Raw genomic sequence first — 52,161 nt, forward strand, 5'->3', positions numbered from 1 at the left:
TAATATTGTTCGTGTAGTGTTTTTTAACAAATATAAAAAAGAACACACTATGTTGGTACTTTATAGTTTATTTTCGTTCACTGCTTATAACTAATCACATTTTCTGCGTTCTGCAGGTTACGTCTCCTACACTGGTTTCGGCTACGTCTACATATTTAGACTTTATACCAATTTCACACCACGGGAATTACGTTTTAATGTTTCAAGAATAAGGTTTGTACTTAAAAAAAAGTTTAATTCTGCCTTTGAAAATTTTTATACAAAATAATTGACAAGTGCAACTTAGTAGTTTTTGGTGTTATAAGAAAAGCATTTTTGGCATGACACAAGTATATGTATATTTTATTTATATACGGATAGAATAGGAAGATACTTCGCAGTGCATCTAGATATTTCTACAATAATTGCAAGATGTCTAATCTGTAATATGGCACAATTAAAATTAAATGAAAAAATCTTATTGAAATACAATTACATGTGAATTATTTATATAATTTAATAACAAATATTCATTCGAATTATTCAGTTAATATTGTTGTTAATATTTCTGTTTAAAATTAGTACAATTTTAGAACTGCATTTTACGTACAGTTACGTATCCTTTACATTATAAAAAACACTATTAACAATTTAATTATCTTAATACTTAAAATTAAAAAAAATTATTCATAATATTAATAAACAAATAACGTTTGTTATTATTAAATTTGTGACTTCATTTATGTTTTATTACTTTTAGAGTCTATAAGTTTTTACAACAATTTTTAACATATATACATACATGTACCATATGCAGTGGCGGGGCGTAAATGAAAACTAAATGACCAGGCTTCGCGTACAAAAATTAACTTATATATTGATTAATTATGTATTCCTTTAAACATAAACTTGAACGAAGTCATATCTACAAGCAAATTACATATGTACGTGTATACGAAATAAAACTTATCACGCTAAATATAAATCACTAGTTGCAAAAAAAAAGTGGACCCGCGTTATCTATAACTATACTAACTATATTCTAATTACATTGACGCACTGCCATTGCACGCAACACTGTTTGAGCCATGTTAGGCAGACGGTCAAATGACCGTCGATCACACATTTATTGTTACTTTCAATGTAAATAGGAAATGTGAACGATAGAGCACATCGCAAAATTTGCTTCATGGCGATCACCGGTGATTTGATTTTTTTATAAAAATTTATTTAGTGACCACATTGTCTAGTCTCTAGACTTTGGAGAGATTTTTATTCTCGAATTTTCCTTGCAACCATTAATTTGCATTAACGGTGAAAAATCAGAGTATGTGCAAGAATTTGATCAGAGCTATAGTCAGTGTAAGCGTGGCTTAGATGAACCTAGTCCACTAGGTATTAAGCCCCTATCTGCTCTGATCTCTCTCCCCTCTGATTACTGAAATAAAGTTATTCATTCCTAAGAGGTGGTTTTAGTGGGTCAATGTATATAATATGTCCGAGATGTCCTAGGGTATATAAGAAACAAATAAAAAAAAGCAAGTAAACTCGTCAACTTTGGTTTTGCCGAAGCTTTTTATGATTATTTCGAATTAAACATTACGTATTATTCTATCTCTATGTGACAGCTTGCTTTAGTTTTAATAGTCTTTTCGAAATAAATTAAGAATTCTGTATACAGGGTATCTAAGCTTCGACATAACTAAAGTTAACATCTTTAATCGTTTTTTTTTAATTTCTTTTTGCGTTTTTTAACCTATTGAATACTAATTTTAAATTATGTGATATATTTACTTATGTGAAATTGATATTTCTAATATAAAATCCTAACATTTCAATTGAAATTATTACAAAAAATTAAATACAATAATATAGAAATTAAGGTCATTTAAATATTAGTTGTAATAATATCAATAAGTTTGCTCAAGCCCAAGAATGTCAACGGAAATAATTTCTATATAATGGAATAATGGCTATTTATCATGCAATATTTTAAAAAATTTTAAATATTTTAGAGTACAATATATAACTGTTCAAATATTTTTAAAAATCGAAATAAATCATCAGCAAGATTTCAAAATTGTGAATAAAAGTATTCCCGAACGTGAATAAAGAGCGGGAATATTGTGTGAAGAGCGTAATTTGACACTTTATTAGTGCTAGACTCTCAGTTTGTACTTTACTTGAGTTTTACTACGAGTAGCACATTTTCATTTCAGTTCTTTGCATATTTTAATAATAGCAAACCAATTGTTTTTGTTAGCTTTTCTCTATCTAATATTAACAAATAATTTTTTTAACTTGCGTTGTACAAAAACGGCAAACACGCCACTGCATATGTATATGCATATATATCAGTACTTATTATTAAGATATATTTAGACCGTGTGCGAGTTGATCTAATTTGCGTTCTAATTGAGGGAAATTCTGAATTGTGCCGATAATGTAGTGTAATGTTGGTATTTAAGCCATGTGTGAGTTCGAATAAATTGATAGTAAATTGAAGGAAATAGTAAATTATATCGGTATGGCAGCGAATGTTGGTATTTACCAGAATTTTGAGTAGGGTACATTAGATACAAATTAGGTAAATTGGGTATTACCATTGTTTTATAAATAAATAAATAAATTTGAAAACTTTTAATCAAAAATAATAAATAAATGCAATAAATAAATATTTACATAAGTGCAGTGCAAAAAATCCCTACGAAATTTCAATTTACTTTACCTCAATTTACTCGAACTCGCAGATCGCCTTAAAATATTTGCAACGTGACTAAATCGAACCTAAATAAAAAAATCCCCAGGGTTGCCATTTTAAAATTTTTATAAGATGTTTAATAAATAAAAAATAGATTTAAGTGAATCAAAACATAGGAAATGACAATAAGAAATAATTTTATTAAAAGATTTTGTTTTATTTGTATTAAAAAATTAATTATCGTTATCAGAAAACTTTTAACCGAAAAATGCACACGTTTTGCATGTATTTTTATATATTTATATTATAATTATTATTATTTAATATATTTTATAAATATTTGAATTTTCTAAAAATTTTTTTTCTTTTATTTGGTATTGTGAACATTTATTCGATAAAATTTTATTATTTTTTCTTATTTGGTTGTTTCCAAAAAACTAAATGGATTTCTTTTCATTGACTTGACAATATTGTTTTGGTAATTTTTAACCTTTGCATAGTTTTGAAAATACATTGAAATACATATTGAACTACGTTTGAATCGCAAGGAAAATCCCATTTAATTTAGTATAAAATTAGAACAACTCGCACACGCCCTTAATTCTATAAATTTTTTATCGGTGTTTTTTTAGTTTATATACAAATAATACATAATTGAACATAATATTGAAATATAACGGAATACGTATAAAATTAAAATGACTTATCTATAATAAAATCCACAAAAGTTTTCAACAAATTTAAAGAAATGAATTACAGAAATAATACATATACTTATACATAGAACATTATTTATATATACTTCAAACGATTAATTTCACATCATAATAGAAACGTTGAGAAACCGCCTATAAGACATTGGACAATCATTCCACTTTCAAAGTATTTTTTTATTCGACTTTGTTATTAATTTTTCGCAGAGATCCGAGGTTAATGTTTTTTACGTCTATTCAATGTTACACTTAGACTAGTGGTGATGGAGATAGTATAGTACGTGTTGCTTTTGTCGGTGATTTCGTTGTGTTGTGTTGCACCAAGTTTCCAACATTTGTCCCATGCAGACGAAAAAGTTCACCAACTGTTATGGCTACTTGTACAGCACCCTTTCCTTCAAGTACATCAGCTGCACAGCAAATTAAATTCTGAAAAATATATTTGAATCTTTTATTACTGTGTTATGTATTAAAAATTTTTTTATTCAATCTTTTAATCTCTTCAATCTAAAAATACTCTGTAAAGACGTATTATTTATACAGTAATATAACTCATAAAGATATAAATAACATATTACCAACCGTTATCTAGAAGATTCTTAACAAATACGAAGCAGGTAACTCTCCACTGTGTTTTCCAGCATCAAAAAATAAATTTTGAATTGTGTTCAGATCATAGCTCTATAGCAGTAGCTCTCAGCTGAACCACATTTATGAAAATTATCCCCTCCAGGCGCACATACCCATTTGAAAGAACTAAAATTGCTCATATTTGTGAGACTAAAAATCAGCGACAGATTAAAGAAGAAGGAAAAACGTAGAGGCTAGTCATTATTTAATTTATATTGCACTTTTCTATATTCCTGTAAAAAGAAGCTACTGAAATCACACCATTTCATAGCAACCACTTTCTGGGTATGCTGCGACTGTTATGGCAGAATAATTTATATTCCCCAGTAATTTTATCAACAATATCGTATGGAACGCTAACGTGGTAAAAACGTTGGAAATCATCACTGCTAGGAAACTAGAATAGTTTTATCTGAAGTATTAAATACATAATCGCGGTAGTATAATACCCTTAAGTTCTAAAATACAGCTAATTGCATCCATTAGTTGATGTAGACTATTAAAGCGATTAACTGAACAAAATCTAATAACAAAAAACATCTGTGTTTGCAAAATTAAAACAATGTCAAGATTTTAAGATTTCTCTAGATCCGGACTGTCCAAAGCACGACCCACTGTCCGCGTTCTGCCTGGGCCTAATATTTGTGCGCCCTGCGACATCTTTCTCAATTACTACAATTACTTCTTCTTCTTTATTTGCCAATTCGATTTCAAATATTGTTAATCATATAACATAATAGTATTTTGTTTAATTAACTTTTTTTGTAATTTTGTAAGTTTTTTGCGTATTGCTCTCTACATCTAGCTATATTTATAAGGCTGTCAACCTCTCATATTTGGATCCATTATCGAATATTTTGCATCCATGAAAATTATTTTATACTAACACCTCGTTTCCCTTCGATTTTTGCCAGAATAGTCATTTAGAGTAGCTCATATTTTGAATTTCTCATAATATGTCCAAGGTAGGCTGTTTTCCGTCTTTTGATAGTTGCTAACAATTCGCGATCACAGCTCATTCTTCGTAAAACTTCATTATTTGTGACATGAAGGTTCCATAACTCAAATGCATTGAGCTTATTAATATAGAAATTAACTGGACTTTCAAAGTCCAGGTTTCCATAGCGTATAGAAGTATAGATTAGACATAGCATTTTACAAAACTGACTTTCAAAGTCCAGGTTTCCATGGCGTATAGAAGTAGAGGTAGACCAGACATAGCATTTTATAAAACGGATTTTAGTTTTAATATTGAGATCATGATTGTTAAAATAAAAAGTATTTAAGAAAAGTATTACGTGCTATCTCTATTCGGCATTTCATCTCTTTCGAATAATTCCAATTTTCATTTATATAGCATCCAAGATATTCAAAATGTTGTGTTCTTTCTATAGCAATATTGTTAATCATTGAATTTGTATTGCTGTAAATATTTTTTTGGCTTACAATCATATATATTATTTTATTTATGTTTATTCGCTAGTGGTGTTAACTCTGTTTACTAGCTCTTGTAGGCCGCTTAGACTGTCGGCAATAAGATCGGTGTCATCTCTGAATTACGCTAATTTTCTTTTGGTCTTTTGGTGAAATTGCATTATTTTATTTTTATAGTAGCCCAAATAAATAAGTTAAAATGAGCGTATGTATTTTTTTCTGCGGCTCCAATCTAGACATCGATTTTCGGCTCGCAATCAAGTCTGATATGGACAGCCTGGTCTAGATTATATGCTCCCACCAATACACCAGATAGAGTGAGGTGATAACATTAACTGGCTCGGAGATCTACAACCCGAATTTTCGTCATTTATCAATCAATATCCATAACCCTATAACCTGCACACTATACAATCATAAGCTATACTTTGATAATGTGAAGATATTAAAGCGCGAAAACCATTCAAATAAGAATTATTTTTTAGAAATGCTTCACATTTTCAAGTTCCCGAATAACGGAAGATTGATTTATAAAACCGATATTGACAATTATGAATGCATACGAAAAGATATTTAAAATCATATGACAACACAACACTTTGAGGAATTTTAGCCCGACATTTTCATTTAAGTTATTGACAAAGATACACAATTTTTTATATTAATTTATTGTACTTATATATTATATTGTATCATATATTTGTATAAAATAACTTGTATATTACGATGTTGTAAACACTGTAGTCCTGAAGATGACCAGCAAAGATGGTCGAAATATTAAACGTGCTATAAATTAAATAAAATTTTTGATTAATAGAACCAACCAAAGCTCACAAAAAAGCTTTCAAATAAAATAATTTATAAAAATAAGTGCAATTGATAAAAATTTACTTAAGTGGGAAAATTAGTATGCATTGTATTTTTGTTTTAACATCTTGGCTTCAACAAAAATAATAAAATATGAGCTCAAAATATGCGCAAGGTACATTTATATCAATTAACTTTATTAAACAAAAAGGTTTTACGAATAGTACTGAACTACAACAACGAAAATTCATTATATATTATCTTATTTAATTGAATTTTTGGCTGACCATAAGGCCGTTTCGAGTATTGCCAGTGGGCTTGGAAATAATTCTTATATTTCTTTTTCGTAAATAATTTTATAAGGAATCGAACTCATGCCCTGCCAAATTTAAAGCTCAGAGTCAGCGCACAATAACCAACTGACTCAAAGTCATACTTGGCTTTTATGTTCGCACATTTTTCTGGTGTTTAGTTACTTTGTTGTGAAAATTTTATTAACAAATTCAGTTGCTGTGTTTACATTGTGACCGAAAAGTTTCCGGTCATAAATAAATAAAACGCAAAATTCTTAATCTTCATCAATATTTATTTTATCTCCTTCAAAATATGCTCCATTAGAAGCGATACACAAATGCCAACGTTTCTTCAATCATCAAAACATTTTTTATAGGCGCTTTCCGGTATGGCTTTGAGTTCCCTCTGCGAATTCTGTTTTACGTCTTCTATGGATTCAAAACGCGTTCCTCTGAGTGGTAATTTGAGGTTGGGAAACAGGAAAAAGTCACACGGTGCAAGATCAGGTGAATACGGTGGCTGTTCGATGGTATTTATTGAATGTTTGGCCTTAAAATCGTTGATAATGTTGAACAAATTGAGGTGAATCGGAACAAGCCGGGCGTTGACACGTCGCATACACAAATTGTCCACCAAAATCAAACGAGCCATCTCACGACCGATGCCTAGCTCTCGTGCTATCTCTCTAACACTCACATGAGGATTTTTGAACACGATTTCCTTTGCCTTTTCAATGTTTTCGTCGGTGGTAGAGGTCGAAGGTCGTCCAGAACGCGGCATGTCTTCGACGGTCGTACGACAGTCCTGAAAGGCTTTGTACCACTCATAAACTTGAGTTTTCGATAAAACTGATTCCCCATAAGCCTTTTGTAGCATTCGCAACGATTCTGCACACGAAATTTCGTTCGAAAAACAAAATTTGATGCAAACTCTTTGTTCAATATTTTTTTCCATTGTTTTTTTCGCAACGCACTACTGAGGTGAACTGGTTTCAACAGCTGCCGTAAACGAACTGTCTTACAGATCGCGCTCATTTTTGGCATAGTAATTAAGGACAGTGCTGCCAAACTACATAAACTTAAAATATCGAAAAATATACAGCGCGCGAATTTTAAATGAGAACCTCCGAAAACCTTTCGGTCACAATGTATATTAGAATGAAATCATAAACCAGCTCTAGAATAATTGAATTAATTAATTATATTTTTATTTTTTAATTGTTAAATTTCAATACTATTCTGTTTGCAGAGACATTATTTCTTGCATGATTTATATGCATTCTTGCGCATGTATAGAACCAAATCTAGGAACGTAAGACTGAGAAAGTCATGTTAATGTTACACCACGAACTATAATAATAATAAATAAATTAAATAAACTAAAATCTTTTAAAAAAAATGATTAACGTTTTTAATTCAATTAAAATTAAGAAATTAAAACGTGATTTTAAAAATAATAAATCAAAAAAATTAAAACGAATTTGCAAAGCACATTTGAGATGAATCTGGGGCTTTGAAGTGAGGACATTCTTAATGTCTAATTTAATCAACCACCTTATACTCTTCTCGTTATTATAAAGAATAAAAAATAGAACAACATTCATGTATGGTATATTAATTTCTGTAAATTTATATTTACTCATATTTACTTCATATATTCATTTATATAATATTGTTTTGATTGCATTAATATATATACATAAGTATATATGTATATATTTATATATAAATTTTTTATGTTTCATATAAAAAATACTTTCAGTTATATTTAAAATAAAATTAAGATTTTAATTAATGAAAATAAATGCAATATTTGGCGTTGTATATATAAGTTGCATTTCACTATTTTTACTATAATTCTCAGAAATCTTTAACGTTGCCATTACTTATCTATGGGTTTTGCTTTTAAAACACATAAATATTAAATATATATATATGTAATATATATATATATATGCAATAATATATATGTTTATAATTGTATATATACGTATTTCATGTATAAAGTATTTATTTAAATAAATATATGATTATAGTGTTTGGATTTACTTATACATATGTTTATATATTGGGTTTTATAGAAAATATTACATATTCTTAAACCAAGCTTGCTATTTGTATACATAGTTTATATAATAAGTATATGTTTATATATAAATATATTTTAATACACATATCTAGACTAATGTTAGTTCGAAACAAGGAGTTTTTTTTTAAATTATTAATAATATTATTATATTTTTATTACAAAAATATATATGTATTATATATGTATTATTATTATTTTCTTGTGTAACTTATAGATATTAATAAAATAAATGATTAGATTTGTTTGCTTAGTGTTTATTATAATAAAATAATAAAATGATTTTACAAATACAACTCGATCGTTAATGAAGAACATAAGAGGAGTATTCACTTTTTGATGAAATTGTTTTAAAAATGCATGGAATATGCTATTTCACAAAATTTACACTGAAATTTAACTATTAAAAATAACTAAAATTAATTAATAAAAAGGTTTATTTTTTCGAAAAGTAGTGAACTACAACAACAAAAAATTCATTTTTATATTATTTTAATTAATTGAATTTTTGGCTGACCATACATTCAATTATTCTACAGCTGTTAATGTTAGTTAATGAACTTTTTCAGCAAATTAACAAAAAAAAAACAAAACTCCAAGTTCGAACATACAAGTCATGTACGACTTTGAGATATTTGGCTTATGAACACTGACTCTGAGCTTCAAATTTGGTAGGGCAAGAGTTCAATCCTTGGTACTTACAGTCTCAAAAAAATAATTTAAATATAATTATAATAGATTATTATTAAATATAATAAATAATTTAAAATAAAATTCAATTAATTAAATAATAAAATTTTATGGTCGCAATTCACTACTGTGCGAAAAATCTCCATCTATTATGAAAATAGTTACTTCTATCATAACTGACATTAAAAATCAAATTTAATACAAAATTCTTTCTATGAAGCAACAACACACTATTTACAAGTGACATAGTAGGAATAGGTATAGGCATAAACAGGGTACCAGCTCCCAACGGAGCGAACACTGCGAAAATGGTTGATCTTTTGTTCTGCTAGTGACGTACTAAATTCGAAGCGCTTTTAGTTTGTAATATTACAACGTTTGTTGTTTTTGTGTACGTCAGTGACCCAATAAATTAGTTATAAAATTTTCAAACAAGGAAGCAACAACAAAAAGTTGTCTAAATTATTGTTTAAGTAACATATATAGTTGTCATCTAATGACATTCATTTTTCATATAACGCGTCCTTTATACTAGTGATGCTCGTATTCGGTTTTACGGGTTATTCAGAGAATCCGATTAATCGGATAGTAAACGAAGTCTCCGGAGTTAAAAATAAAATCGGATTTGTTGTAAATCCGGAGTCTTCGAATATCTAGATTTGCGATTATTATTCGCAGTGAAATTATTCAAAGACTTCGTGAGCAAAAGTTAAAGGGAGACGATAGAGTTTCTTATTGTTTGCACGATTTTGTCTCTTAGGTATTTACGCAGAAAATTACATATGTGTAATATTTGTTTTATTTTATTTTATTTTATTACATATTACTAAATAAAAAATTTATATTTTAAATTACTTATCTTAATACTCCACATTTTCAGGGGCAAGACAACTGCTATGTGGACACAAGTATGTATATGTGCATCGGATATAACCCAATAGAAAAAGTGGTCTTCGAAGACATTGTCTTCGAGACGGTCTTTGATACTACGTCCGCATGTTTAAGCAAATTTGCAAAACAATTGCTCAAAACATGAATGTAAATAGTCTCTTTGCTTTCTCTCTCATTTGTAGTGTTCACAGCAACGTATTTGAATTTTTCATCATATGATGCTATATAACCATTGATCAGACTTCAAAATCGGTTACAAGCATACCTTAAGAAGGGTTTGACCTTCTGTAGAGGAGGTCTTACTATACTAAATGTACTGAATATAATTTGTTTGTAGAATTTTTTGGAAACATTACATTCCACACATTCTCAATACAATTATAGCACAGAGTGAATACTCTCTCCTAATGGTATTTTATCACAATAAATTTGAAAATAAATTAAAATAGTAATTTTAGCAATTTTTATTGGATTAAAATTTTATGCTGTTTAGAATTGCTTTTGAAAATAAGGAATGTAATCATTTATTTTGTTTTTGTTTTTGTTTTCTTTTTTTGATAATCTAAGGCACTATTTGCGAATTTTTATTTAATATAAGTTAACAACACATAAGAAATATAAATTGTATACAGGGTTTCCTTTAGTAATTCAAAACTGGAATAATCAACATGCCTTTATAACCAGGATAACCAGTCCGATAATTAGATTTATGTCACAATCACTTAAGCTTTTATTCTGTATATCCCCTGCTTTACTTATACCTAATAATTATGGAAACTGTTAAGTGTTTTGTTTTAAACTAATTACTCTATCCAATCAATTCAAATTCCCTTTTTAATTGATGTTATATTTTCTTCCTATTTTTATGTTAAAAAAAATCGAAACAATTTTAATGCTTACTTATTTCGAATAGCTGAAAATGTGCAGTTTAACTCTTGTTAGGTCTTCATATATACACAGTGATTTTATCATAAGGACAATAGACAATGGATTATGTGCAATACGCACTGCACTGATGAATAAGAATAGGAATAAGAATTGAACATCAATATTTTTTATTTGTAGATAGGATGTGACTGTAACGAAACTAAGGTAATCGTGAAAATACAGCTTTTACTTTAACAATATAGCAAATAGAAAATTTTTTTAAAGAACATATAAACAATTTCTAAATCTATTTCACTTTGGCCTAATGCAATGTATATTATTCATATACTTAAACTCATGCGTGTTCAGTTCCAAATGTATTCCAAACGTAGAAGAACAAACAGTGTCCATTAATGTACAGTAATTTCAAGATCCCCAAAATTTCTGGATGACTGTTATGTATATGTATGAACATGTTTACAGAACATAAAACACAGCATTGAATAGTCATTTATAAGCTGTAAGAAAAGTGCTTTTAAAACCCACACTTCTTTTTTTTATTTTTTTAAAAAATATGAAAGAAAGTCAGGAAATGGAAGGAAGTCTGCCTACACATATCCAACTTCTTTATTATTTAAACACGCATTATCTAAACACTTATATATCATTACTCATTTAACGAGTGAGGGTTTTTATTACCGGTACTATTAAATCATGAACTAATATGAAATTTGTTTTTAAAATATAAAATTCAAGCGAAAATATATGTCCAACCATAAGGCAATTACAATTTACAATTAAAGTAGTTAGTGTTTATACGGACATTTAACACAATTCTTCAGTTTCTAATTCGCATTTTTAATGCACTTTATTACCAATGCATAATCTAATTAACTATTGTTAACTTAAATTACACAAAACAAAAAAAAAGGAAACTGACGTTATTATAGCACTATCGTGTAAACCTAAGGTTTACAATTAAAATTATGACATAAAATATTACATTAAACTCAATTATAAGAATTAAATAATTTTTTCAATTTTCACAAATGTAAATTGACGTAAACTCCATTACAGCTACTAACTAATTTAATCACTTAATTAGCAATCACTCAAACCGAGGCAATTAGACATCGTTTTGAGGCGTTGCTCTCGAAGGAATTCTGGTTACATACGTTTACTTAGTACTTTTGAACTTAATTTTTAATTGTATATAATTTGTTGCTCTGCAGCTTTGTTTACTGCTTACTGCTTACTAATAACTAATAACTAATTATCGCTTATCGTAATAGTTCAATTATAAGAAAATATATATCAATTAGGCATGAATACAGATATTTTATATATAAATAATAAGTATTTAGTAGTACAATTGTTACACTGGTACATTATGTAAATACACAATTTAATTAAAATATTACTCTTATTTTGTAGGCATATAATAATCAAAAGCATTCAATAATTTTTAATTACACTAAATTCAATGATTAGTTCGTTGTTATAAAGTTATTATGTATAAATAAATCTAACAAAAAAATTAATAACTAAACAAAGTCGTAAACGTCGTAAATGTCGTAAATTTCATAAATAAAAAAGTATACAAGTTTACACTTGAATTAATGTTAAATAAATTAAAAATATATGGTAATTCATTTAACTATATGAGAACAAAAAAGTTTAGTAATTTGTTATACCTATTAATTATATATTTAATTATGAAAATTAAAGGAAAACAAATTACTTTGCGAAAAGAAAAAATGTCAAAATTTATTTATTTATATAAATTATCTAAATGTAAAATAATGAATATAAATAAAAAACATTTGTGAAAACTAATAAAATATTAAAAAATTAATATTAATATTAATAAAATTACAAAACTAAAGTCATATCATTTCTCACGTGGATGTATGATTATTCTTGATATTATAAAAACTAGAAACCGACCTAATATTAAACTGCGTCTACTTAATGGCACAAAACATTTCGGTCCAATTTTGTAAAAATACTTTATTTAATAGGCATAAATAATATATACTTTTAGCTACAGCAAAAAAATCAGTTTTATAATTTTGTCAAAATTTTATACATTTAATATTATGTCAGTTTGAGCCATGATCGCAACCTAGATGCGGTATATATAGCATTTTAGAGCAATTTTAAAAACATCTGTGAATTTAATTTTAGTTAAACAAGAAGCAAAATATAAGTGAACCAACTTTACAAGTTTATAAACTTGACTCTATCCCGTATGTTAAAGAATGATAGCTCTGTCAGGTGGAGAAAAGGGCTCCAAAGATATTAAATCTTTTAATGGATACTGACACATGCAATGAAACAGTTTCTTTTCCCTCAGTGAAGCCGCAAACACGACAAAAGTTAATTTACGATAGAGGAAGTCTCATTGCATATCTTACTTCAAGCAGTCAATAACTATCTTACCTATCAGCATCAATACCGTATTATTAATCAAATTTCGCTTTAAATGGAACAAATACCTAGCTAAATTAAAAACAATAATTAGAAATCAGGAAATTGGAATCGTACCAGCAAAGATATTGACATAAGCTTCACATGGGGTATGGTCATAAATAATTCTAAAATTCAATCAGCTATAAAGGCATCTAAACAGAACTTTCCATATAAGTCTTAAAAACAAATTCTTACTGTTAAACTCTATTTAAAAGCTAATATGGATGTATAGAATTAGTTCCTGTTGCTCTTAAATCAACAAAAAGAATCGAAAAGAGAACCAAAAATATCAGTAGACAAATAGTCGGAGCTTCAAATCCTTCAAAACACTGCAACAATTATAAGAATTAGGAATACCTAATTCAACAGTTGTTTAATACTGTATATAAATATGCATATATATATATATACAGAGACCGTAGCAGTTATCATTAAAAAAATAACAGTCACCTTATAACTGTTATCATTCGCATTTTAAAATAAAGCTCAAAAATAATAATTAAATTTGCTTAATATTATATTTTTAAGGCAAAAATAACAGTTTTTTGTGCGTTTTAAAAAAAAAAGCAAGAAGAGTTATTTTTGATGAATATAATATAAAGTAAATATAATTCTTATTTTTTGAGTTTTATTTTGAAACGCTCATATATATATAAAACATGCATAATATTAAGGATGAAAGTTTTTAGAATGATAACTAACATATATACTTATATATGAGTTTAGACAACTTTTTGTTCTTGATTTATTTCTTAGAAATTTTTGAAATAACTGTTATTTGCGGTCCCTGTACATATATCTTTTATTAGTATGCTAGCTAAAAAAGATTGTTGCTGAGCTGTTATTTTTCACTAATTTTTTTAGGATGCATCTCACATGAGACGGAGGTGTAAAGTATCATATTAAAAGAATTAATGATATTAATTACAAAACAATTGTTAATAAAAAATATTGGCCAAGAAAAAAAATCGAAATATAATATTGTTATAAATATTATGCACAGAATTGTATAAAAATGAAAAGATAAATATATAAAAACCTGTAATTGCTGTATTGTGAACTTATGTAATGTGATGAAATATAAATTTAAAAATATGTACCTAAAAATATTAATATATATATAAAAACATATATGTGTTGCTGTTAAATAATTAACACATGTAAATATTAATATACATTATAATAAATCTCCGAATAGTTAATAAGCATCATGCAGAATTATGTGTTACCGCATACACGTACAATGATAAGAAAAGTCATCAAAGCTTTGTGGAAGAAGATATAGGTATATCTGTATTATAATGTAATGTATATAGATATATCTATGTAATGTATAGAGATATAGAACATGGAGTACACTTCAACAAAGCAACAATTCTGTGATGCTTGCCACCCGGAACCAAGTGAATCCTAGCATTAACAACAGCGTAAATGTACAATTCATAATAATAATAAGACTTGAAACAATATAACAACCAATTATAATAACAGAAAAAACACATATAACATAAGAGTGATAATGTTAAACATAAATATAGTTATAACACAAAAATTAATACAAGTGTTAAAAAGTGTAATATCATACACATATAAAAATAAGTTTATTATGAAATAAAAAATTATATATGAAAAATACTATGTGTTTGAATTGAGTGCAATTAACAGAAACATCACACATCACACAGGTATAAATTAATGATATTTGAATAATAATTGAAAGTAATAATTTTTTATAAGGTAATCAAACAATATAATGCTAATTGCATTATTACTTGCATATTAATAAAAATGTATTTAAGTATACAGAAGACATTAGTTATCATATTAAATGAATGACAATCAATTTAAAATACATAACATAAAACGCTTTATATATTAGAGAACAATATTAATATTATTAGAACTTAGTATATTTGAATGAATTACAATATTAGAATGAAAATAATAAAATATGTGCATATGTGAAACAATTTCTAATAAAGTAAAATGGTATTTTAAATTGTTAGTTATTTTCGATACAGAAATAAAAAATTTATTTAATAATAATTTTTTAGTAAAAAAAATTCCAACAACAGATCATTCAATATTATTAAACATATAAAAAAAATCCATTTTATAAAAATTCAATCATAGTTTTATAGTCTTTGGATTAGTAAAAAAATAGTATATATAATACAATATATATATATATATATATAATTTGTATATATAAATGCTTTCGTTACAGTTTAAATTCTTTGATTTTTTCTTAAATTTCAGTTTAGCATCAATTTTAAAATTTTATAAATTAATTTTTAATAAAATTGTTTTTTTCTTAAGTACATAAAAAGCAGCCTCTAGTTACATGTGCTTAGAAATACAAATACTTTCAATATTAGAATTACAAATTTTAGGTTATGTTTGTGTTAATTAAAGTAAAAGTGAATTGGATGAAAAATGTTTAATGTTAATGAGTATACATAATCTTAATATAATCGTAATAATTTATCATATATAGTTATACATATAGAAATAATATAAATTAATATTTTTTGAAGAATGGAAATTTGAACAAAATTTTTTTTAGATAAAGTCCTAAAATTAAAGATTAAAGACTAAAGAAAATATTAAATAATCTTATTCATAGCTTTAAGCTTTCGCTTGCTTTTAGCAGTAGCAGTAGCAGTGATATCCTTTATCCTGTATTTAGAAATAGCAGCATTTGATATAAATATTGTAACACTATCCTGGCAATGGGAAGAATACCAGCAATAGAAATGTTATTATGAAAACACATGATAACAAAATAGTTAGAATATGTGAATCGTGTTTCAGCAACAATGATTCTGCCTTTATTTCTGATTTCTCATTTTCCTTTGTGTTTGGTTTATGTTCATCATTGGCAGCAGGATTAACAACAACATCTGCAACACGATATATACTAAATATATTATTTTTAGGCACTTTAGGCTTAAGTATTGACACATCTGCATTGGGTGTGCTATTTGTTATATTGAATGTTGAGTGTTCAAAGAATTCTATACGTTTTAGCACACTTCCTTTAATCTCATTGTTAGTCGTCTCTTTTCTCATCTGAGGCAGCTCTAATAACTTATATTTGTTAACAGAATGTGGTGTTACAACAGCTGTTGTCGTTGTTGTTGTTGTTGTAGTTGTGGTTGGTGATGTTTTTAACAACAATGTCATATCTTTTTTGCTAAGATCATTTAATTTCATTGGTGAAAGTTTATCAGTCTTGAGTTTTTCATTTATCAATTGATAAACACCTGTACTGTTTGCACCATCATTATCTGTTTCAACAATAGTTTGCAACTCAGCACAATGATTATTATTATCATTGCACTGATTGAGGTTGTTACTGTTAGAATTACCATGAGATGTCAATAAATTTAATTTGATTTTTTGGAATGTTTTCAATTTGGCGTGACGAAAACAGTTGCTCACCGCTGCAATACCTTGTACTGATTGCTCTTGCAATAGTTGTTGTGTCTCTACCCCAACAACATTATCAGAATTATCAGCGCTACTATCGTTGTTATCACTTTTGTACTTTTGTGTATTTCCAACCCAATTATTTACATTATTATAATTGTTGCCGTAGTCAGCAGCATTAGCATTTGGATTTGTACCGTTCAAATAATTTTCAAACTGACAATTCACATTCAAATTAAGAGTAGAATTTTTCAATTCCATATTGGCAAAAAATTTAGCTTGTTGCTGCATCTGTTCTTTGGTGCAGGTTGCAGTTAAGTGTTGTTGCTCTTGCTCCTGCTGGTGATGTTGATATTGTCTTGTATCTGCATTATAAATGTCATCGGCTTCTCCATGCAAAAACTCGTACCGGCTTTCATAGTCAACACAACCTTGGTGGTGCGTCTGTTGCATTAGTTGTTGCACTTTTTCACGTTGCACTCCTTTTTGTTTTTGCTGTTGCTGTTGCTGCTGCAATTTAATTTGCAGTTCTTGCTGTTGTTGTAAATTACGTATGTTCTGATGATGCGGATTGGAATCCATAGCAATTAAGGCAGAAACTGTTTTTAAAACAGCGGAAGGATTTGGCAATATTTTGCGGTTTTCGTTATCGACTTGCAATGATTGTTGTTCATTTTGTTGTTTGTTCTCTTCATTATTATTGTTGCTATTGCAAAAGTTAAGTTCATTCTCCGAAATAGGCACAACATCTGCACAGGAGCAAATCAACTCCTGCAACCAACACCAATAACAGATTTTTGCATTTTAGTACCATTTAAAACAAAAAGAATACAATGAGGAGGGAAAGTATAGAACGACGAACAGTTGGAAGAGGGAGTTTTTTTAAAACACGTGAATGAATTTGGCTAAACATTTGAAAAGCTTCAGGTTATTATTGTTTTTTTTAAATATTTTAAAATAAAATTTAATTTAGAAAACATCAAATAATAAAAAATAAAAGTAAAAATAATAAATGAAAGTTAATCGAAAACCAGATAGACTTGTACCTATAAAATGTTTTACAGCTACAAATATAAAATAAAAATTTAATAGCTTCGAATTCTACAAATTAAGTACTGTCTTCAGCAATTACTTTAATTAACAAATGCTATATACAAAGAACAAAAAAAATATAAGTCTGACACATATATATATATGTATGAAATTCATATTTACCAAGCAAAATTCATCTTACATATAAAAATTATTAGAATTATTTTGAAATATATTTGCTGCATTCGATTCACAAATTCTATAAAACATGTTAACTTTAAATAGAGTGGTTTATCATCATAAGCTTAAAGCATAGCAACAACTTGACACAAATTTTCAAAATTGTATAATTTAATATATACCATTTAAACCATTTATCTGGCCATTTATAATACAAATGGTTTATGAGATGACAGTAGTCAACTCCGAATCATTTAATGTGGAGATTTTGTGAACAATTTATTTAGACAAAAAGAAGACAAAATAATTCAGTTGGTAAAAATAAACATAACTGTACATATATATCTATCTATTAAATTACTATTTCTCGTCTATTGTATTGTACATAGAACTTTAAAAATCTTAACTTTAGCAAGCATATTGTATTTGCCTATGTGTTTAGCTGAAAATATGGCAATATTATATTCTCTAAATAGGTGGCAAATAAAACGCACTACTTATTTATATATTATTGTAAAATGTAGAATAATAGGAAGAAATGAGATCATTTTAAAAATGAAAATTGCATTTAGTTTACTTTTCCAATGTAATATATTACAGATATGTTTCCCAAATCACATAAACTACTATAATCATATGTATTTTGTGATGACATGTAAATCAAACTGAATAGCAGATATCTTGCCTGCTTAATGAACACCAAAAAGTCATTTCTTGAACTGTTTCAAATTATTGATGTGATCAATTATCATAAGGAATGTGACAAAAAAAATTTTATTCTATTTTATTCAGCGATGTTATACTATCTTTTTAAACAAGCTCATCTTGTTGAGTGGAAGCAGGTTGAAATTACTTGTTATCTAACTGTTTGTTTTTCACCAGGATGGGAGATGGATATGAAAAGTTGACCCCTTAGATCGCTTGCTCTGGAAAACCAAATAGTTTAAAAAGGATCTCACAATAACCTACATTAGAAATAATGGTAATCGTAGATTATATATAGATATAAATGTTCGTATCAACACACATAGTCTAACCCCAAGTCATTAGTAACCAGAGATTCGTAATAAATACACATGTCTTAATATAGATAGCTTTACTTATTATTTTATTTAATGTGGTGAGGTACATTTAAATCAAATATTCAATGATTTGAATGAAAAAATTGGATAATGAGAAAACGTAACCGTACTAAAGTATAATTTCTAATCGAATTTTGGTTTACTATTCCGTTTTATATATTTTAAACAAATTTATTTGTACAACAGGTTAATAAAGCTAAAAAAATTTACAATAGTCGAAAAATATAATTAGCTACTGCTCGTTATTACAAATATTATATATAAAATTAAAACTATCAAATTAAAAATAATTTATTAACTTCTATAAAGCAATACAGTATGTATATTAAAAGTGTATTAAATATTAAAAAGACAACTACAAAGAAATAAATATTAAATTAAAATTAAATTTACATATACAATGTATTAAATATAAAAACTACAAGAAATATATTAAAAATTACGAAGTATAAACTTTAGAAATTGTGTAGCACCCAAATGAGTAAATTAATGTTAACATATATTAACGTTACAAAATAATACTTTGTACGATGATAAACTAATTTCCAATTTTGTTTGTAAGTAATAACAAAAAGCTGAGATATATATTATTTCCTCTTTTTTTTATTGCTTCAAAGATAGTATCAATTTTTTAAAAGTATAAACTATTTCAACTATATTTACATAAAAAATTTCTTTTTATTTAACAAGAATAAATTTATAAATATTAGCAAGATTTACCAAATGGATACTTCGCCAATTAAAACACAAATTTTATTAAAGAAAAAAATCAAAATTCTAAAGTCAACCTAAAGCATTTCAATTGGAAAGCCATAGTTAAAGTGTATTAGTAACGGACAGATTTGATTTATTAATTGAAATTAAATCAGGAGTTAATATTAGTAACAATTTTAAATAAATATATGCGCTCACCTCGTCAACTCCTATCTTGCGACAAGCTTCCAGAAAGTTGTCAACATTCCTACGGCACCGGGCCATAGTAAGTTTTGACTGTAGGAATAAACAAGACGTATTTAATAAATTAATAGTTATTTCAATTAAATAAACTCACTACTCCTGGTGATGGCACATGAATACTTGCAACTGAACGTGGACGCACATAATTTGCCAAATGGCAAAGTATAACACCATCAGTTAAAGCTGAGGCAATGTCCTCCGGAAGTGTCATTTTAAGACGTGTTTCAATAATCTTAAATAAAAATAATATCCTTTAATGGCACATCAAACTTAGAAAAAATATATTTTCAAATACTTACACTACGTAATTGTGTCATTAATTCAGTCTCTTCCCTTTGGCGATCGAATTCACGTCGCATTGTAAAGCTCAACTTTTCGGGCGGTATATCATGATTCCATGTTACGGTGCTGCAATCAATATATTTACAAATAATTGAGTTAAATATTATGTATACATAGAGAAGTATCAAAAATTGAAATAATGAATGAGCACTTCATTTAGTACTCATATTTACCGATGCGTTTTTGTTGTGCCCAATTTGGTTGTACTGCTAACTGGTGACTTAATGGTACCCACTGCGTTAAATTTGTTATTATTTGTTAATATGCCTCCGCCATTTCCACCTACATTATTGCTGCTATTTGGTATTTTCATTGGACTATTTGGTTTTACGTATCCTATATAATCGCCATTTGTATGTGAAAATGATTTATCTAAATCGTTTAATTTCGCCGCCTGCGACGACATTATTTCCGTATTACGCGATGGTATTACTTTTTGGATAGGTTTCTTTGGTATAACAAGACTGTCATCTCCAATGCCGTTTAAGGTACCGTTTATGCCATTTGTCATATTTGTACAATTATTACTATTTGTACCATTTTTCATGATGGACTTTGGCATTATCTGGGTATTGTGTACGCTCCCATTACAACGCACATCCAACTCCTCAGACTGTGTCACATTATTTGAGTTAAGCGCATTCGTTGCTTCACTCATATCATACAATGTTTTTTGTCCTTTTACATTGTAAACCCTTGATATATCTTGATTTCGTTGTTGCTTTAAAGCTTCCTTATATTCCCTGTTACGTACACAAAAATTTGTATTTTTTTATATATATTTAGTACATGCATATATGTATATAAATATATTGCCATGAAATTGCAAATAGTCAACTAACCTGTACGTTTGTATATTACCCAAAGATGTGCTCGACTTTTCATCTGATTTGGCATTTTGAGTATTTTGGCTCTGCTGTTGGTTAAGCATCAACTCTTCTTGCTCCGGCGATGACCCATTACTGGAACTTGAATGTGCATAATTTATATGCTGGTGCAAGATTATAGGTGAATGTTGTACATTTTGCTCTTCAAGTCGTTTAAAGGGTGAAGTATCACCATGTAGTTCAGCATTTAAGGATTTCACCATAGCTGCACTTAGTGATACAGTTATAGATTCATCAACAATTGTACTGGTGCTGGAAGTTGATGATACATCTAATAATTCAGCGCTTAGCGATAAAGGTGACGTTGTAGGCGTTTTCCGTGCAGGTGATAAAGTACTCTTGGTTTTGGCTAAAAATTGAGAATGAGAAAATTAAAAAATGCCTAGAATTCCGCGTACAAATAGTTAGTAGTTAATAGTACACATTTAATAGTAGTTAATAGTAGTTAAACACATAACCTTGTGTTTATTATGTTCTATATATAATATATAAATAATATTTATTATTTTGTTTTCATTTATTTATTATTTTATTTTGTTAGAAAATAATTTATTTGCAATCAGGGATCCAAACCATAAAGATTTTTTATAAACAATTTTAATAATTATTACATTAGGAATGTAGACATAAAAAAAATATCATTCAAAATATCAAAAAATTTAATAAAGCCGCAATATGTCAAAGATACTACAAAGGACCATAATAAGTACCTAAAATATTATACGACAAAGTTTCTATTAAATAGTTTATATTAAGCAACTTTGTATTATTTGTGTAAAAAGGTTCTTGACAGTCACAAAATAATTTAGGATTGGTTTTTGTTGTATATTTCATTTTTTTTTAACAAACTACTGAACTTTTCATTATATTTATGTTCCTAATATAATAATTAATAAAAATTGTTTATCAAAAATCTTTGTATTTAAACAAAAAGCAATATTTTTGCGATCATAAATTAAAAAAATAAATTTTATTTCAATGTGTAAACTTATTCTTGACATACTGTAAAAACTTTATAGGACCTTCGATATCTAATTTGTCGCATTATAAGAATTTTTAAATATTAGAAGTATTCACGATTTCGAGAAACGGGCTCGGTAATCGAGTAACGTATTAAAAGTGCAATGTTGCAACGTTACTACGTTACTCAAGCCTTTACGTTGCACTTTTATTATATTTTCGATGTGGACATCTTTCTTATAGATAAGAAGAAAGTTCACTCCGAAAATGTATTTATGTATTTAAAGTTTGTTTTTGATGAATATTAAATATTCGCACATTTATGCTATGAATTAAAATTATACTCAGAGTGTATTTTCATGCAAGTTTTGATTAATTTATTAACTCATTAAATGTCTTTAGTTGTTCAAGAATGAATATAGTTTATTTTAGTTTATTTAGGAGCTAATATCTAATTTATTTAAAACTTATTAAAAAATTGTTATTTTAAAATAATTTTAAAAACTAATATATAGCATAATGGAACCTCTTAAATAATGTTAAATTTTAAACATTAAAAAATTATTATATTATATTAAGTTTTATATTATAATAAGCCATTTTATGCTGTTTAGACTACCAGGTGTGCTCACAACTTAGATTAACCGGTTACACTTTTACTCTGTTACCGAGCTCGTGAATATACACTTTTATGTTTCATAAAATGTATGTGAAAGATAAAAAAAAATATAACATAGCACTAAATACAATGCTAACATGCTAACACCTCACTACCTAACACCTCGCAGAATACATACCACTTGGAAGATCATGGGACCAACGCTTATCAATACCATCACAGGTGCTATAACCAGAATCAACTTGATGACGTGGCACTCGATTTATTTCCAAAACATTTCCACTAGAATTATGACGGGGTACACGTCGCAACGTGGTGTATCCATCATAATTACCACCAGCACGTGATCCCTTCTCTTCTTTGGCCGCTTGAGTATCCAGAAATTTAAAGACATGCACTAGACCACGAACGCAAAGCTAAGCAAAAACAATATATAAAGATATATGAATAGTTGAATTAAATAAAAATATATTTAACAAATATATGTGCTTACACTTGCAGGCGGTGAAGTGAGTGGATTATTTTCTAAATTAAACTCGACCAATGTTAACATTTGACGAATTTCTAGAGGTAGACTAGCAATGCGATTGTTACTCACATCCAATGAAACCAAAGTGAGACATGTCAATTCTGCAATTATTATATAACCAAAAACCATGTTTCAATACACCAAACCAAAATGTGAAGAAGAAAGCAAAAAGCAATGAGATATAAATGACTTTGATCCGTATTTAAATAGTATAAAAGAGAAAACACACCTCTGGGCAAATACATCAGCTGATTACAGCGTAGCGAAAAGGAACGTAATGAATATAATTCACCAATCCGTGCTGGCAGTGCCGATAGCTGATTGTATGATGCATCTAAATCAGTCAAACGTTCCATACGTCCTAGTTCATCCGGCAATGAAGTCAAACGATTGTTCGATACCAGTAGCACATGTAGTGGTAGAAAGCATATTTCACGTGGCAGCACCGAAAGCTGATTACTACGTAAATCTAAATACGTAAGCGATGTTAAGTGTTTAACAGACTCTGGAATGCTGCGTATGCTATTGTGATACAACAGTAACGTTTCCAGAAATGAAAATGTGGTGATTTCTTCTGGTAATTCACAAAAACGGTTACGTGATAAATCTGCAAAAAGAAGAGTAGAAACAATTTTATTAGTCAAGATTAAAATATTTATAAGTGCATACGGATATGTTTATTTAAATGTTAAAGAAGTTCCTATGCGAATGTTTTGGTTATTTATATGACATCTTTCTAATGAAAAATCTTACGCCACATGCTTTGTTGCAGCAACTTTAGATTAATTTAATGTAAGAGGAGCAATGATATTTTCAGCTTTAGATATATTTTTTTATTATAAGTTTATATGTCTAGTGTACGTAATATAGAAACATTTTTTTTCTAAATTATTTGACACGTGCTATAAGTATTTACGATTGGAAAATGTTTTTAATGAGCATTGGGTGACAGTAATTGGAGAAACAGTTGTAGTTGCAAATTTTAGATAAATGAATGTTGGATAAAAGGATGTGATATCTATAGAGTTCTATAGAGTTCAATTGAATCGAATATTTTACCATTTCATAGGCATTTAAAATACTGTCAACGAATTTTTAAGTAACTGCCACGCCTACATTTCGTACTTGAGTTATATAATTGATCGCGTAGATTTATGTATCACCTGACGCATTCTTTAGTGGATTCGATACTCGATGTACCAACTTTGAAAAAATTTGATTTGTCATTTTTTTGTATGGTGGAAGCTCTAAATTAAAATGTTATGGGTTATGTTCCGTACCTTTATGTGGAGATTACTTAGTCATACCATGCATATCAATTTATCGAATTAAAAGAAAATAGGGTTTTATTTTTTGTGTGGTGACCACTCTAAGCAATAACTCTGCTATTAAACATTAAGCTATGTTGAGGTCTTTTATATAGAGATAGTGTATCATAAACTCAACAATTGTAATTTATATATATATATTTAGATTTATAGCATAAATAAAACAGAATATAATAAAATTAATTCTAGTAAGTCAGCAATCTAGTAAGTCAGTTTAATTTTTGAAATCTGAAATATAAAAAATATCTAATTATAAATATGAAATATAAAAAAATATTGTCATACAAAAGTTGTTTCAAAATTTTGGTTTCATGTCCGTCTAAATTCAAAATTTAAAATTTTATTCTTCGGATTTTCCTTTTGGTAAATCGTTTGCTTAAAACTTAATATTCACAATGTTGAGCAAATTAATTTCTAAAGCTTTACCTAGGGGTATTATGTTTGAGCAAAATCTGTTACGAGTTTCAGATATTGCTGTACGAACTTTCAGCGATTCCGCTGATCATTATTATCAAATGAAGAATGTTTTGGCGGACTACGAAGATAACACGATAAAATGGATGAATCGCATATCAAAGAACCATGCGTTAGAAATGCAAAAAGTTAGTTCTTTTTTTAATTTACATTTTTTGTTTTTTGTTAAATAAATCCAAAATTTAAAAATTTTTTATATAGCAATTTCTTATAAATCTTTACATTCGGTCAAAAGAAGAACATCCATCCTATTACGAAATACTTAGCAAATGGCAGGAAGAGAGGCTAACAGAAGAAATGTTGAAAGCCCAGCAAGATGACTGATGATAAGAAGACTATTGGCAAGACTGAGCGGTAACAACAAGATATCTAGAATTTTAAGAACATACTAGAATTGAACACGTAAGTAGCTGCAATAAATTTATTTAAAAAAAATTTTAAAGTAAAATTTATTGAAATATTTATGTGACAAAAATATTTTTTTTTTTGATTTAGCATCGAATATCTTTCATTTATTTTCAGATGGTATTATGTGAAAGTATTAGGAAGAAGGGTTAAGGAAAAGTAAAATTGTTTAAAGTTACCGTTTTTATATCTGCTGGCGGATCGTAAGGCATTTTTTATTCGTATAGTTCATGTTGTATGACGTAACGGATAATATCGAATTGTCCTTGTGTGACTTAGGTAAGTTAATATTTTAAATATACTTATGAAATTCTAACAATATATTATTTGTAATTCGTATTACTTAAAGGTAAACAAAATTCTAAGCGTGGCTTTTGATCAAGTACTTCAAGATCTTAAAATAATGGGTTTAATGAATTTTCTTGACTTTGACAAGAGCAGTACGACGTTTTTGTAATTCTGATTCTGGTATTTTTGGTATTATGTTGAAATCTACATTGAGTTTTTACAAAATTCAAAACAAAATGTGTTTCTAATTTTCTGTTTTGCTTTGTATTTTAGCAATGCGTTTCATGGTTTTTACTGTTTTCTACTATACTTCAAAAAAGGATAACTATCGGTAATACCATCACCATTTAATTACTTTAACTTTAACTTGACATAAAATTTGCAAATACTTTAGTTTTTGATATGAACATGCTTCCCCGCAAAATTTGCTGGATTCTCCTAAGACAATGCCCTGTTTTTAAAATTAACAAAGCAAAAAAAAAAATAAACGGACGCTTAATATCAAGTAGGCAATAGAAAAATTATTTAAAACTATATATATTTCATTTTTACTATTTTAAACTCAAAAAGTGACATTATGAAGCCAATATCAACATCATGAAGCCAATATCAACAACCAAGAAGTTCCAGCGTACTATTGAAAATAATCTGACATCGACAAACACCAAAAAACCAAAAGGTTCCGGAGAAAAATTATAAACAAATCAGGGCAAAATTGTATCAAAGAGTTCTATATATAAATAATATGATATAATTTTACTCTTTGATATAGTCTTACTCTTTATTTAATACTGTTTCTGTGACGGAGTAGAATTAATAACAGCATAGGGCAAAATTAAACCAAAAGGAACCAATAGTTCGGAAGAACCTTAAGTAATGATACGTGGTACATATAAATATTACTGTTAGTGAAGTTATTTTCTTTTAGTAACTTAACTTGATCTTTGGAACAGACATACGTCTGTTTAATTCTATGGAGACCCTTATGCAATTTTTCTCAAAACAATAATTTTCTCATATAAATCAAACTATAGAATGACGGACATATATACACAAAAAATAAATATATTTATTAAAAAAATAAATATATTTATTGAAAATACGAATGTGTTTAAATTCTTGAAATATTGATTGAAATAAAACCATTTTTGATATGAGAATTAATATGAGAAGGGGATTCTAGGATCTCTAGGATTATCATAATAACAGCACTAATCTATGATTAAGTAAAATTAAACATTTGTATCGAAATTTGTTATAGTAATTTGATAATTTGCAACAGGAAATGTTGACCTGACCTGTTAACCTATTTTGCAAAATAGAATGAAAAATAGTTTGTAAAACACATCCTTCCTATATATAAAAAGCATATAAAACTATGTATATATATAACCCAATGAAGTGATTGCCATATCTTGAATAACATAGCTTTAAATAGTATTTATACGTATTACTGTATTTAGTGAAATATTGTACAATGTGAACACACATTGCAGAGCAGTAATCCATGCAGATAAATGATCACAGGTTATAATCATACATTATAAAATGCATATAAATGAGTTCTTTCTATAGTATCATGAAAACTAAATCCAAAGACTGTTTGCAATTTAATATTTTAAAAATTTGTCTACTGTGTTGCTCCTCAGTTATTATTTTTATTAGCAAAAATGCAATAATATATATGTATCTGCAACTGTAGGAAAAGAAAGAGAATGCTTACTTTACTATTATAATTTACATAAAATACATTACATGCTTTTCTGAAATTGGATTTATATCGGATTAATCTGTATTACAATGAAAATATTGACGTTTTTTTAGATTCGATTATGGAGTTGGAGTCATTTAACATTTTAATATCTAAGAAATTTTTTATATAACTAATCTAGCTAATTTAGATGTCTACACGGATCATCAATCGTTATCGTTTGCGATTTCACATCGAAACCCAAACTCCAAAATTTAGAAACGGCATGCTTTCATAGAAGAATTTGCTCCTAAAATTATTTACAAGCAAGGACACACTAACGTAGTGTCAGACGGTTCATAAAGGGTTGAAGTACAAACTCTGATGGATGAATCTGTAGCAGCAACGATGATGTCCACAACTACACTCAACATTCAGCTCCTAGTAGCTATAACGATTTTATTGAAGAAACCAAAAAGCGACTAAACATGTTTAAACAACAGTTAGTAATATCAAAAAATAAAATTCGCAGTACATGAATCCATCAAAATGTTGAAGAAACCCGTAATTTCATTGAAATTGGTTACAGCAATTTATTGCACTCATAACGACCTGTATAAAATAAAGGTCATGCTTAAGCAAACTCAGTAATAAATTTTTTCATACCTACCAAACATTTCCATATTGACATGCCAAATAAAGATGACCAAACTATTATAATAGAACAAACTCATATTAGAGCTCATCGTAGTTATGATGGGAGAATATTAAACAAATATCCAAGACTACTATTAATAGGCATTTGGCAATACTCAAAACAGCTGTATGGTCAGTCAAAAAATCAATTAATTAAAATAATATAAAATAAATTTTTGTTATTGTAGTTCGTTCAGTATTGTTCGAAAAACCTCTTTTTGTAAACTATTAAATGTTAAACAAGTTAAAATTATATTAAATAAAATTATTGTGCAAATTATATAAATAAACCCGAATCCAAAATTTATTTCTTGTATTTTACAACAGTTTTCATTGTGCTCTTTACTATCAGCACTGCCATGCAATTGCTTCTTATTAAGAATTAATTTTTATGTTTTTGTTTAAGTAGGTTTTTAATATACATGTTTTTATATCCAAATACTGACGTCCGCACCCCGCTACTTGTGATGTCTATTATTTTCTCACTTCTAACCTTGTGTCCGTTTGCATTGTCTTTCGAATAACTTCTTATATATATATTATGACCGCATCACTCCACACTGAACCGAGTACGAATACAAATTCTGTACACTGTACACATTAGTCTGTTCGCTCATCACAATTGAATTACAAACAGAAGTGGGAACAAAGGAACGTTCTGCGCACACATTAAATGCGCTAGTTTTCTTCCGAATCTCGGGGCAAATTGAAAATCATTAATTATTGTTTAAAAATTTCCTCATGATTCATGCTCACGTGTATCGTAATCCGGCAATTAATTTCGCAACTATTAATATTTTTTATATACATATGTATATATGTACCTATGTTATGTATAAGACGCTTCTACTTCTTTAGTGCAGTTTTTGTGGGTGTATTTTTCAATATTTTTACATCATTAATACTGTAGGCTCCATTAGGTATTGTTTTCGATAGAAAACTCAGTTGGAAAGAAAATATTTAGAAGTAGAAGTAGATAATATACTTGTAATAAATATATATATATACTATCGGATAGTCAAGCTGCTATAAAGTCCTTGAGTTCAGTCCAATTTTCATCTAAAACAGTCTTTAACTGCTACACATCTCTAAATGAGATGTCGACGCAGTTCAATAACTCTCTAATCTGGGTTCCTGGTCATAGGGATATTTTCGGCAATTGCAAAGCAGACGAGCTAACCAGACGGAGTGCTTGAGGAAACCACTCAGAACACCTAAACAATCTGGGTTTACTTACAGGTCATTGAATTCTAGGAAACCATGCTAGGACACTAAATCTCTCTTTCAACCATATCTGCCTCTCATCCTCGTAGTGAGGATGAAGAAAGTGCCTCCCATCTGCTCTGCTTCTGTCCGGCATATGCACGGCGCCGCCTTAACATTTTAGGGTTTTTCTTTTTTAAAGGATTTTGACGAACTTCAGGAACACCCTTTAAATAACATCATTAGCTTTGCCGCAGGTTCTAGATGGCTTTAACCCTTAAAATTAGTAACTGTTACCAATTTTTAAAATAAAATTCTAGAAATTATTGAGTTGCATCAATATTACTTTTTCGATTATACACATTAAACACTCCTTTTCGACTATACAATATTATAATGAAAACACACTCTGTAGTTAAGCAGTATAACAGATAAAACTGTTGACGATTATCAATCCCCTCCTTGTTACCGTATTCCATTCAATTCCAAATGCCACCGTTCACTCTTATTCTAATCATTAACACGTCACTATTGAGATAGCCCGATTGTGCTTTTCGTTTAGTAGGCTCTACGGAATCAGTGGTATCAACGACGCATTGCAAGAATATAAAAATTATTGCAGATTACTTATGTATGCAAATTTCGGAAGTTATTGTCGAATGACGTCATGTAAGTTAAGATATTAAAAAACTTAGGTCTGTAGATGGCGTTGTTTTTATGGTTTTATCGCCTGGAACATTGCGTTCGAACGTATGAACAGTTGAAACAACAAATGTAAATATTGTAAATAAGTAGTTTATATAAAGACGCACTTCCTTCTGGAGTGTAACCGAATTACACAAATCTAAAGATCTAAAGATTAACTAATAAACAAATTTACTAAAAATAATTTTATTTTTATTATTATTTCTGGGTTATTCAACTTATTTTTGAAGTCTTATACACAATTGCTATACACACATCCGTTATAATACATGGTAACTGTAAAATACGTGTGAAAATTTCACCTAAAAACCGTATAATAAAGTCTGAAACTATTTTTTTAGCTGTTACGTTTTTTTTTCCTCATGATTGTTATGTATTTTTCTTTTACTAAATGAAGCCAATAAAAATTGTAACAAGTGGGCTTAAACATTTTATTCGTATTTAATTTCTGTTTTATTTAAAAATTAAAATTCAATTGTAAACAACGCACTCTATGTGTTACATTTTACCATATTCGTAATGAAATTAGGTTCCGAGTAAACTGAAATATACACGAGTATCTGAATTTCGTAATCCTAAAGGCACGAATGTGTGTCTATCTTTTTATAGCTCATGTAGTTTTTCGTGGCATAAGTTGACAGGTAATTGATTTAGACATAGTAAAAAGAAATCCATTGTTTTCCCAATAGATGGCCATAGTTATCTGTATCCCGACGTGCATTAGTCCGATCGGGTTACGCTAGATGGCATTAAAAAGATGAAACTTTATACTAATTCTGAGAACTCGGAGGTCTTCTTTTCATTGACTTTCTCCAAAAATCATTTCAAGTAGAAGCATTTGGGAGAATTATTTATTTTTCGTCTTACTGTTAAGTGTTTTTCCGCAAGCAGCCTGCTCAGCAACAGGAGTTCAAAGAACATGAGAATCTTCTTCCTTTTGATTTTCTTTAACAATCGTTTAGGGAAGAAGCATTTTCGGAAATAGTTTTTAATTTCGTTCTAGTTTCAGACTATTTGCTCTAATAATAAAATTTTAAGTTTTTAAAACTCAAAAAAATGTTGAGAATCTTGTTCTTCTTGATTTTCATCCAAAAACCATTTGAAGAAGAAGCACCTTGACTTGCACAATAAGTGTTCATAGACTTATTATATTGGTGAGGGTTTGTTGCAATATTTTTTATATTTCATTTCATTTCTATTTATAATCATATTAATTTATTTGTTTGTTTTGTTTATCTTATTCCGTTTTTTAATTTAATTTCAGCCTTATTTTCTTTCTAATTAATTTTCATTTATTTTTTCTTCAAATTTTTGTTTCATCATATTTTTATTTATTATTTTATTATTATTATTCTTACTTTTTGATTCTTTGTTATTTTATTATTTCTTATTAAACATATTTTTCTTATTCTTTTATACATCTAATTGTATTCTTTAACTTATTCTTATTTAACAACGGAGAATGGAGACGATGACACCTCCAGTGAGGTCAGCCCCGACGAAGGGGCTGCCTCTCCAACAGATATGACTAAGCGCCTCCCTTTAGTCGCTCCAATTGAGTCGATTAAACTTCAGCGCCGAATGCAGATTGAATCCCAACTTGCGGATCTCATTAAAACTGTCGATGCCCTTAAGGCCGACAACTCTTTTCTGCATGTTGCTGAGTTAGCATTAATCCCTTCGTCTATTTTCCAAAACCCTGCCACCAAGACAGCTACTCATTTTCGCACTTTTCGCCATTAAAAAATGAAAATGCTACCAAAGTTCAACAAAACAAATTTGAATTTCTTGTTGTTCCCAAAGCTGCTATCTCCCAATTAATTTAGAATAAGGGAATTCTATTCGAGGGAATAGTGCATTTTGGGAGAAACTTATTCCCTGGGAATGTTCAGAATTGGGTTTTTCATGTTTTTATTATATTACCTGTTAATTACTATATTGCTATTAACAACATATCTCCACAAAATATCAGAACTATGTGATTAAAATTCCATTTTAGTTTTTAAGCTATTTACTTTCAATTTTGCCGTTGATAGCATTAATGTTGATAAATGTTTAAATATATACCAAAGAAGATAATATATACTATAAAAAAGTAGGGTGGAGTTATGTGTGCAAAGGACAATTACCGCTCCTTTATTGCTCATGTACGACACTACCAACGTAACATGACATTCTGATGAATGCTAACAAACGGAAAGAGCTCATTTATAATTTCCCTTTATATCTTATCTGGGTTAAAATTGACATACTTATGAACTTAAAGTATATATCGGCAGTGTTTTTAATTAAAAAAGGAACATAAATTGATTAAGTTGTTGGAAGAGAAAATTTACTATAAAATTTAATGTAAACCATTTGGGTATTTCTGCAATGCTAAAATGAAGAAAACATATATTATACAAAATAGATTTCGAATTTATTTAAAAATAATTTGATTTTATATTTTTAGATTTTTAACGTGATACTAAACGTTGTATTTGATTTTATTATTCGATCTCGATATGGGTCTTTTACTAAAAAAGGCTTTATTCACACTCAGATGAAGTTGAATTGTGACGTGTTTCGTTTTAAAATCCGGCTGCGATCTTCGCCGTGAACTCATTGAGTACCAGAGATCTTACGAAGAACTTTTTTTTCAAACACCCCAAGTACTACTAAACGTCATCCTGCAGAGTCGTATTGATTGTGCTCAGACATCACTGTGTAATACCGTATAGGACTATCGAAAGAACCCTTTTTTTTCGATAAAAAGGAGGATATTAATTGTATGTTCGTGAGACTTTCCCAGGACATATGACATGCAACATGTTAATGTGAATATCATTTTATGTTCGTGTGAATTTCCCAGACATGTTACGTTGTAAATATCAGGGTAATGGTGGGACGACCAGGTTAAGAACCTCAATCAGTGAGTTGGCATATGGATTCGGCCTTTCACATAGTTAAAAGGAACTTGTACGCGGCAGGTAATAGGACAAACCCCTGATAGTTAACGCAACTATTTGGGTCACTTTTTTTTAGAACACGACAGAGGGTATGCATAATGGTTAAGGGTTAAGCATAGTTTTGTCCAACCATATTCTGTACGTGGTCTAATGTTCAACGCCGTTAGCCTTGAACAATTCCCAGGTTAACCAACCATCTGCGCCTGCCGCTTTGTTCTTTCACGCTTATTTGTATGTCGACTGCAAAAGGTATAACAGTTTTTTCTTTCAAAACAGCTCTATCTTATCTATCACATCTCCTGAATAGCGATGGCGCTACCCAAAGCAAGCGAATGTAACTATTGCGCAATCAATTTTTGTCAACAGACAGATATTCGAAGCAATAATTAATGTAAAGACTGCAAATGACTGCAAGTAACTACGGAATGTACAAGTATGTATACCTCATTTGATTGCGTAGAATCGGCACGTAGTAAAATCTTCTCACTTTCCTTATAACTTTATTATTGTCCCTGATATCCGGGAAATCATCAAAAATTAGTCCACTTTTGATTGCCAAATATATGCTCCCGTTTTATTAAGTAATAAAACTCGTTATCTATTATTGGGCATATGTATCAAACTATGTGATCTTATTTTATTAAGTAATAAAACTTATTTACCTTATTCAATAAAACATTCAATAGCTTATAAAAACAGTATAGAAAGCATTTTGTTTTCCAAGTCTATTGTTCCTAAACATACATTTTCAATTTATTTACAAAATAAACTGTTAGAAAACTGAGACATCACTCACATTCAAAAAATATTTTACAATTATAAAAAAAAAATTCTGAGAATTGTAGTTGACTATAATAGTAACCATATGTTAGCAATTAAATCTTGTTATTTTAAAAAATATATATTTATAAATAAAATTGAATACTACAACTCATTTATCCTATCAGCACTTTATACTTTTCACTTGTCATAATATCAAAATAGCATGTATCAAAATATTATTAATTAGTCAACCAATACTGCTTATAAGAATATATGTACTTTTAATTAGATATTGACAACAGACTTATAGAGTACATTCACACTGTCTCATTTAAGCACTCTTTTCTTTCTGTCAGAGTTGTAAAAAAATACTCGTATGAGTATTTAATATATGTTAATGATCTCATTTATATTAAAACACTTTCATTGGCAAATCATCCTCATTAGTGGCTATAATGAGCAAAATTGTTTAAATGAGACAGTGTGAACGTGATATTAGTATGTCAAGATATGACAAGAAAACTGAAGAAGTGTCTTAAAGTTTAGTTTTAATTAAAAAGAATATCAGATTCCAACTCGAAATCGAAATCTGATTTTTCTATAGTAAAGACTGAAACCCCAAAAATTCAAATATCGGCTGAGAATTTTGTTTTGTTAAAAGAGAATAGTCAGTGAAGTGTTCTGAGTAAGTAACAACACAATTTGTCAAAGGAAAGCGACTGCTAGGATTGATATGTGTTATAGCCACCGATGTTTTGTAAGGTCTAAAAATTTAAAATTTTAAAATAACTTTTAATCTCTTACTTTCCTGCTTCTATAGTTATTTAAAAAGTTAAATTTTTGTAGATTTTCTATGTTTTCCCATGGTTTTAAGCTTTAAGAGCAAAAATCAACTATTGATAGTTTCTCAACTATTGATAGTTTCTCAACTATTGATAGTTTCTCAACTATTGATAGTTTCTCAACTATTGATAGTTTCTCAACTATCAATAATTATTTTCGATTTTCTACAATACCTTCATTAACACTTAAGTAGAAATACTAGACCTATCTTTATTTTGAGAAAATGAGATATCCGCCTAATATTCACCCAAATTTTTTTCATTTCAATTGGAAGAAGTTCATTTGATAGAAGTGGAATTGGATCATATTTCACGATATAGGTAAAGAATACTATAACTTCTCTAAGTATGGATATCATTTTAATACAGTTTTAACACACTATATGTCTACTATTTTTTGAGGTATCTGCAAAAATATATAATGGAAAATATCTAAAAATGTTTACAGGTTTAAGAAGATATCAAACAAAAATATATACAGGTCGTTGCATTTTCGTGTAATCTGTGCCAAAAAAAGGACAGGTTTAAATTATACAATTTAAAATTTAAATAGGTTTTTTTTAAATGAATAATTATTGCCAATATTTGAATTGCTTGAAAAAGATTAAAGTGCAAATTAACACTTTTTAATTCTTAAATAAATCGATAAAGCAGTATAGAACTTGTAACTTCAACAAAATTTCCGCACATTTAATTGTACCTCTAGGTGTGGTACTTTAAAGTTCATTTTTTCGATAGAATTCATCAGAATTGAAATATTTCTTGAAAGACTTCAGTGCCATACTTAAGCAGACTGCAGACTGTATGACTCCATTGAAAAACAAACTGCCAGCACCACAAACGAAAGTTGAAATACAAAAATCATAACCACATGCAGGATTTGAGAGTGCGACTAATACCCAGTAGAGTCATCCCGAAAGCAAAATCTTCCCTTAAGGGTTGGAAAAACATTATTTAACAACACAAACGAAAAGAAAATAAGGAAATATGAAAATAAATGACAAAGAAACTTATATATATGTGTTCATAAAAAACTTTTTTTATAAATTCAGGAATGCGGGAATCATTTTATAAACCAAAAATTGAAATGTTCATTAGCTTTGAAGTGGCGTTCTCGCCTCATATCCTCCTATAAAAAGCTAAGCAAGTGTCTTGGAGTTGCGTCAGGGCAAAAATTCAATGATATTGTGTATATTAGGTATTAAACTGGCGTTCCTTAGGCAGACCATGCAGTTTATTAATTGCTAGATCAAACTTTAATATTTATTTACAAATATTATTTACAAACATACAAATATTCCAACTCAATAAAAGCATATTATATATTCGTCGTAAGAACAAAAGTAAATATAGATGGATGGAATATTAGAATATATTAGTATGGAATATTAAATATAGATATAGATGTAATATTAGAAACTCGTAAAGAAAAACAACTAGCCATAAGGAAAACATATATTGAAAAATCATTGAACACAATACACGACGACAGTGTAGGTAGGATCGAAATTCGAACGAGACGACAACCAAATAGGTATATAAATACAGACGAACCTTCCTTATCAGAACTAACAGCGGCAATTAAAGCAATGATAGACGGAAAAGCTAGCGGTAACGATGGCGTACCTACGGATTTTTTAAAGCAGATGCCGAAGCGATGGCAGCCCTACTTCTACCGCTTTTCCAACGTATATGGAATGATGAAACAATCCCCAGTCACGTTACCAAAGAAAGGTGACCGTAAAAAGTGCACAAACTGGCGCGAAATATGCATACTACCAACAATTGGAAAAATATTATTCCAAATAATACTAGAACGCATATCCGATCCACTAGTTAAACTTATAAAAGCAAACCAAGCTGGTTTCCGACCTGATCACTCATGCATCGATAACATTCATGTCGTCAGAAACCTTATTGAACAGTCAGTCGAGTATAATTCACCACTATATGGTATATGGCGTTTATTCATTATCTAAAGCATTCGACGCATTAACGAGAGACGTTATATGGACCGCACTTTATGCAAGAAAAGTTCCCGATAAAATCGTCAACATCATCAAAAATATGTACGATGGCTCTTCATGTCGGGTTTTACACTACGGACAGCGAGTCGTTTCGGACTGTATTAGGAATGAAACAAGGCTATATACTCTCGTCTCTACTTTTTATCACGGCTCTCGACCTGGTGTACGAGAATTTCAATGAAGCGGATATTCATTGAAAGAAGACGTGAAAACTAGGTGATCCTACGTTTATGATGTGGCTCTATTTAGCAACACATATAATAAGATGCAAGAGAAGCTTATGACCGTAGCTAATGACTCTGCAAAAAGCGACCCCATAGAAGACATTGAAGTACACTACAAACTGAAGATAGAACAGATGCAGATATATGGTAAAGTAATTAATAGCGAACGTTACTGGTACCTTTTCCGAGTATGGTCAAATAAAACAATAAAACAAATTCAATTATTATCAATTATAAAATTCAAATATTTAAAGCATGGCATTTAAAATAAGATGCAAATCGTAAGTTATAAACATTTGCGTCGGAAGGACGCAAACAAAATAGTACATGTGGCCCTACAATTGAATCCCTAAGGTGCAAGAAACAGAGGACGCCCCAAAATGACATGATGTAGAAGCGTTAATGCGGAAACGAATAAAACCTTTAATGAGTTAAGACATATAGCTAGAAACCGAGATTTGTGGAAATCCTATGTAAATAGTAAATAGACGAAAAGTTGAAAATCACTACTGGAAGCAAAACGTTTTATCAAGTAATGAATGATAATGAATGATTAAAAAAATAAAAAAAGAAAGATATACTAATTAAGTCTTCTGTTGGCACTGGAGAAAGACATTCAAACTAAGTTCTATTGAAAAGCTCCAACAATTAATTTTAAAATTACAGACAAGGGCCATGCAAATAGCTATCATTTACCATAGTACGATAGTAATCTTCTACCAGTCTCATGTGACTCAACAAATTTTATTATTTAAACATTAATATCAAGAACCTAAAAACAAGAATATTTATATTCAATAAGAGTATGAAATTTGAAATAACGTGAACACGAAAAGTCCTTTCCAATGTTTAAATAATTTGCACTGTATTATAAAAATAAGGAAACATGTAGTCTTATCAAATAAGACGACTAAATGAATATAAATACAGGAAATCAATAACTTATTCTAAATTATCTTGATTATTGTTTGTTAAATACAGTTTCTTGTTAATATGAGAAAACAACTTTTTTATAACCAGCCGGTCGGCTTGACAGATAGCAGCATAGATAGCAAATGGAAGGAGAGAAATTTTAGTCCGCTTTTATATAAACGCAGACATTTTATAATATAAATATAATTATTTATTTTCCAACATATTTGCTTTTACTATTAATCAATAATTGATCAATTCAAATGACAGTCCATCTTTTCACCACATCTAGCTTCAACAGTCGCCAAATGAAAGCGTTTACTGAAGTTTTACCATATCTTGTGCAACCGTCACTTGAAGTGTGTTTCCCTCAAATGGCATTAAAAATTCAAGTTTGTGATAAATAGAAAAAATTAAAATATTATTTAAAAACACAAGTTTCTATCCTGACCATTTCACTTCGCAGAATGATCAAAATATCATGGCGTTGTTATTTAAAGAACTCTCTTACGAGGTAACTAACTTTTACGAGATCTTCTGCTATGATTCTGCGCATAAAATTCACTGCTCACGGTTTATGGTTGTTGCAACTTTCAACTAGAAAAGAGAAGAAGAAGAAGCAAATACTTCGAGCTCGTCTCCGATTGTTTTCAATAACAGCATGATGATATTCGGACTATTTACTAATGTTGAATGTTGGTTGGGATTGTATAAAATACTCAACAAAAAACAAATATGTGCAAACAGAGATACACCATCCTAATACAAAACAAAAGTATACATATTTACAAATATCTCAAAAAATATCAAAGAGTGGAACTAACGTACAGAATACAAATAAATCCAAATGCCTATGTGACTGGCAATCATCATTTTTGTGATCGGAAGTGAGAACGGAAGTAACATTTTTAAAAATTAAAAACGTAAAAACATAAATAAAAATTTAATTTCAAAATCAAATATAACGTAAGAAACTATTCTATATTCATAGAAGAGTTCAAATAGTAATTCTTTACAACAACAAACACAGTATTAAAAATAACACAACATATGTATATATAATCCGCAATTATTGCGTTTCAGCAAACTGGGGCCAAAAAGCGTGTGTGCATAAAAGAGTACGACAAATATTTCACTCAAGTACTTGTCTTTTGAGAAATAAGAAAAAGCAACAAAAACTTCTAATTTTCAACGAGCTAAATCTGCAAGTTTGGCTTGTTCATTTAAATCGCACTTAGTCGTGAGTAGATCGCGTAATAGTGGGTAGTAGAGAGAAGGTCAAGCTAGAACCAGCCAGAGGCATTTATAAAGGCAAGAATCTGGCCAATGCTGGAGATATCGCCGAGTGTGTTGATGAAATTTAAGCCTAGTTCTGGCCAAACCATCAGGTGTTCTGGTGTCCTTTCTTCGATAGCTGGTAGGCCAAGTCTAGCTTTATGCCGTCCATTAGTCCAGTGTCCTATAAAAACAGATATTAACCTAGATACTTCTGTGATTTGCTTCTGTGTATTGGCAATGTGTTACTCAAAATATATTTTATTATTACTGCTATACCCTGCTAATGCGTTACTATCTTGCTCGGTAATTGAGCTTGGTAAGCCATCTTTTAAGGTTGTGAATATCACTAATGATTTTGAAATTAAGGTGTAACAGTAATTATAGTGATGGTAAGGGAAAAAACTATTTTGAAACATATCATTTCTCTTAAAAATATCTACAATATCTAACAACAAAATATTTTCTCCAGTCCTATAAATTTTGTTTTCAAATTCTGCTTTTATGCTCTTAAGGCATTTTAAAGAATTTATATGAATATAAAATAAGATATAGGACACACTTCATATAAAAAAAGCTCATTGTTGAAATAAACTAATTGAATAAAAGTATTTTTGAGTATATTAATTTATTTTTTAAATGAACATATCTCAATATTTTCACAATATTGTTAATTTCTTTACTTAGATAGATAGATAGATTTTAAACGGGTTGGAAACTTGTCACCACGTCACTGCAACCTTTGAGGATTATTGTGGCATACCTACTTTAGTTCCATAGACAAGTAGCAGTTAAGAACGGCATTATGTATTTTGGTGAGATGTTGCCTAATTCCGTTATAAATACCGAAGTCTGAGTCTGGCGAGACTATCACAGTTACAAAGAATGTGTTCTGCTATTTCCTCTTCTTCGCAACAAAGATTTCTTTACTTATCTTTACTTATATAAAATTCATAAAGAAAGAAAATTTTCGTTATATTTAATATTGATTTTGTACTTGTCATTACCTTATTTTGTGTTTCAACACATTATTTAACCATTCACCGAAATCTAATACTTCGCTATGAAGTCGAAATTCAATTGATTATCTATGGAATGTTTCATATAACCCTTAACAGCTAAACGTATGTAGGTTATTAGAGAACACACACTAAGTTTTGGAAAGCTTTAACGAAGTTTCTTATAAAAATGGTATTAGAACATTAATCAAATTACCAGCTTAACATAAATGTTCAATGTACGGTACGAGTCGCTTCCGTTTCATATCAAAGCTGACACGTTTGGCTAAAATATAAAATAAACTGATAAATGCGGTAGAATTAAGAAGCACATGAAGAGAGAAGGAAGTATAGTATCTAACTAAATATATAACCAACACAAAAGTAAGACAAACCTTAATATGTAAAATATTAATAATGAAATGAATTTGAATGTGTAAATATTTACAAGGAAACTATACAATATTATAAAAGAGAGAAGTAAAATACCAGATATGTGTGTTAGACGAATTTCAAGAGATATCCAAGAGATGATAAAATAAAAGGACACAGAAATCACGCTATAATTATTTGAAATTGGATAAAAATATTACAAAACACGGAAAAACTTTCAATTTCGAGCTTAACGAGCAAGAAAATCAATAAAATGCATTCAGCAATGAAGTCAAACAGGACAGAGAGTACTCAATGTTAGAAGCATACAAGGGATTATAGATGGGAATGGGATTGCGTAAAATGGAAAGGCGGAGTAAAATGTAATGTGGCGGCGTAATGTCGAGGAGATCTATGTAAAAAATTTTTACAAAAAGTCAAAGCGCAATACATATTTTCATTTTATACTTCTGTTATACACAGTTATTTCTCAAGTACCAGCATTTAATAACACCCCGGAAAAAAAAAACTCTATGAAGAAGAAGAACGAAAATAAATAATGCAAAACATATTTTATGATTAACATAATAGCAAAAGTTTTTGAACTTATACTGCAGAAAAGACATTTGCCAGCCACGTTTGCTGGAGCATTTAGTCTCAAGGTAGTGTCCGACAAAGGAAATTAAGGGATCAACGTCTCGCATTACTGCCGCAGACAAAATAATATTAACATAAATGACTCTGACAACTGCACACCATTGTTGAAGGTGTACTTTCACCATACACCAAGACACGGCACACGCAAAACACTAAAGAAATACTTATACCCCTCTTCCTCCCCGAAACCAACCAACCCATAAGCATACATACTCTATTTTCCTGCAAGTGGTGTTAGTGGTGAGAAAATCAAAATTCGTGCAATTTTCATTTCATTTAAATAGAAAACTACTGCAACTGCAAAAAAAAACAAAAACAAAAACAAAAAATGAAGTTGCAGTAAAATCGATTGCCCTTGATGGGTAATAAAAACAACCGGAGTAACGGACAGAGCCCATAAGCGAACATGAAGAGCAGCTGATAAGGAACAATCGAACAGCCAGCAGTTATCGATTTTTAACTTAATTTGCAGCAGGAAACTTAAATAGTTTCCTGCAAATCGCAGAGCGAAATAATGAACTAAATGAACAAAAAGTTTTTCCTGTGAATAAATCATTTGTGCAAATAATAAATTAAAATAAAGTATGTTTCCATTTATTTTAATGCTTTCAAGCAAGTTGCACATGAATTTCTTAGCGATCATATGTTCAATTGGCACAGCCAGGCACAGAGCAAGCAGACACTTTGTGCGGCTGCAGTACGGCAGCACGGCCGCACCCAACGCACATTTAAGCACACGTTACTGCCATTAGCATGTCTGTCCATCTCACTGTTCGTCATGAATTATGTGTGTTTATGTGTGTTTGAGTGTGTCTGCAAACTAGCAAGCGTGTGCAGAATGTCAATCACATACTGCATATCTGCCCCGCATGTTTTGATAATTTGTTTTTGTCACAACAAAAACAAATTCATATTACAACAATTCATAAGACCGACCGAATCCTTTCAATATTTAGTGTTTTTATTTCGACTATTTGTGTTCTCGCAATCTTGCCCAACCTAAATGCACCCATATTCATATATATTCATGATTTCCAACATAATTACATAATATGGTATATTTATGCGCTCTTTACCTGCAATTACCGTATCTGCCAAACTAAATTTGGTTCCTGTCTTCGGAAAGTCTTTCAGTTTGCGATTAGTCAATATCAATTCTCCGCTAAGATGTGCCTCCTCCAAGATGCGCTCAAGTGAACGCGCCAGCTGCGAATGATGCCCCATACCACCTCCTAAACTCGAATTATGGAGGCGGTTATAAACGGCAGCAGTCGCAGCCATTCTTTTGTAGGCGTGGCAGTGCTCTATAACTGCGTTACCTTTCTATTATAGTTCTTTAAAAAGAATCGATACAGTATTATGTTTCTGTATTGTTGTTGTAATGTTTTGTTTGCGCTTGACTGCATCTATTACATTTTTCTTAACATAACTTTTTAATTAATATTTTATTTATATAAATTATGTAACATTAATTATATTGCATATATACAGCACATTTAACTCTAGTAAAAATTATATTTCCAAGAAATGAATATAATAATTACTTCCATAAAAAAAAAATGAAAATTTCCCCGTCACAATTCCAACACAAAATCAATTAACTTCACCGCAGAAGCAACAATAAACAACTGAAGAATTGATACAAAAAATTTGTGAAAAAATAACAGAATTCCAACCAGAGCTGTAATTTTTTGCGTTTTATACATCAAACATGCTTGACAAGACCAATCATGATTTGCGTTTGCAATGAATGTGCGCTTATATTGTGTGTTTAAGAGTAGATTAAAGTACTGACCTCGAGATTATAGTACTAAACTCGTAGTTTAATCTCAGATTTCCCAACCAAAAGTTAATCTCCTTTTGGTCGAAATTAATTTTAAATCTCCTTCGAAATGGTAATTATTTTTCTGTGCAACTCTGCAAATGTCTTAATATCGTAGATTTTTTTACGATCTTAGAAGAATTTAAAGGAAATGTCAAATTTTCCATTAAATTTGTTTAATGATAATTTTATACATAATTGTAACTAAAATTTGTTAAGTTTTCGTTATAAAACTCTTTATTAAATTTATATAACAATAATTTTTTTGTACAAAGTTGTTATTATATGCTTTATTTACAGAATCACCGATCGCCAAAGCCGGAACACGTATCACATTTATGGTTTTATAATTATTTCCTAAAATATTTCCTAAACACAACTGAATACCACCCTTAATAGTTGAAATAGTCCGTGACATCCGCTGCAGCGGGTCTCACTTATATGTGAGATCTTATATAGGACATCAAGTTCCCAGCATCTGACATATCTTTCCTATTACACAATTTTACAATTGTTAAATATACAAAATTTGCTTGTAAATATAATGTCCAATTCCACAATCTTTGTGTTTCTTTCATATTTAAAAATTCCAACAAAGTATTCCGTTTTTGTATAAGAATCCATAGATTTTGCATACGCAAGCGATGTTTTATTTTTAAACTATGCAACAATTTTTTTTTCTCTGCCGAATTTGAATTTGAGCTTATAATTAAAGCAATCATTTCCTCTTAAGGAAAATTATTATTTAAAACACTATTTTCAATAATTTTTTATGACTAATTGCAATTGAAACTTTTGTCAAACAGACGAAACAAAACATAACAAGAGAAACGTCAAAATTAATCTCCAATGTATAATGTAAACGGTAATGATTAAAAATGCAGATTAACTTAATCTCTTTCTCTTAATCTCTTAATGATTAATTTACAATTAACTTTTTATTTGTTTAAAGGTGGTTATATTATTTGTTTACACTAATGATTTGACCAAATATGACATACGTATTGTACGTAGATGATTACTTATAGACATTAATTTTTTTTCTAATGGTTATCCATTTATTTATTTTATCTTCTCTTACAATGAGAATAACAATAAATTTTAAAACTTTAGCACTTTTATATAATATTTCAATTTTTTATTTTAACTATACATTGTATAATAATCAAATAAAATAATTAAACCTTAAATCAATGGGTAAAATTTCATTGGAGTGAATGTTAATTGATTTATTAAGAAAACAATTGAACTTTATCAGATTACTAAAAAGAAAGGTGCAATTTTTATTTCATGCTATTAAATATTAAATAATGGCTGGACGATCAGCTATCTTTAGGCTGGAAGTAATGGATAGAAGTGCGAGATTCCTTGCTAAGAAGTTCTGTCAGCCTTTTAATTAATTTTACTAAAATAATTTGTATGTTCCAAACACATATATAAATACGTAAATAATTTACTTTTTCCAATAGATTTTCGTCACTTTAATAAAATTTTGAATATCTCATATTATTGTTTTGCAAAGTGTTGGCTTTGAAAGCAAATGTGGCATTGTTAAAATGTAAAATTAAGTGCGTTCAGTGATTGCCAACACTTAGAAATTTAAAAAATTTTCTTTAATTTCTGAGGGTCTATTGCTTAACTGTGCAAACTAATTATTGTGTATACAAAAATTTGCTTTCATTTTGATTTTGCTATTCCTCAACTGTAAATAGTGAGTTTTTCTGTCAAAAAAGTATTCTTTTGTCAATTTTGTAGAGATCATATATGTGTCAGCAAGCGATGGACTCACACTCTACTCGATTTCAGAAATAAATGTAGTGCAAAAATAGGTAGTGACCACTACCCTATTGTAGCAGAAATGAGACTAAAAACCACATCGGTAGCTCGCAAGAATATGTTAAACAATCCATTTTAGAAGAAACAATCCATTAAACTGGAGACTTAAGTCTACACTTGAAGATCTAGAATACGCAGATGACATCGTCCTACTCTCGCATAATCACCAGCATATGCAGTCAAAACTGACCCAGTTACATAACAAATCTTCGAAAGTCGGTCTCAAAATAAATATAAGAAAAACCTGCTTCACAATCGGCAGCAAAGATGTGAATGATGCGGAGAGCTTTACTTACTTGAGAAGTGACCTCTCCATAGACGGAGGTGCAAAACAGGACATAAGCAAACGAATACAAAAAGCAAGAGGAGCTTTCGCAAGGCTACGAAATATGTGGCGTGCACACAACATCTACACAAACACAAAAATAAAAATGTTTAATGCATGCGTTAAGTCTGTCTTATTATACGGATCAGATACTTGGCTTGTAACGGAGGAGACTAAAAACACATTACAAACTTTCATCAACCGCTGCTTACGAAATATTATGAAGATATGGTGGCCAATATCAAATGAAGAACTCTGGAAGCAAACTAACCAAACTTCTAATAATGTTGAAATTCAAAAGAAAAAATATGGGTGGATAGGCCATACCCTGCGAAAATATAGATTCTGTGCAAATACTTTTTTTAAATGATTGATTTACATATTCCACAATTTTCGAAGAAGTAGGGTTGATCTTTGTTATGTGGACTATTATTCGCCCTTCTCCGACTGATAAAATTTTTGGGCTCCCAGGACTCAAAACAAAATACTTAACAGACTGCAACACTCTCGCTTAGTGCCTATTGGCCAGCAGCTTTCTGTTTTTTACCACACTAGCGAGCTACCGAATGCACCTCATCTGAACTAAAAAATAAAAATATAAACCTCTATACTGAATAGATATACAAACACGTGTTAAGTATGTATACCAGATTGTCTGAGTTAATGGCTGGCTGGTTGCTTAGTTGTTAAAACCCTGTGATTCTGTATGTGTATTTATTATTTGATGCTTTCGGCAGCTCGCAAGTGTGGCAAAAAACAGCAAATTGCTGGCTTATAGTTGCTTATATGTACGCAAAACAACAACACTACTTTCTCTGTCTAAGCACCTAGCTGTGAAGTGGCCAAAAATTTTGACCAATAAAGAAAAAAAGTGTTGCCAATGCAATAAGCGAACTATTGTGAACCTTTCAGTTTCAACGAATATTCCGGTCACATTTAAATCAATTAGATCTAATTTTTGAATGAAACAAGGTATGCACAAATTAATTTTGACTGCCGCCACTAATGTTGGTGCGTCGCTTGACGCTTTTCTCTACACACTATCGTCTTTCTGCTGACAGCTAATTATCTGTCTTATGACGTTGACATGTATGGACAGTGGTGTTATATGGGCGCCACATCACTTTCCCTTACCGGTAAATATAGAACTAAGAATGGTTAAATATGAAAGCTGCTTTCAAACGGTCAACGCTGATGTTCCTCAAGCACTGGATACGAACCTTCGTATGGCGGTTGCAGTGGTTTGCAAACCATTGAATTCTTAACAAACACGAACGATGATGCGAACAGATGTTTTTCGAAGAATGTCTTCTGTTTTGCATGATTGGACATACTGGTTATAGAGATTCTGTCTCTTCGGGCGCAAGCTTCTTCATGATTGCATCAACTATGATAATGTTCTCTATAACAATGACAAGATTACTCGCAACCTGCCCCCTGATGTCGCCACCCCTAAAACTCTCCCCGCAGACCTTGTCCAAGTCTTGCGCTATAAACCCTCCCAGTACCTAATCCAAAACTTTAATAAGTGGAACCTTGATGCCCCCATCATCCTTCTTTACAACTGCAGCTTTCGAGACCCTAGACACAAAGTTTAACGCTAGTTGTACCCCCGCGCTTGCGATATAACCGCGTCAATTTCACTACTCCACGCCCATGCTTTCTGGCTTCCCCATGGATTACGCCTATCTGCTCACATCGCTCCTCCTTATAACTGGAATGAAGTTTCCATTTTGCTGTGGAAATCTTCTCCATTCATTCCCAAGCAGTGCTTTTAGTGGTTTCAAGTCGCACACTGTATCTTTCGATGCTTTCCACCTATCGGAAAAAAAATCTTTTCTTTACAGGAGAATCATTCTATGTGTTACCGCATAAAAAAATTTTTTTTTCAAAAACGGGAATTCTGAGAACTCGGTTATAAATCTTCACTAATTCATATCACATTACATGTTTGTGAAAAATATTATTAAGACAATATCCAGAAATTCTCTTTTTCACTATACGTGTTCTCTACTTCTTAGATTACTCAAAAACTCGAAAGTAAACCTTCAGTTCTCGAACTAGAGTTTTTATGAAAGAACCAAACATCCGTAGCTAACATTTGAGGTCATCATATATAATAAAATTAACGGCCAATACCTGCCAATGAGATAATTCAATTTTTAACATTCTTAGTTAATTAGTTTTAGTTATTTTAATTTATACGAATATAAAACAAAAAATGAAAGAAATGTTTATATATACTTTTTGACTTTATTGTCTAATATTAGGCTTGAAGGTTTTAGTCGACATACTGAGAAAGATTTTGCTAAGCAATAGCTTTGTAACCATTCCGGGGTTCAGATAATTTAACAATGGAGCTCAATTTATTGAGCAACGCTTTTTTAACAAAATCATTCTCGGAAAGTTGAACTAAACTTTGATTTTGTTTATGCAAATAAATAATTTTTTTGTGCTGCTAATTAATTAAATCAATATAATATATACTTATGTATATATCATAATTTTTTTTTATTTTTAATTTATTATCTTCTTTTTTATACAAATAAAGCGGTGAACAGCAGCTCTCTAGAACAGTTACAACAACAGAAATATAAACAAAAGTACAACAACAACGACTAAAACCACAAATATGCAGTATATTATTTTGTTATGTTGAGTTTTAATTTAATTTCAATTTTTCATAACATTAAAAATAAACCGTAACTATCTGGCAAAAGATTTAATCAATTTGTATTTATATATATATAGTGTTTATATATTACAAATACATTTTTAACTTTTTGATGAGTTTCCTTTTGTATATATTTATATCACTTTTATAACAAACTTATTATTTTTAATTCATATTTATTTTTAACAGATTAGTTTTTTTTAAGATTAATATATTTCATATTATTTTAGAGAACTATATTGTTTGATAGTTTTAGTTATAAATCGATATTTAGTTGGAAGAAAAGTACTGCACTAATTAAGTCATCATACAAAAAGTAGAAATTTTTACAATTATTTTCATATATGTATAATATTGTTTAAAAAAATTAAATACAGTTTTGTTAAAGCGAGCTTGTTTTTAAATTCGAATTTTTTTCAGTTTTCATTTCATTTATTCTTTCTTTTGTAACAGTTACTTTTTCTTTTAAAAATAATCACAAATAATTGGAACCATAAAATTATTTTTCAATATACAACATACAATAAATAATATATTCTTTAAAAATAATAATTCTTAAATACAAATATTTTCATTTTTATGGTTATGATATTAATAGAATTTAGAGTTTATAAACAAAAAATGATTTTTTTTTCATGTGTTTTACTTTCTACAATTTGCGTTTTAATAAACAGAATTTTCATTTACACTTATTTAATTAAAATAAAAAAAAAAAATTTACATAATTTCTAATATCTTAAAGACATTTTTTAAATTCAGTTTGTATAAAAATTGCAAACTTTAATATGTACATATAAATAATAAATTAAATATAAATATAATTACGATATACTACATATATAGTTTGAATATTACATATTATATTATAGGAAAAGTTCTATCAGTTAATTAAAAAAATTAAAATATATTTTTGAAATAAAAATATATACTTATATTAAATACGTATATATGTATATGATTTGTTCCCAAATAATATATTTTATGCAGAGACCGAAAATAACAGTTATTTTATAAATTTTTATGAAAAAAAGGAGCAACAAAAACTTGTCTTAACTCATATTTAAGTATATAGTTATCATTCTAAAAACTTTCATCCTTAATATTATGCATGCTTTATATATATATGAGAGTTTTAAAATAAAACTCAAAAAATAATAATTATATTTACTTTATATTATATTTATCAAAAATAATTATTATCATGTGCTTTTTATTTTTGTCACGCAAGAATAACTCTTACACTCTGCTTTTTATTTTGAAACGCACAAATAACTGTTATTTTTGCCTTTATTATTTTGACTTTGATTTTGTTATGTATGACTTTTTTTTAAAACAAAATATAATACACGGTGTGTCTGATATTTTTAAAAATGAAAATATAAAATGCATTTTGAATGTAAGGTTGTTGTTTTTGTAAAATAACAGTTATTTGTGCTTTTTAAAATAAAAAGCAGTGTGTAAGAGTTATTTTTGCGTGCAGAAAATAAAAAGCACATGATAATAATTACTTTTGATATATATAATATAAAGCAAATTTAATTATTTTTTGAGTTTTATTTTAAAATACGAATGATAACAGTTATAAAGTGATAATTATTTTTATAATGATAAATGGTAACGGTCCCTCATTTTATGCAATCATTCGTAATTTATAATGTAGAAAGATCAAACGAATCATTATAGTGATATTTATCTATCTGTTTGCCCAGATATTCTTTAAATTATTTTTTTTTAACAGCGATTTTTTGTTAATTCATGCCGATCAAGTCAAAAAATTGAAAAATAACAGACTATATACGCAGAAGTCTTCAATTTAATAAGATCAAAAGTGACACATAAGTGTCATAAAACGCATCGTACTAGTCATATTTTTGGATGGTATCCTGTTCTTGATCTGATCTGTCAAACTCAACACCGCATATATAATCAGTTGCTCTGAAACACCTGTTATTTGATTTGGGACTTATTATACATATTGTATATGTATATATATATATATATATATATATATATATATATATGTATTATATGTATTATATTCACTATATTCACTATATAAAATATATAATATAACCTTTTCAATAATATTTTTGCAGTTTAATTTTACCTAAGCGTGACGGCGCGGTAATAAACTTTTAAACATAATCGAAAATATTGAATAAGAACTACTAAATTTTCTTGAATATTATCAGTTCTTCATTTCTTTTTCAGTATTTATCAATACATTTTTGCTTGTATATTTTACGAGAGCTTAATTACCGTTAATAAAAGCAAAATAAAAAGTCTTTAATACTCCATTTAATAAATATTGCCAATTAATAGATTCATCCATAATCGGAATTAAACTGCATTAATGAAATCATAAGTCAGAAAATATATACTATTATCATAATAACATAATTATAGTGACTACATATCTAATTTATAATATATATATATTATTTATACTATATATATTATTTATACAACATAGTATATATATTTTTTATATACTGTACTATAAATATATAGTACATAAATACATATATATATTATATATACAATATATGTTTTTTTTTAAATGTAAGCGTAATATGTAAGATGAATGTTCTAGTTTTTTGTTATTTGCACACAGTATATATCTTCTTTATTATTATTGTTGTAACAATAAGAAAGATTGTTTATTACCGGGTTAAACTGTGGGTCTAAATTGTTTATGTTACGTGGACTTACAACTTGGAGAGAGTCTAATACTTCTACAATTGTATAAAATCTATTATAGATATTTAATTGTCAGAGTAGACTGTGATCTATAATTGTTTCATTATCTTCTGTAGTATTGGAAGAGAGATCTCTAAGATCAAATAAAAGCCACAATAAATACCAAATACTCTTTAAATAAAATATAGGTTAATAAATTAAAAATCAAATCTGATTTACGTGTTAAATTTCAAAATTATTAACATGCATGTCTGACAATAAGTATACACAAACGTTAATATAATATTATAGTAAAACAATCAAACCAAAAAAAACGGTAGACGATAGATGACACCAACGAATGACTTCTTGTACAGTCCATTAGTGAGAAATCGAAAAACTCGTTAAGTCTTATAAATTCACTAAACAAAGAATTATAACTTTTGGTAAAAGTATAACTTTCGTTTGTTTTCAAATGTTGTCTAGCTATGTTCTATATACTCTCTGCAGGGGATCCTAAAAAATTATAATTTCGGTGATATAAAAGCCTAAATCATTTTCCACAGCATTTTTGTGGAACATTTTAGATGTGATTCGCTAAATCATTGATTTTTCTATTTGAAAAAAAAGAGAGATTTTGTCATTTATTAAATTCAACATTCGTTAAATTGGGAATTCAGTACATTCAGTACATTCAGTACATTACGTCTACGGTAGTTTGAAAATATAAATTAATTATTTCTTAAATTCTGTTACATTATATTTTTTTCTTCTTTCATAACAATTAATTAATCGATAGAATTTATAAATTTTATTATATAAACTGTTAAAAAAACATTTTATCCTGTATTTGGTTTTCCATTAATTAAAAATTACAATTTATAATTTTTAATTTTTAATGGAGGAAATTCTCCATGCACCACAAAAGCATGGCATGTCAATGCTTTTACATGTACACCAACAATGTGCAATATATGAATACTTATTTTTTATATGAAAAAGCACTAAAGCTAGAACACTATACACAAACATTGACTATGTTACTTCAGCAATTTGTTAGTCTACATACAAATTAGATTAAAATCATTACACTAAAATTATTAAATAATATTAATAACTGTTATAATTGAACAAATATTATTGTGAAAACAGTACAAATAACAGTTACAATATCAAAAATTGTTCTAACAATAAACGTTTATAATAACATTAGAAATTTATTTTATATTAATAAAAACAATTATAAATTATTAAAGACTGTTACGATACTATTACCAATTGTTAAAGAAATAATGATAGTAATTACGAAGATATCTAATATTTATAATCGTTATGTTATAATTGTATTAATAACTGCTACAATGATGATAATATCTGTTACAAATTTAATAATAATGACTGATAGATATACTAGCACAAATAACACTTTTCTTAAT

General features: G+C 28.8%; 2 protein-coding genes across 9 annotated transcripts; one reads left to right on the forward strand and one right to left on the reverse strand.

Moving 5' to 3' along the window:
• Positions 1-3,454: 3,454 nt before the first annotated feature.
• On the reverse strand, positions 3,455-43,002 carry LOC119662624 (leucine-rich repeat and calponin homology domain-containing protein). 3 transcript variants are annotated; one of them, XM_038072282.1, is made up of 11 exons: positions 42,934-43,002; positions 42,466-42,808; positions 23,813-24,190; positions 23,548-23,684; positions 23,233-23,470; positions 21,431-21,824; positions 20,762-21,331; positions 20,546-20,654; positions 20,341-20,478; positions 20,202-20,279; positions 16,139-17,766 (listed from the first exon to the last, which is right to left on the reverse strand). In XM_038072282.1, exons 2-11 carry the CDS (start codon positions 42,668-42,670, stop codon positions 16,285-16,287), a joined length of 3,729 nt encoding a protein of 1,242 aa, XP_037928210.1. In that variant the 5' UTR covers positions 42,671-42,808; positions 42,934-43,002; the 3' UTR covers positions 16,139-16,284. The 3 variants fall into 3 exon arrangements, with proteins under 3 accessions (XP_037928211.1, XP_037928210.1, XP_037928209.1); XM_038072283.1 differs by lacking the exons at positions 16,139-17,766; positions 42,934-43,002 and adding an exon at positions 3,455-3,822 and having other exon boundaries at positions 42,466-42,850; XM_038072281.1 differs by lacking the exon at positions 42,934-43,002 and having other exon boundaries at positions 42,466-42,850.
• On the forward strand, positions 25,202-27,130 carry LOC119662625. 6 transcript variants are annotated; one of them, XR_005250837.1, is made up of 8 exons: positions 25,202-25,513; positions 25,587-25,787; positions 25,908-26,069; positions 26,140-26,258; positions 26,352-26,409; positions 26,473-26,583; positions 26,649-26,951; positions 27,007-27,130. XR_005250837.1 is itself a non-coding variant. In XM_038072284.1 (3 exons), exons 1-2 carry the CDS (start codon positions 25,307-25,309, stop codon positions 25,707-25,709), a joined length of 330 nt encoding a protein of 109 aa, XP_037928212.1. In that variant the 5' UTR covers positions 25,205-25,306; the 3' UTR covers positions 25,710-25,787; positions 25,908-26,073. The 6 variants fall into 6 exon arrangements, 1 of the variants encoding a protein (XP_037928212.1); XR_005250839.1 differs by having other exon boundaries at positions 25,881-26,069; positions 26,649-27,076; XR_005250838.1 differs by having other exon boundaries at positions 25,204-25,513; positions 26,140-26,267; positions 26,649-27,076.
• Positions 43,003-52,161: the final 9,159 nt, after the last annotated feature.

This window comes from Teleopsis dalmanni, chromosome X (assembly GCF_002237135.1).
Source record: "Teleopsis dalmanni isolate 2A chromosome X, ASM223713v2, whole genome shotgun sequence".
Taxonomy (NCBI): domain Eukaryota; kingdom Metazoa; phylum Arthropoda; class Insecta; order Diptera; family Diopsidae; genus Teleopsis; species Teleopsis dalmanni.

Excerpts from the sequence above, each read along its gene's own strand:
- LOC119662625 (XM_038072284.1), top strand. The coding sequence starts at position 25,307 with ATGTTGAGCAAATTAATTTCTAAAGCTTTACCTAGGGGTATTATGTTT. Across the intron at positions 25,514-25,586 it reads ATGCGTTAGAAATGCAAAAA|CAATTTCTTATAAATCTTTA; the intron begins GTTAGTTCTTTT and ends TTTTTTATATAG.
- LOC119662624 (XM_038072282.1), bottom strand. The coding sequence starts at position 42,670 with ATGGCTGCGACTGCTGCCGTTTATAACCGCCTCCATAATTCGAGTTTA. Across the intron at positions 24,191-42,465 it reads GGCAGATACGGTAATTGCAG|ATTTATCACGTAACCGTTTT; the intron begins GTAAAGAGCGCA and ends TTCTTTTTGCAG. Across the intron at positions 21,825-23,232 it reads GTCCCATGATCTTCCAAGTG|CCAAAACCAAGAGTACTTTA; the intron begins GTATGTATTCTG and ends CTCAATTTTTAG.